General features: G+C 43.9%; 1 protein-coding gene across 2 annotated transcripts; it reads left to right on the plus strand.

Annotated features, from left to right (window-relative positions):
* The first annotated feature begins 8,283 nt into the window (after positions 1-8,283).
* stam (signal transducing adaptor molecule (SH3 domain and ITAM motif) 1) lies at positions 8,284-52,561 on the plus strand. 2 transcript variants are annotated; one of them, XM_084327536.1, is made up of 14 exons: positions 8,284-8,490; positions 20,573-20,657; positions 23,172-23,247; positions 29,446-29,541; positions 29,693-29,839; positions 30,786-30,876; positions 31,737-31,926; positions 38,750-38,844; positions 44,515-44,603; positions 45,074-45,161; positions 45,324-45,378; positions 47,231-47,384; positions 50,250-50,350; positions 51,459-52,561. In XM_084327536.1, the coding sequence occupies exons 1-14, from the start codon at positions 8,451-8,453 to the stop codon at positions 51,658-51,660; spliced, it is 1,509 nt and encodes a 502-aa protein (XP_084183662.1). In that variant the 5' UTR covers positions 8,284-8,450; the 3' UTR covers positions 51,661-52,561. The 2 variants fall into 2 exon arrangements, with proteins under 2 accessions (XP_084183662.1, XP_084183663.1); XM_084327537.1 differs by lacking the exons at positions 8,284-8,490; positions 20,573-20,657; positions 23,172-23,247 and adding an exon at positions 23,293-23,312.
* Positions 52,562-72,089: the final 19,528 nt, after the last annotated feature.

Here is a 72,089-nt window from a genome sequence, read left to right on the forward strand (position 1 = left end):
CCGTTCCCCTGTACGCCAGAGAACAACAGCCGGATGAAAGGTTGGCTACTCGGGAGATATGCCTCATCGACGTTCAACACCTGCCCTCATCGGGCATTGCCATGCATGGAAGGACCGCCTATCGAGATGCACGTGGATCCCGCAGCTACACCCAAGGCATGCCACACCGCGGCCAACGTGCCTCTACACTGGCAGCGGAGGGTCCACGATGACCTCCTGCGGGACGAGGCCCTTGGGGTCATTGAACGTGTGCCATACGGCGAGCCTGTCACGTGGTGCCATCGTATGGTAGTCACTCGGAAGCACGACGGTTCCCCCCGTAGAACCGTGGACCTCTCCCCCCTCAACAAGTTCTGCCAACGTGAAACCTTCGCCACGGAGTCCCCGTTCCACCTCGCACGTCGTGTCCCGAAGGGCACCTGGAAGACCGTCACTGACGCCTGGAACGGCTACCACAGCGTCCCCCTGCGTGAGTCGGATCGCCACCTCACTACCTTCATCACGCCCTTCGGCCGTTGGCGCTACACCAGGGCACCGCAGGGCTTCCTGTCGTCAGGGGATGGCTACAACCGCCGGTTCGACGCCGTCCTCTCGGACTATGAGCGCAAGGAACGCTGTGTGGATGACGTCATCCACTATGACACTGACCTGGAGCAACACTGGTGGAGGACCATCGACTTCCTCACGCGTGTCGGCCGGTCGGGCATCGTGTTGAACCCGGATAAGCTTCAATTCGCGGAGAGGTGCGTCGATTTCGCTGGCTTCAGGGTGGCGGAGTCTACCATCGAACCACTCCCGAAATACTTGGACGCCATCCGGGACTTCCCTACACCGGGCTCCACGACGGATATCAGGAGCTGGTTCGGCCTTGTTAACCAGGTGGCTAACTATGCCCAGCTGCGTGACACGATGGCTCCATTCAAGCCATTCCTCAGCCCACGTTGTGTGTTCCGATGGTCCCCCGCTCTGGAGGAGGCCTTCCAGACGTCCAAGCAGGCCATAATTGGGGCCATCCGTGAGGGCGTGGAGATCTACGACATGCAGAAGCGTACCTGCCTCCGCCCTGACTGGTCCAAGCTCGGCATTGGCTACTTCCTGCTCCAGCAACACTGTCACTGTGCCTCGGGCATACCGGACTGCTGCTCAGGAGGATGGAGGATCACCCTTGCGGGGTCGCGTTTCCTGTCCCCTGCGGAGCAGCGTTATGCGGCTGTCGAAGGAGAGGCCCTGGCCGTGGCCTGGGGTCTGGAACAAACGCGGTACTTCACGCAGGGGTCCGACAACCTCGTCGTGGTCACCGACCACAAGCCGCTGGTGAAGATCTTTGGCGACCGCACGCTGGATGAGATTACGAACTTGCGTCTATTTAGACTCAAGCAGCGCACACTCCCGTGGCGCTTTGACATTGTGCATCTGCCTGGCAAGAGCAACTATGCCGCTGACGCCACTTCAAGGCACCCTTCCCCCTCTGGCTCGACAAACGGCATATCACTGTGGCTGCCGAGCGAGCCTGACGCCGTGGAGTCAGCACTCATGGCCTCCATCCGTGACGATGCACGAGAGCTCGGTGCCGTCTCTTGGCCCCTCCTCGCACGGGAGACAGCGGCTGACGAGGGCCTTGGCCACCTCCTCCGCCTCATCGAGCAGGAGGGTGGGATTGACGTCAACGACCCCGCCCTGGCGAGCCTGTCATCAGTCTGTGAGTCCGTCTACGCACAGGACGGCGTTCTGCTCTATCAGGACCGCGTCGTGGTTCCCCCATCCCTCCGTGAGAGAGTCCTTCGGCATCTCCACGCCGCCCACCAGGGGACTTCAGCGATGGGGCAGCATGCCCGAGCGATAGTCTACTGGCCTGGGATGTCAGGGGACATTCAAGCCACCAGGGACGGGTGTGCAGACTGCAACCGCAATGCTCCGTCACAGGCGGCTACACCCCCCCTGCCATCATCACCCCCATCCACTCCGTTCGAGGCGGTGTTCGCGGACTTCTTCGACTATGGGGGCCGCCACTACCTAGTTGTCGGGGACCGGCTCTCGGGCTGGGTGGAGGTCCTGAGCTCTACGGCTGGTACTGCCCTGGCAGGCTCAGCAGGCCTGGTCCAACACCTCCGTTCGTTCTTCGCCACCTTCGGCGTACCGGAGGAGCTCTCAAGCGACGGCGGTCCGGAATTCAAGGCGAGCCACACTGAGGACTTCCTCCGCCTATGGCACGTCAAGCACCGCGTGTCCTCCGTCAGCTTTCCGCAGTCGAACGGGAGGGCAGAAGTGGCGGTGAAGGCTGCTAAGCGCCTCCTGATGTCCAACACCGGCCCGTCGGGCAGCCTTGATCAGGACCGCTTCCTGCGCGCGATGCTGCAGTTGAGAAACACACCTGACCCCGACTGCAACCTCTCGCCAGCGCAGATCATCTTCGGCCGCCCCCTTTGGGGCTCGCTCTCCTTCGTGAACCGCCTCGAGAAGTTCTCGAACCCGCATATCCGCCTGCTGTGGCGCGAGGCATGGGCGGCTAAGGAGGACGCCCTTCGGACCCGTATGTCCCGTACCACCGAGTCTCTGGGGACTCACTCAAGACCGCTCCGCCCGTTGGCACTCGGCGAGAGAGTATTCCTCCAGAACCAGCAGGGCCCGAGCCCTCACAAATGGGACAGGTCGGGTGTGGTGGTGGAGTCACTGGGCCACGACCAGTATCGGGTCAGGGTCGACGGTTCGGGACGTCTGACATTGCGCAACCGGCGTTTCCTCCGCGCCTACACACCGGCCACACCCTGCGCCCATCAGCAGTCGGCTGCGCCATCGCCGCCACCTGCTGCCCTGGGACGCCTGCCCCCACCCGTTGTGCCCACCCTGGCCCCCACCCGTCAGCCCCCGCCCGCGGTGCCCCAGGGGTTTACTCAGCAGCCGGCTGATGGGCTCCGCGACGCGGCTATGGGCGCCTTCCCTACGGCGCCTGCAGACCTCTGACCTCACCGCTCCTGCCGGTGCCTTCCTGGGCACGCCGCTCCCGGTGCCGCGGTCGCCACCGACGCTGCCCCTGCCTACTTGGCCGGGCCGCGTGAGGAGGCCGCCTGCACGCTACGAGCCCGAGTCCGGCAGCTGGATACAGGATTTAGACCGTTAATCTATTCCGACCCTTAGCTTTCCGGTCTGGGGGGGATGAAGAGTTTATCGCCGGCCACTAGAGGGCAGCGTCTTACCAGCATCCAACCGGATATGCCGTGCACTACGCTGAGCGGACATTTTAGTTGTCATTCTTCACTTCGCCTCCTGCAGAGACGTTCGTTCATCATTCATGTGAGATGCTCTACTGTTCATACATATTATATATTATATTATATATGCATTATATAGATATATATATTTATGTGTTACTATAGTGTGATTGTGTATTCAGGATATACTTTGTCAGCTGACTGTGCTGTCTGTGTCTGTTTCAGGGTGTCTTCATCTTTGTCTTTTATTAAATACTGAAACTGACATTGAGGAGTGTGTTTCTTCAGTAATAATAACAGTCCACACAATATCACGATCCATGCCATAGCCTATGTTCCATTAGGACATGATCTGTGACGACAAATGTTCTAGAATGTTTGATTAAGATATCATACTCTGACAGCATGCCTATGAGCAACAAAAACGCGAACTTGAATCCCATCATATAGTCTGTCCACTATCTGCATGGTGTCATTGCAATGCGTTTTCTATTCTTTCTTGTACAGTAAAAAGGGGGAAGAACACTATATTCATATGACTTATTCTGCTTACAGCTTCGAAATTCCACTTGTTTCGTTTAACGTAAAGCCTTTTAAATATAATCAAAACGTTCCCGTGTTTCGGCGGTCTGTGCGCAAAATAATAACGAGTTGAGCTTTATGATTTATGATGAATTGAAAATGGGGGACCCTGATGTAAACAGGACGAAAGTTGGTCTGCATCCCCAATTAACAATTGTATGTACTGAGCTGTACTGTACTGTACCCATTCTGCAATCTGTTAATAAACTTTTCAATCAATCAAGCTACGCGGAGCGCAGTCAGTCAGTAGCCTACACCCCGTATATTCCGATAACGCTATATAAACCATGCTGCATTCATTCTGAGAGAAAGATCTATTATTCCAAATGCTATTTATAGGGTTTTGACCATAATTACACTACTGTTGCTATCTTACAATGAACTATAATGAACTACGGTTCATACAGAACATCCAGTGTTATTATGCACAGAAGCTCATTTCCTTGTTGTAATAATATATTCTACCACTGGGCGCTAGGTACGCCAGGTCTGAACTGTGCGTAGATGTAAGCACGAAGTCAAGTTCAAGTTCAAATTGATGAATCCCACTCTTTGCTTAGAAATGATCGTACGCACGGGTTACGCACAGATCTGTGCGTAGAACACGTTGATGCATGAGGGCCCTGGTGATCAGATGCTCCTAATATATTATTTATTAAAGGTGCTATAGATAACTCAAATAATTGTATAGTTGTTATCTAATGTTACTCTATTGTTGTATAGAGTAATCATAAAAAAGAAGTGGCTCAGGAGGTAGAGCAGTCGTCTGGCAATCCGGAGGTTCCCGGTTCGATTCCCGCTCCTCCCGGGCAGCGTGTCGATGTGTCCTTGAGCAAGACACTTAACCCCTAATTGCTCCCGATGAGCAGGTTGGCACCTTGCATGGTTGCCTCCGCCGTCGGTGTGAGTGAATGGGTAAAATGTGAGTAACAAATTGTAAAGCGCTTTGGATAAAAGCGCTATATAAAAAAGCAGCCATTTACCATTTCCTCCCAAAAAAAACATTATTTATTTATCATTGAAAAAATCATGTACGGGTCCAAAATGTATGTTTACAGGTTGCATGCATGTATCCCTACATCACATTTCCCCACATGGAATGCACCCAAATGGATAAATGGCTGGTTCTCTAGTGCGACCTAGTGGCTGAATGTTATCTATACTCTATAGCACCTTTAAGCCTTTTGCCCATTGGTATGTGTGTATGATCATGATGCACACAGTTCTAGTCTCATATATCTACAAGTCATCAAAGACCCAGTTTACACCTGATATTAACATGCAACCTGTATCTGGATAATGAAAATGGCTTGTTAATACCGGGTGTAAATGGTGTCAAACGTTACTCAATATGATGTGTGCTGTTTACAGCGTGTCATGTGATCTCCATCACCTGACGATTACAAGGGGATACAATGAATGAATGTTGATTAGAGCCTTGATGTAAGTGGTTGTAGTCAAGGCTCTAATCAACATTCATTCACCCGCTAAACATTATGCCACAATAATGTGGAAAGCCCTACCCTCCTTCAAAACCGCTCTCAAAGAGCACCTACGGTTGGCTGCAATTAGAAACTGGCCCCTGTAAATGTACAGTTTCTTCCCCTTCGGATTTAATTTTTTTTATGATGTTCTCTCTTTCTTACACAGTACCGTATTTGTAGTATGTCATAAATGTCTTGATGAATTGAAAATGGAGGACCCTTATCATGTAAACAAGACGAAAGTATTTTTTTGGTCTTCATCCTCTTAGCAGCTGTGTGTATTGAGCTGTACTGTATTGTACCCATTCTGCAATCTGTTAATAAAGTTTTCAATCAATCAATCACCCCCCTCCCCTTCCCCCGCTCTCTCCGGAAGGCCTAAATTCTTATCCCAACGCATGTTTGCTTCCGCTTTCGTGTTTTGCGCTCTGATTGGCCACTGACGTTTCTGGTCGTGCCAATCGTGTGACGGCAAGTTCTTTCGCCGGTTAAGCTTAGGCACTCTTTCGAAGTTGGTTAAGGTTAGAGTTTGTCTTAGAGCAGGGCGATATCGTGTGACGGCAAGTTCTTTCGCCGGTTAAGCTTAGGCACTCTTTCGAAGTTGGTTAAGGTTAGAGTGTGGATCGTAGGCATTAGGTAGTTTGCTGCTGGTCGAGGCGGAAATGGGCGCGTCACGCGATTGGGCGCACATGTCACATGACCAGAAACGTCAGTGGCCAATCAGATCGCACCAGAAACGGCAGTGGCCAATCAGATTCGCAAAAGGCGAACGCGGAAGCAAACATGCGTTGGGTTAACACATCCACCGCCAATCCCGTTGTACAGCGCGTTTGCCGGCCATGCGAATTCTGCCAAACCACGCTGTACAGCGATATTGAGATCATATTTAATTTTTTCGCCATGGCATTCATAATTCCGCCACCCAGCCTCTGGTGATACAGTGGGACCCTGCACAATAGTGCAACGCCTCAATACCGCCGCCTGGTGGATGATCGGGCGAGTTACAACAGGAAGTGGCCATCGGTGCATCTGGGAAATCCGTCCGGCAGTAACATATCGTTGCGGGACTACAACTGGCGTGCATATGGATCGCTGCCATAACTCAATAATCGATATGATTTGAGCGTTTATTGCGCCATACAAACCGGAAATGGATCTAGTAGATCGACGTCAAATAAGTGGGATCTTTTTCCTCCAGTCTCATCGGCGAACGGTAAGAGGACAGTAACATTACTTTCAGCTTGATTGTTTATTCTTTTCACTGCAAACCGATCAGATCAATATATCACCCATACTACATAAAGCATTTACTGACGATCACGGAATTATAAACGACCCCCCCCCCCCCCCTTTCATCCGCGCATGATGAATCATAATGTATACGATCATGTACAGTTGAATTTTTTAATATAGCGTGTATCGGCAATAAACGGCAGTTGATAATCTATATATGCGTTTATGCCTATAACTCACTTTCTATGAATTACTGCAGAAAACGATAAAAACATACTTGTAACTGAGGGGTTACAAAACCCTGACTGTATTAAAGATTGTTTAGATTAAACCACTACTAAATATTATTATTACTTGCCAGACAGTACAGTTAAATATGGCAGACACTCAATAGACGGCACGGGGACAAAGAGATAACGTTTACAGTATTTTATTAGCAATATCAAATATACAACTGAAATTAGTACGTTGCTCTTTTATGGCGAATGATAGTAGAATGTCAGAGTATCAAAGTCAGTGGGAATGAATAATTCCTAGGTTAATAATACTCGACCGGAACGCTGCATGGAGTGAGATGGAGATACAGGGCAAACGAGGGTATAGCTGGAGACTGGTGATTTCCCCCACGGAGTGGTAAGCTCCAGAGGAATTGAAGAATAGTCGGATACTCCTGCTGGTCACTGAAGAAAAGGGGTCTCGTACGGATCCAATCTTTGTAATCCAAGTGCTCGATAGCAGGGTAATAGCTCTTAATCCAATGCCCGACGGCAGTGATGATAGCTAGCTAGCTTCGTCCTCGAAGCTAGCCCGATGCAGATCTTCAGGTGTAGTTAAATCCAAACGCCAATGGTATTAACGATGCTCTTCTCCACGGTACTACGCTTACACAATTCACTATAATACACCAACAATGGTTCTACAATATCAAGGTCGTATCTAAGGAGCTACTAGCTATCCGTAACGATACACCGCGGGTAGGTTCCACTGCTCACATGTCCAATCGTTCTGCTGTTAGGTTCACCTCGTGTTCTGATACTAATTACGTTAAGTGCACACACACTTGCTAAGGTTCACGCGCTTCTCGTTACTGCTGCACACTACATTAGGTTCACACTTCACTGGGTTCACTTCGCACTTCACGTGTTTAGGTTTCGCACTTCACTGCTGCTGCGCCTTTCACAATATATACTCAGAGTGGTTTCTAGAGCGCAACCGAATCTCTTGTCCGGAATCAATGCGCTGGCCAAGGGCATGTCTCAACTTGTCCGGACTCGTCTTTGAACTTGTCTGGGGGGCGCGACTGTTGGCGCTGTCAATGCCAAGGGCGTTGTCCAATGAGGAAAGCGAATAATGCTATGATTCAAACGGAGGCTTAAAGGTATATAGCTTATATATATAAATAATATACAAGTTATATAAAATAATAAACCTAGATTCTCAGTGTTAATCTGGCCCTTCAGAACAATACTTATATTCTAGGAGGTATTTTTGGAAGAATCTATGAATGAAAAAGTATACTACATCCTGAACGATAGAGAATCGATGTTGAATGGGCCATAGTAATGTCAATTTAGCAATACAATTTAAAAAGTTATAGCCCTGCAAAGAAGGTGAACATCTCCATAGGCTTAGACTGGTGGCAGTGATCAAACATTGATGGATAGAAGCGTGGCAGGGAATGTGTTAAGAATAGACGCCGCCGGAAGTGGTGCGGTGGGCCATCCGCTCCAATTACCCAGAATGCTCAGCTTGTTGCCGTCTGGGAGAGAGGAGGAGTGACTGTGTGTAAATCGTGTGTTGCTGCTGCTGCTGTAGGCTAGCACGACATTTGACTTTATTTGATATACCATGCATTATATTGTGTGAAATAAAAGCCCTGTAGGAAAAAGACAAAGAAACGAAGAAGAAGGCGGAATCTGTTGTTGTTGTCAGCGCACCAGCAATGCCTCTCTTCACGACCAATCCATTTGACCAAGATGTTGGTGAGTTGAGAGACAGTGGGCGAAGCTAACGGTTCGAGTCCGGCTAACTGTGTTGTGTGTGTGTGAGCAGCTATCTTTGTTTTGTTTCTCAGCTGTGTTGTTGAGCTCTCTGTTATTTCACAACATTGCCATTGGTTTTTTTAGCCACCTAACGTTACCGTTTACACATTTGACCAGCTCGGCAGAGGTAGCCAGGGGCATAATAGCTTGCCTTGTTGCACCGTTATTTAGTTTAGGTTTACCCCCAAGCTAACAGCTGTTTAAAGCCTCGATTAGCAGCTCGTCGTGACCTAATGACAGTTTACTATTGGTTTGATGCCGGCGTTTATGTTAAATGAACGGTAGCTAACTTAGCTATGTCTTAGCAGAGTATCTATTCTTCTTGACTAACTACTAGTAGTTGGCTATCGTTACACCTGTCGCACTGAGTTTAGACAAGTAATGTTTTCCATGAATAGATCTACTGTAAACAGTGTGTTTGTTAGCTAGCCTGACAGCCAGCCTGGTTCTGGTTGATATCTATCTGAATGAGACTGGTTGAATGGAAATCCTACTAGTGGAACATGATTGTTTTCTTCTGGAAAGCAAGTCATGAGAGAGATGCATCATTATTGTAGACCATACCAGGGCAGGAGAGATGTACCAGTATTGTAGACCATACCAGGAGAGATGTACCAGTATTGTGTAGGTAATATCATGAGAGATGTACCAGTATTGTAGACCATACCAGGAGAGATGTACCAGTATTGTAGCCCATATCAGGAGAGGTGTACCAGTATTGTAGGTAATATCATGAGAGATGTACCAGTATTGTAGCCGTAGGTAATATCATGAGAGATGTACCAGTATTGTAGGTAATATCAGGAGAGATGTACCAGTATTGTAGGTAATATCATGAGAGATGTACCAGTATTGTAGGTAATATCAGGAGAGATGTACCAGTATTGTAGAACATAATATGTATAGTATTTCTCTTTGTATTAGGACTGGCCTGTATGGACCTAGTATTTCTCTTTGTATTAGGCCTGGCCTGTATGGACCTAGTATTTCTCTTTGTATTAGGACTGGCCTGTATGTAGAGCCATATGAAATCCGTTTTATTATTTTCCAAATTCCATTTTATTTTTTCCCAAATTCCATTTTTTCCGTTTTAATATTTCAGAATTCTGTATTTTGCCTTTTATGCTCATTTTACCATCAGAAATAGTGTCTAATAAGTGGGAATGAATAAATGTCCACAATTGAATAAGATATAACAGTCCATTTAATGTTTTTAAGTGCTTCAACTCAGAAATACAGTTCAATTTTACACAATATTTTTCAATTAATATTGTGACAAAATAAAAATACATATTTCAAGTGTAAACAATAGATACAGCTAGCTACTACTGACATTATCACAATGACAATGTCAGTAACCTAGCTATATCTATTATATTGTGATGAAATATAGTAATGCATAATTTAGGCACCTTTAGTTTATTTCGTTTATAAAGGACAGTGTATAATGGCAAACGTTTGCATTAAACAAATGGATGAGTGCACCAGATTTAGCAAGAAGCTATCATTTCCATCTATAGTCCTATGTACTGTAACGTTTCATAGCTATTTAAGTTTATTTAGATTATAAAGGGCAGTGTATAATGACAATAGTTTGCATTAAACAAATGGATGGGTGCACTAGATTTAGCAAGAAGCTATCATTTCCATCTATAGTCCTATGTAATGTAACGTTTCATAGCTATTTAAGTTTATTTAGATTATAAAGGGCAGTGTATAATGACAATCGTTTGCATTAAACAAATTGATGGGTGCACCAGATTTAGCTAGAACTTCTAGAAGCTATCATTTCCATGGATAGTCCTATAACGTTACATAGCTATTTAAGTGTATTTAGTTTATAAAGGGCAGTCGTTTGCATTAAACAAATGGATGGGTGCACTAGATTTAGCTAGAAGCTAAACGTCCTAACGTCCTCACAATAGTGTCGCAAGTGTTTTTGCGGGTCCAGTCCACGAAACGTTGACAGAATTAGCAAAACACCTTATCACCGGAGGCATAAAAGTCATTAGGATACTGTTCTGCTCTGAATTGAGGGCTTATTGTGGAATAGTTTAGCTTCTTGACGATGTTAACACAAGCAGCCAGACGCTTGAGCACCGCGGCTGTGTTGTGTGTAACACGCTGTAGCGTCCCCGCCTCCCCGGTCGCGTGTACACCAAACGTTCCACCCAAAAACGAAATTTCAGTCCAGATTAGGCCAAATTCTGCAATATTCCACGTTTTGCAGTTGATTCCATTTTTATTGGTTAATTCCGCGATTCCGTCCGCGATTCCGTGAACGCGGATTTCATATGGCTCTACCTGTATGGACCTAGTATTTCTCTTTGTATTAGGACTGGCCTGTATGGACCTAGTATTTCTCTTTGTATTAGGCCTGGCCTGTATGGACCTAGTATTTCTCTTTGTATTAGGCCTGGCCTGTATGGACCATTGGACCTAGAGCTGTGAACCTTCACTGGCCTCACGATTCGATTACGATTCAGCTGTCCACGATTCGTTTTTCTACGATGTAGGGATGCACCGATATGAAAATTTGTCACCGATACCGATTGTTCAACTAACACAATCGGCCGATACCGATATTTATATGACCTAGTAAACTAAATAGTTCACTTTATTTTAATACGTGATGCATTGTCTAACGCCATCTAGCCGGCTAGCAGTAGCTACAGATAGCTCCTGATATCAATGTCTTATAACATAATTGACATTATTCGTTTTTGCAGCTGAACATTGGCTAATTAGCTATCATGCTTCATAACACGTTTCAGACCCTGTTGAACTATCGCTCTGACTGGGGACGCTGAGCCTGAGGGCATGAACAAAGCAGAGTATACACACAGACAGTGGAGCTGTTTGCAGAATGCAGATAGCGAGCATTTTGACTTGTTGCGTGGTGGCGATGTCTCACAGATAATACAACTACAAGTAGGCCTGCCGCGATAAGCAATAAATCGATTAATCGGTGCGATAATTAAAATGAATGCAATGATTTTGACGGGCGCAATTAATTGCTATTTGCGCGTTTGTTTTAATGAGGCGGAACCAGTACCCCTTGTCAGTTACTCCGTGTGGGGAGGCGGCGTTACTAGAGCACAGCACGGGAGCTCCTCTGAGCACATAGGATATTTAAAATGTCTTCCAATGTTAAATAAAGGTTTATTCCACTTTGAAACGGTTTCCTTGCATTATTATGCTATTATTATATTAGTAAAAAAAATAAAAATGTTAATTGAAAACACTTGGGAAATACATTTCTCAAAACAAATTATTCTCTCAAAACCGCAATAATATCGCTTATCGCAAAAATTTTCTGGGACAATTAATCGCCCAGCAAAACGTGTTATCGTGACAGGCCTAACTACAAGTATAATTATATAATATATATATTTTATATAATAAAAAAATAAGTATATATTAATTTGTTTATTTTTTATTTTAAACCAAAAACGCTCGGTATCAGCTGATATGGCTCATAGGCGATCTGTTATCGGTATCGGTGGCAAAAAACGTGATCGGGGCATCCCTACTACAAATCCCTCCACGCTCTGGCACCTCAGTACCTCACTGACCTCCTCCACCCCTACACTCAGTCATGGTCCCTGTGATCCACAGACACTGGTCAGCTCTCCATTCCCCGACCCAGACTGCGGAACTTTGGGGACAGAGCTTTCAGTGTGGCAGCTCCCACCCTCTGGAACTCCCTCCCAGCAGAACGCCGCAATACCCCAACTCTTCAACTCGGCCTTTAACCCCTAATTTACCACTTTGTATGTTGTGTCTACTGTCTGTCCACTATGTTTGTTACTTTATTTTTTCCCCCTATGTAAAGCGACCTTGGGTCTTTTGAAAGGCGCTATATAAAACCAAGTTATTATTCAAATAAATGTCTTTACTAGTGCTGCATATCTCGATACCCAGCTGTTAAAAACTGTAACGGTAACAATAATAATAATATATTTGATTTGTAGGGTTCTTTATAGTTGTGGAGCAAATCCCAAAGCGCTACAATACCTACATTGTAAAATAAGTTAACATAAAAGCTAGCAAGATATAATCGATTATGTTCTGTCACTGCATCGATGCAGAATCGTCCGCATCGCGATGCATCTTAGAATCGAGAAATGTCCACACGGTCGCCGACACGCCTAGCAAATACTAGGTCCATACAGGCCAGGCCTAATACAAAGAGAAATACTAGGTCCACACAGGTCAGGGACTCAGGCCTAATACAAAGAGATTGGTCATGAGTCATGACTGGGAAATACTAGGTCCACACAGGTCAGGGACTCAGGCCTAATACAAAGAGATTGGTCATGAGCCAGGGGAGGAAACTAACTTTTTGGCTTACCAGCCAACTGGCGAGTATCTGATTTTTTTTACCAGCCAAACAGATTTTTTACCAGACAAAAAAAATCGCTAATTGTGATAATTACTTCTTTGTATGTCAAGCCACGTCAATGTTGTGTATGCATCTGGGTAGGCACACTGTGCCTTTAAGACAGCACGGTGGTCTTACGACAGTGCTGTGAAGTACCGTCAAGTGTTGTGGTAACGTCAGTTGGGTTGGTGTGCTGTTGTGCACAGTGCACTGGTTGAGCTAGCCCCTTTCGTGACTGCGATGTGCAAGCCAGGGGCTTTTGAGCATGAAATAAAATGTCTAACCTTACGTCGTAGTCCGGTGCTTTTTTGGAAACATTATAGTCATAACAGATACACCTAGCTGGCTGCTTTGAGCACACGGGTCTAACGTTAGCTAGCAAGCAGCTATAGCTAAACGCTAACTAGAAGCTAACCACTGTATACAGTTCCAGTAGACTAACATTACACCTCTGTGATTTAAATGTGTCCTTAGTAACTTATACTCGAGGGTTGTACTAGGGTTGGATGCAGTTCCCCGTTGGTCAGTCTGTCTGTTTTCCATCTTCTGCTGTGTTTAACGTTATCTGTTTGCGAGTGCTCCTGATGGCTAGCCTAGTACCGCAGGACTTTTATTATTATATGTCCGCGGGTTGGCCAGTACTGCGCAAACGTTTATTAAACATTATATGTCCGCGGGTGGTCTTGTGCAGTGCTCTCGTGGCACTGTCAACTAAAGCGAACACTCAGAAGACGCGCACCGTTTGCCAGTGCAGTGATTGCAGAATGTTTTATTTTTTTGTATACTCTCCAGCAGGGGAGGAAACTAACTTTTTGGCTTACCAGCCAACTGGCGGGTATCTGATTTTTTTTACCAGCCAAACGTAAAAAATACTAGCATTTGGCCAGTAAAGTGGCCTAATTTCCTCCCCTGGTCATGACTGGGAAATACTAGGTCCACACAGGTCAGGGACTCAGGCCTAATACAAAGAGATTGGTCATGAGTCATGACTGGGAAATACTAGGTCCACACAGGCCAGGCCTAATACAAATAATCGACTACGGCTCCTTTCGACCGATTAGTCGACTAATTGACTAATAGGGGTCAGCCCTAGTACCGTTAACTAGAACGCTAACTAGCAGCTGACTACTATACAGGGCTGTACAGTGCGATGATATCGTCGCGAATTGCCCCTTTAATTGGCCGTTGCGATTGGTAAATATTATCTGGGGGCGGGCTTGTGAGTAGTGCTTTCAAGCTTTGGATTCGCATTTCACTCATAAATTATCCAAGGCGTGTGATGACGCGATGACGTCACTCACGCGAGCTGAGCAGTGAGCACTCAGCAGGTATGATCAGCGAGCTGCGGCGTCTGCTCCTCCTCAGCGCTCTTGCACCCGTGGCTGTTGTAAACACTGGGACCTCGGTGAGCCTGCCAGCCGGCTAGCTACTGATAGCTATCAACAAATGCTCCAGTAAGTCTAGTAGTGCATGATAGCTTGCGTTAGCTTACTGTTCAAAACGAAACGTCCCATTAAACTAAATAGTTCAGATAGCTCCGTCCTGATATCAATGTCTTATAACACTGAGTCGATGCGTATTCGAGCTGAGGGCACGCTGAATATAGTCAATAGGGTCCAGCTGCAGCGCCGGAGAATCCTGGCCGTAGCTGGAGGCTACAGTATAGGGCCCAGCTGCAGCTCCGGAGAATCCTGGCCGTAGCTGGAGGCTACTCGGTACACACAGACAGTGGAGCTGGTTGCATATAGCGAGCATTTAGACTTGTTGCGTGGTGGCGATGTCTCGCAGATAATACAACTACAAGTATGATTATATAATATATATATTTTATTAAAAAATAAATTATATAAAATAATTTTTTTTCTTTTTTTTAAAATCAAAAACAATCGATATAAATAATGGTAAAATTGTTATTAAAAAATGTGCCCCTAAAAAATATTTTTTGCCCCTAAATTTCTCATTTAGGGGAAAGTGTGCCCCTAGTGAAAAAGCTTAGCGTACAGCCCTGCTATACAGTTCCAATAGACTAACATTACACCTCTGTGATTTAAATGTGTCCTTACCTTAGACTCAGGGGTTGTACTAGGGTTGGATGCAGTTCCCTGTTGGTCAGTCTGTGTCTGTTATTCCATCTTCTTCTGCTCTGTTTAACGTTATACACTTCAAATAGTGCAGCATGTTTGAGAGTGCTCCCTTGACTGAGAGGATGGCTAGAGGATGGCCGGAACCACGAGAACTTTTATTAAACATTCTATTAAATATTCTGATATTTCCGCGGGTCTCGTGCAGTGGTCTCGTGCCACTGTCAACTAAAGCGAGCACTCGGAAGACACGCACCGTTTGACAGTGATATGCGCACTGACAGTCGGCGCAGTTGACATTTTCCAAGTGGGGGAAAATAAATCCTCTTCGTCCCGACTGTGTCCCGGCCCCGGGGAGGATTTTTCTTCATCCCAAATACATATTTTATTTCCCCCGGGACGACGGGACGGTGTTAAGGCCTCTACATGCTACAGCAACTTCAAAGCAACTTCAACACAACATCAGCGCGATTTCAGCGCGGTTGTTGTTTAGGGTCTTGTAGACTGTGTTGCGAGGATTCTGCGTACATGTCTCCAAAATCTAACCTAAACAACCGTTGCGTTGATATTGCGTAGCAGTGATTGGTTGGTTAGCGAATGGGGGCGGGGCTGTCATAGAATAATATTGGTCTCGCAGAGAATACCATCCGCCATTGTTGTAGCCAGCCAGCGTTGATGCTAAATAATTAGCGTCACATAGCTGGCCTTTTTCTGAAAACCCAAGCACATATTGTTCCATAGCATACGCCTTCAGTTGATCATGACAAATCCTCTCTTACCTTGACGATTAAAAAGCCTCCATAATTTAGTAAATAAAGCTGTAGCCAGCCAGCTAGCATTGGTGCTATACAAAATGCTATCCACATTAGCTACACAGCTAACCAACTAAATACAATGGTATCCTGAGGTAACTTTAACGTTAAATACAACGTTTGCTAGTCGAAATGACTGGACACACACAGGGACAAGTTAAACATCAATCAATTAATTTATTCCAATAGGTAGTTTGAGCTGCATGTGAGCCGAGGTCCTCTCCATTGGAAACTAATGATGTTACGGTAACGTTAGCTCGAAAAGCACAGAAAGTTAAGCTGCTAGCAACAGACACTATAACACTTCCGGTCGGGGGATTTCAAAATAAAAGAGCGACGTCTAAAATCACCGGAAATACGTTTATTTTGTACATTATCTAACGTTAACACGAACCTAAACTAACTTTAGTTAAACTAACTTTGCGCGTCGATGTTGCAGAAGCATAAAGGCAGAGTGTCTAAAACACTGTTGCTTTGTCGATGTTGTGTTGCAGTTGCTTTGAAGTTTCTGTAGCATGCAGAGGCCTTTAGTCTCAAGCCCTGTCGTCGTATACCATTATCGATCCCCAGGTACCGGTACCGGTTCAAATGTGAACGGTACCCAACCCTAGACAGGGCTGTACGCTAAGCTTTTTCACTAGGGGCACACTTGCCCCTAAATGAGAAATTTAGGGGCAAAAAATTTTTTTTAGGGGAACATTTTTAAATAACAATTTACCAATATTTATATAGATTGTTTTTGATTTAAAAAAAAAAGAAAAAAAAATATTTTATAATTTTTTTATTAAATATATATATTATATAATCATACTTGTAGTTGTATTATCTGCGAGACATCGCCACCACGCAACAAGTCAAAATGCTCGCTATATGCAACCAGCTCCACTGTCTGTGTGTACTCGAGTAGCCTCCAGCTACGGCCAGGATTCTCCGGAGCTGCAGCTGGACCCTATACTGTAGCCCCCAGCTACGGCCAGGATTCTCCGGCGCTGCAGCTGGACCCTATTGACTATATTCAGCGTGCCCTCAGCTCGAATACGCATCGACTCAGTGTTATAAGACATTGATATCAGGAGCTATCTGAACTATTTAGTTTAATGGGACGTTTCGTTTTGAACAGTAAGCTAACGCGAGCTATCATGCACTACTAGACTTGCTGGAGCATTTGTTGATATCAGGAGCTATCAGTAGCTAGCCGGCTGGCAGGCTCACCGAGGTCCCAGTGTCCCACTAGAGACTAGTGTTTACAACAGCCACGGGTGCGGGAGGGGCTGGAGGAGGAGGAGCAGCAGACGCCGCAGCTCTCTCCGTGTGTCTGAGTTCAGTTCAGTTCGGCTCACTATAGGAGGTAGAACGCGTCGAAAATATGAAGCAATACTAACTTTACTTTTCTTCATAGCTAAATCAGCCAGTCTATCAGAGTGAGTGCTCAGTCGATTGTTCCCGCTGATCATACCTGCTGAGTGCTCACTGCTCAGCTCGCGTGAGTGACGTCATCGCGTCATCACACGCCTTGGATAATTTAGGAGTGAAATGCGAATGCAAGGCTTGAAAGCACTACTCGCAAGCCCGCCCCCAGATAATATTTACCAATCACAACGGCCAATTAAAGGGGCAATTCGCGATCATCTCGTCGCAGTGTACAGCCCTGCTAGAGCTAGCTGGCTGCTGTTATTGTTAACCGCTAACGCTAGCGGACCAGGCTAGCGTATTTCCGGGGACAAAACATTCATTCTTGATTTTCTATCATTTTTAAACTATTCAAATATTCTAAATTCAATGCCCATCCCTATGTCAAAGAAAATTAAAACTGTGCCAATTTGGCAACATTTTCAATTTAAAGTTAAGTTGAATGGTTGCTGTGAGAAATCAAGTCGTCCTCACTGTGATGCTACACTCTTATGTTCCACTCTGGAGCGACACCTAGTGGTACAATTCTTTATTAGTGGTCCAGTCCGGTATTTGGCTTATTATCAACATTCATATAAAAAAAGATTACGTCGGACCAAATTAGAATTTTTGCTTGTGTGTGTATGTTGAAAGTGTGTGTGTATGTTGAAAGCTTGTGCGTGTGTGTATGTTGAAAGTGTGTGTGTGTATGTTGAAAGCTTGTGTGTATGTTGAAAGCTTGTGTGTGTTGAAAGCTTGTGTGTGTATTAGGGCTGCACGATTTTGGGAAATAATCTAATTGCGATTTTTCTGACAGATATTGCGATTGAGATTACATTTGCGATTATAATTTTTTTAAGCAGCCCCACAGAGGTTTATTATAAAATGCGGCTTGCATCTGGCCTATGCGGTGGGTCTGTTCGGGACACCGAGTCTGAAAATGTTTCTTTTTACCTGGGAATCGATACCGGTACCCTTTTTTTCTGTACTTTACTCTCTCTCTCTGAAGTAAACTTCACAACACACAATCTAAAACCCTTTACCTCCCTCTCCCAAACTGTTCCTACAACAATTTTTTTTATGTTGCATGATCATGTATATTTATTTTGTATTAAACATTTTTTTGTGTTTTTTAAATATCAACATTATCTGGTAATCCTCAGTAACTACTATCAAACTCCTCTGATGTCAGACAAGATATGAGACGCGTGCACACACACACACACACACACACACACACACACACACACACACACACACACACACACACACACACACACAGAAAAGGAGAATGGCTTAAATTATTTTAGAATACTTCAGCTAATGAAGTTAAATGTTTATTATCATCAACTATCCAGTTCGTTTTTATAGTGCAACGTTTTTCTACTTTTCTACATTAATTGAACCAGTAGAGAGAGAGATGCCCCCCCCCCGCTGAGCCCCGCTCCCCCCACCCTTTCCTTACTCAGCTTCCTACAAGAAGAATGTTGCTGCTTTCTGTAGTCGGGTCCCAACTGCAAAATTACTGTATTACCCTGTATTATACACTTTTACTATCATGTAGACTATTCTGCTTTGTGTTTTTGTGTTTACATGTGATGTATTGTATATTGTATACATGCACATTTATTATGTTCTTGTGTGATGTATCGCACATTTTGCTGTGTGATGTATAGGGCTGCAACTAATGACTAATTTGGTAGTCGACTAATCTGCCGATAATTTTTTCGATTAGTCGACTAATCGAAAACCAATGTAAACAACAACAAAAAAAAAAAAAGGATTTTTTTTTTTTTTTTTTAATTACCTATCTTTGTGAAAGTGGCTTCTCAGCTCTGGTCCAGCTGAAGACAGAGCAGAGGAACAGATTGGACATTGAGCATGACCTCAGAGTTGCTTGTCTACCATCACCCCAGACTTTGAGACTCTTGTCAGGACCAAACAACAACATCATAACATGATGATCCCATAGCAAATTAAAATAATGACTCATGAAACATTTGAATTTGGATCTTTAAGCCACTTTAAATGAAAATGTATTTGAAGAACAATACAGCAATCACTCATAACAAGATAAATAAATTAAATAATACAAATTAAAGTGGAAGTGTACTTTAAATAACTTTTGTTTGCTGTGTGTGAGAGGAGTCCGTGTGTGTGTGTATGTGTGTGTGTCTTACTCTGATCGCTGTGTGAGTGAGAGGAGTGTGTGTACTGTGTAATTTGTGTGTCTTACTCTGATCGCTGTGTGAGTGAGAGGTGTGTACTGTGTAATTTGTGTATGTGTGTGTGTCTTACTCTGATCGCTGTGTGTGAGTGAGAGGAGTGTGAATGTGTGTGTGTCTTACTCTGATCGCTGTGTGTGAGAGAGAGGAGTGTGAATGTGTGTGTGTCTTACTCTGATCGCTGTGTGTGAGTGAGAGGAGTGTGTATGTGTGTGTGTCTTACTCTGATCGCTGTGTGTGAGTGAGAGGAGTGTGTATGTGTGTGTCTTACTCTGATCGCTGTGTGTGAGTGAGAGGAGTGCGTGTGTAATGTATTGTGTGTCTAGTCTGATCATCATCTCCTGCAGGGGAACAATGTTTTCAATGTCCAAAATTTGCTATGGGATCAGCATGTTATGATGTTGTCTGGAACCCTGAGAAGCCACTCTCACAAAGATAAGTAGTGCAAAAAAAAAAAAAAAAAAAAAAAAAAAAAAAAAAATTATTTCAATTTTTTTTTATATATATATTTTTTAATGACTAATCGACGCAACAATTTCTCGTCAACGATTTTTTATAATCGACGTCGTCGATTATGCCGACTAATCGTTGCAGCCCTAGTGATGTATTGCAAATGTTATTGCTGTCATCTTGGCCAGGTCTCCCTTGCAAAGGAGATATTGTATCTCAATGGGACTTCCTGGTTAAATAAAAAAAAATAATATATATATATATATATATATTTTTTTTTATTGCAGGCTTGGCGATTTTTTATTGCATCATTAAAAATCGCGATTTCGATTAAAAATCGATTAATCGTTCAGCCCTAGTGTGTATGTTGAAAGCTTTTGCGTGTGTGTTGAAAGTGAGACCAATTTGTCTATGTATATGAATAGTGAAGAAGACCACAGCAAACCTCATATAAACCATAAAGACCCCTAAAGAGGTCCTGCATTATAACCAGTTTTACTTTAACAGACAAGATCTCTGACCCAGTGATACTTGATAGAGAATGATGGGGAATCATCTAAACAGATTATTGATAGAGAATAATCTAAACATATCATATATCACCCAGAGAGACGGGGACACAGAGAGAGCATGCTGGTAAACGTTCCTGCCCAGACTGATGGTTGTGTTTGTTTCCTGCAGAGAAGGCGACCAGCGAGATGAACACAGCGGAGGACTGGGGCCTCCTCCTGGACATCTGTGATAAGATAGGACAGTCTCGCACCGGGTCAGTCCACACTCATCTGTGATAAGATAGGACCGGGTCAGTCCACACTCATCTGTGATAAGATAGGACCTGGTCAGTCCACACTCATCTGTGATAAGATAGGACCTGGTCAGTCCACACTCATCTGTGATAAGATAGGACCTGGTCAGTCCACACTCATCTGTGATAAGATAGGACCTGGTCAGTCCACACTCATCTGTGATAAGATAGGACCGGGTCAGTCCACACTCATCTGTGATAAGATAGGACCGGGTCAGTCCACACTCATCTGTGATAAGATAGGACCTGGTCAGTCCACACACTAATCTGTGATAAGATAGGACCTGGTCAGTCCACACACTCATCTGTGATAAGATAGGACCGGGTCAGTCCACACTCATCTGTGATAAGATAGGACCTGGTCAGTCCACACTCATCTGTGATAAGATAGGACCTGGTCAGTCCACACTCATCTGTGATAAGATAGGGCTGGGCGATATGGCCAAACATTTTATCACGATATATCACGATAACATTTTTCATATCGTTTGATATAGATAATTATCGATATTTTTATTAGTATAAAAAAAAAGATAATTTTTTTTTTTGTATTATTATTTAAACAACATAATGTATGTTTATTTTGCAGCAATTGTTTGTTGTTGCCGCCATCTTTAGTGTTACAGCCCCTCACTAGGGATGGGCATTAAAAAAGAAATCCAGATGGGTTGATCGCATGGTGTACTCGAGTACTCGTGGAGGAAAACGCTGTACAAAATAAACGTCTTTTCCGGTGTTTTAGACTTTAGACTGCTCTTTTATTTTGAAACCCTACCGACCGGAAGTATTGTTGTTATCGCTAGCGGAACCTATCTATGAGCGGACAACTTTAGCTAACGCTAAAACAAATGTTGAGATTGTTGGAAAGGGGCTACTTAATTATTTAATCCAATCCACTTTATTTATAGAGCCCATTTAAAAACAACAAAGTTTACCAAAGTGCTGTACAAGTCCCACAACATAAGATAAAAAAAAAAAAAAATACATATATATATATATATATATAGTTTTTTATTTTTTTTGTTTTTTGTTTCGAAGGTCAGCCCTACTTTATACCTGTATCACTGTACATAATACTATTATAACTCTGTACATACAACTGATTAGCACTATTACTCAGTGATACTAATTTATATATTGTATACCCAGTTTAACACTTTAATCGCCGATGACGTGTTTAGACGTCATTCCTCGCCATGCTCATTCTGCCGAAGACGCCGTAACTCGTCTTTGATATCAATAATTCAAAAATCTGTGATCGAAATCATATTTCTCCTCCGGAGACATGAGATGTACTGGTGAGCTCCACTCAACTGTCTTAACGGTTCAAGAGCCCCATCTGGTGGCCGATCGGCAGATCGGCCAAGAGGGAGGGGCGCGCCAAACAGGAAGTGCTCATCCATAATCCGTCCGGGCACTCGTGATCGGTAGCCGGACTCCATCTCAACACACTGGATAATCAATCGCTCGCCCTAACTCAATAAACAACGTTATTTGGACGTATATAGTATTATACAACCTGGAAATGGTTCATCAGGATCAACATCCCATAATCGAAAACTGTCTACTCCACGCTGATCGTCCAACGGCGCGAGGAACATACGGTAAGATCCAGCGTTATTTTCTAACGTATTCTATACTAACTGATCTGATGATCATATGACCCACACTAGACGAATGGTATAACGTTGCCCACGGAATTATAAACGCCCCCTCGCCCATCCGGTCAATATCAGATGATACGTAGTAACTTCTAGAAGTACCTTTTTTCATCTGGCAACGATCGCTACCAAACTGTATTTGATCATCAATATAATGCATTTGGAGCTATAAATCAAGTTCTGGAGAAAGCTGCAGAAAACGATAAAAACATACTTATACTTTAGACCATATTTTAGTATGAATATGTGAATGAAAAAGTATATCGTTGCTACACCCTGAACAATGGATATAGGACATTGAATGGGCCATAATAATGGCAATTTAGCAATAGAATTAAAAAAGTTATAGCCCTGCAAAGAAGGGGAACTTCTCCATAGACAAATAGAGCTGGCTAGGGATGGTAAATTATGAATTTGAACCATGGCGATCAAAGTGTTAATCACCTGTATATTACTATTGCACTTTACTGTCACATTTGCACTCTGGCCAAACTTATTTGTGTTGTACTGTACTTGTGCTGCATCATGATGACAATACATTTGAAATGAATGTAATCTAATCTAATATGTACCAGATCTACCTACGTCTGGCTGCTTTGCCAAACCTCATGAACCTCCGAGTCAGCTCTCCAGTTAATCCCATCAGCCAGAGCGTCGTTACGTTGGGTCCCTGATGGCAGCACCTCGTCAGGAAGTCCCGGGGGAAGGAGCCTAGATAAGGCCTGATCTGAGGACTGCTGTGATCCCGCTCTGCAGATTGGGCTCTGATGCGTGACTTCCACACCGACCTTTGATCTCTGCTGTTCTGTTCCAGGCCTAAAGAATGTCTCCGTTCCATAATGAGAAGAGTGAACCACAAGGACCCCCACGTGGCCATGCAGGCTCTGACTGTAAGTGTTGCCCTTTGACCTCCACTGTACTCACCTGACCCCACGTGGCCATGCAGGCTCTGACTGTAAGTGTACATACAGTGAAATGCTTGGTTCTGTAGTATGAGCCTCCTGCGATTGTACTTCATATACAGTAAAGAAAGTAAAAAATAGGCAATATAAAACGATGTAAACAATATAATTAACTCTGAATATAAGCATCTGAGCATGTAGGCAGTGTAATCGAGGTGCAGATGAAGGTCTGTATGCCCCAACAATTATATTATACATTAATAATAATAATTTAATTTAATTTATATAGCGCTTGCCGCTTCTCAATGACCCGAAGTATAGAAATTATGTGTCAACAGACTAAAGCAGGGAACCACAATATTTTGCATACAAATTATGCAGAATGTAATATCATAACTGTAATATTTCTTGCAATTGAGCCAATTTTCCTTAGGTACGGTTTTGAGGTGTGTGTTCAACAGAATGTAGTATCAAAAACACATATAATCACTAAGCCATTGTAAGACCTTACCTGGCTGTGTCCCTGTATCACTCGTCTCTGCTGCCCTTTGATTAAAAAACGTCTATGTCCATTTTCCTTTTTTTTGGGCATATTTCAGTTAGTCACAGTAAAAGTCACCTAGTAAAAGTGAGATAATTGACTATATCAAAACATGCTAGGGCTGTACCGAATAGTTCGAAGCTTCGTTCATAATGTTGACATTCAAATTCTAAATCAACATAATTTTTTTTTAATTATATAAAAAATAAAAAATATTAAAAAAAAATTACTTTTTTAATTTGCCAAGGTATGGCGGGGGACACCATGCACACTCAGCAGGGGGGGACACCATGCACACTCAGCAGGGGGGGACACCATGCACACTCAGCAGGGGGGGACACCATGCACACTCAGCAGGGGGGACACCATGCACACTCAGCAGGGGGGGACACCATGCACACTCAGCAGGGGGGGACACCATGCACACTCAGCAGGGGGGGACACCATGCACACTCAGCAGGGGGGGGGGACACGTGCACACTCAGCAGGGGGGGACACCATGCACACTCAGCAGGGGGGGACACACCATGCACACTCAGCAGGGGGGGACACCATGCACACTCAGCAGGGGGGGACACCATGCACACTCAGCAGGGGGGGACACCATGCACACTCAGCAGGGGGGACACCATGCACACTCAGCAGGGGGGGACACCATGCACACTCAGCAGGGGGGGACACCATGCACACTCAGCAGGGGGGGACACCATGCACACTCAGCAGGGGGGGGGGACACGTGCACACTCAGCAGGGGGGGACACCATGCACACTCAGCAGGGGGGGACACACCATGCACACTCAGCAGGGGGGGACACCATGCACACTCAGCAGGGGGGGACACCATGCACACTCAGCAGGGGGGGGGACACCGTGCACACTCAGCAGGGGGGGGGACACGTGCACACTCAGCAGGGGGGGGACACCATGCACACTCAGCAGGGGGGGACACCATGCACACTCAGCAGGGGGGGGGGACACCATGCACACTCAGCAGGGGGGGACGCGTGAATATTAAAGGCAACCAACTTGTGTTCGTTCAGCGTTTCTCTGATTGGCCACACGGCCAATTCGAGAATTTTCCGAAAGAAAATATTCATGTCATACTCCGAGATAATGCCCGAAACGTGGTCAAATGCATGAAAGACGCAGGATTACAAAGTTTGGGATGTATGGCACACGCGCTTCAGCAGGCTGTCACGATGGAGTGCTGTCACAGCGCAGCATAAAAGACATCGCACTTTTACGCACTGTTTAGCCTATATTTTACGCACTGTGTTTAGCCTATTAAATAGGCTAATTGTTTTGTCAGCCTATTATTAGTATTAACTTCTTTAATTCACACCTCCCCAGTTTGCAACAACGCAACAGCCAATGTTCTGAGACATATTTATATATTTGTATAATTGTACACTCAGCAGAGGGGGGGACACCATGCACACTCAGCAGCGGGGGGGACACCATGCACACTCAGCAGCGGGGGGGACACCATGCACACTCAGCAGGGGGGGGGGGCACCATGCACACTCAGCAGGGGGGACACCATGCACACTCAGCAGGGGGGACACCATGCACACTCAGCAGGGGGACACACACACACCATGCACACTCAGCAGGGGGGGGGGCACACCATGCACACTCAGCAGGGGGGACACACCATGCACACTCAGCAGGGGGGGGGACACCGTGCACACTCAGCAGGGGGGACACCGTGCACACAGCAGGGGGGGGGACACCATGCACACTCAGCAGGGGGGGGGGACACCGTGCACACTCAGCAGGGGGGACACCGTGCACACTCAGCAGGGGGGGGGGACACCATGCACACTCAGCAGGGGGGGGGACACCGTGCACACTCAGCAGGGGGGGGGACACCGTGCACACTCAGCAGGGGGGGGGACACCATGCACACTCAGCAGGGGGGACACCGTGCACACTCAGCAGGGGGGACACCGTGCACACTCAGCAGGGGGGACACCGTGCACACTCAGCAGGGGGGGGGGACACCGTGCACACTCAGCAGGGGGGGGGGACACCATGCACACTCAGCAGGGGGGGGGACACCGTGCACACTCAGCAGGGGGGGGGACACCATGCACACTCAGCAGGGGACACACACACCGTGCACACTCAGCAGGGGGGGGGGACACCATGCACACTCAGCAGGGGGGGGGGGGGACACCGTGCACACTCAGCAGGGGGGGACACCGTGCACACTCAGCAGGGGGGGGGACACCGTGCACACTCAGCAGGGGGGGGACACCGTGCACACTCAGCAGGGGGGGGGGGACACCATGCACACTCAGCAGGGGGGGGGGGACACCATGCACACTCAGCAGGGGGGGGGACGACGACACCATGCACACTCAGCAGGGGGGGGACACCGTGCACACTCAGCAGGGGGGGAACGACTACATGTAATACAAGAAGGGCTGCTGGTGTACAATTTGGGAGATCTGTTTGTCGGGGGGGTCCCTTTGATGTTTTGTCATTTGTTTATACGGGAAAGCGCAGTGGCTCAGCGTGGTCCTGGAGGCCTGCGCCCCAAACAGAGCCCAGGCCGAGATTCTTTGGGGGGGGGGGGGGGGGGGGGAGACTTGTACAGCACTTTGTTCAACTTTGTCAGTGCTGTAAAGTTTAAACCTTTTTAAATTTTAGACAAACTAAACACTTTGCTTCCATGAAATATTGTAAGCCGTCATTTGAGGCTTTATAAAAGCAGCACAATGAACACAAATCTGTCAGTGCCGAGTCCGACCTCATCTTAAATAACAAACAGCATTGCTTGTTGTAGTTAACAAAGAGAGGCAGAGTTGATTTTGCAAAAAAATTATAAAAAAATTCATATACGGTATTTTCTTTTTACATAATCGAATTTTATTTTCATATTCGAATCCCATGCCCATCGAACGAAGCTTTGAATTGTTTAAGACAGCCCTACACACAACCATTCATTGTGTTTGATGTAAGCAAACTGATGCCAGATTCAGCATTCATGCGTTCGGCTGAATATCGAGATGAAGTGCAGCCTACATGGTGAACTCAACTCGTTATTATAAACCACGTTAGAGGGCACATGTGCGTATAACGGTGGTAGTCAGAAGGCTAAGGCGATCACATGAAAAGTAATGGATTCATGCCCTGTACCCAAGCTCTACCAGGCAGTGTATTCGCACATTGATAGCCTTCTGAAAGAAGACGTTTCTTCAATTAGCTTTACCAGTGATATTTGGAGCTCTGATGTCAGCTCCATGTCAATGCTGAGTTTGACAGCTCAGTGGATTGACGCAGACTTCCAACGAAAGCGCTCCTGCATTCCCAAGAGTTATCCGGCTCCCACACTGCTGCAGGCTGCAGCGCTGGCAACAGCATTCGAGAATTTTCCGAAAGAAAATATTCATGTCATACTCCGAGATAATGCCCGAAACGTGGTCAAATGCATGAAAGACGCAGGATTACAAAGTTTGGGATGTATGGCACACGCGCTTCAGCAGGCTGTCACGATGGAGTGCTGTCACAGCGCAGCATAAAAGACATCGCACTTTTACGCACTGTTTAGCCTATATTTTACGCGCTGTGTTTAGCCTATTAAATAGGCTAATTGTTTTGTCAGCCTATTATTAGTATTAACTTCTTTAATTCACACCTCCCCAGTTTGCAACAACGCAACAGCCAATGTTCTGAGACATATTTATATATTTGTATAATTGTTAGGCTATTTGAATCCACCATTTAGGGCTGGTGTATTCAAATAGCCTAACGAATCAAATGTAATGTCTCGGAACATTGGCCCGCAGATGTACCACTGCAAACCAAAGAAATGTGAACTCAAGAAGCCAAAATGAAGTTTAGCCTGTTTTAGAAGGCTATAGCCAAAGTTGCCTTTTACTTTTACCACCGCTTAGCCTATATTTTACGCACAGTGTTTAGCCTATTAAATAGGCTAATTGTTTTTTATTCGTTTTAACTTTCAGCCTGTTAATAAATGTGTCGTTAATTCAGTATTTAACTTCTTGAATTCATATTTATTTAGGCCAGGGGTCAGCAACCTTTTTGACATGGAGTGCCTGTTTGAAATATAGTTGTAACTAGTGTGCCTCAACAATATTCCATGCATCGTAAATTTTTCTCATAATCAGGTCTTTTTAAAGATAATTTTTACATTATTACTTCATTATTGTTATTGTTATTATTAACAATATTATTATGATGGTTGTATCAACCCTAAATCTGAGTTGGGGGGGGGGGGGGGAATGCAATGCAGACAAACAGCTGCATACAGTGCGACCATTTCACTCACATTTGCCCATTCATTTTTGGACACATCACACACCATTGGTGTGTGTACTGTACGTGTGCTGTCATAGCTCCACCTACAGGCCTAATGGAGAACACCAGGATGTGAATGGAGGGTGAATGTGAGGTATATCGTGTAAATAAGTTTTGATTGATCGCAAGACTACACTGTAAAAAAATATATAATAATAAGTTACCAGAACTTAAAAATATTGAGTTCAGTTACTGTGCATTAAGGTTTTCAGTTTTCAATACATAATAAGTTAACAGAAAAATAAGTACACAACCACATTATTTCAACCTAATAAAACTATGTTTATTGTCATTGTTTTAAGAACACAAGTTGACTTGGTAATACTCACATTTTGAGTAAAAAAAATGGCTTTTAACATGTGCAATGTTCAATGAAATAGAAAAATAAATAATACAATTTGTTGATTAATCCCACTGGTCACAATGGTGACCGTAATAATGTTTTTGTTATAAGGCTCTGCAAATGTTACTGAATGATGTAGCAATGTATTTCCAGCTAAATTGAAATAATAAACAAATAAAGGGTCTCAATTAAATATGTGGTAGTAAAAAGAACCTGTGGGAGGATTTCAACAAGATAAATGCGACAACAGTGCAAAATATTTCACTATATTTCAATTTTTCTTTTTTTTATGCTGACCCCTGTGCCTATGCAAATGCCCCCGCGTGCCTATGCAGGCACGCGTGCCTAGGGTTGCCTACCCCTGATTTAGGCTATGCTAATTAAAAACACAAATGTTATGGACATCTAATTTAATTATCTGCTTATTTATTAATGCTTCAATTCATTCAGAAACGTTGCAGCAAACAATCCATATGTGAATTTGTTTACATAATGATAACGTACTAAATAACATAATATTATTGAGGGAGGAAAAAAAGGAAACTGATACCTACTTCACCCTGTTAGTCAAGTTGAACTATCGCTCTGACCTCAGACTGTAGGTAACGTTACATTTGGTTGACAATTTACTGACTGACTTTCACGACACTCCATATTTACCTAGCTATCTAACCAGCACTGTAAATCGGGACCCAGCCCAAACCATCACTGTGACGTCACCATCCAGCTAAATCTAAAATGGCGGCGCCCATGGCAAAAACGGGGAAATTACATTTGAGTTTTCAGACAAATAAGCAGGATTTCACTTTTTATTATAGGACCATGTCTTACCCAAGGTACACAACAAACAAACTAGGATCATATTGTTCAACGCTTCATCTCCCCTTTAAAAGGTTCAGTGATTTATTTTTTGTGCTGTATAATGACAATACATCTGAATCTAATCTAATGTATTCTAATCTATTTCACCTCACAGCTACTGGGAGCCTGTGTTTCAAACTGCGGGAAGATCTTCCACTTAGAGGTCTGCTCCAGAGAGTTCGCCAGTGAAGTCAGCAATGTTTTAAACAAGGTCTGTTTCCATATCTGCCCCCGGCTTTACTGTTTAATATGAAGTTTCCTTCATTATTTCATGATTTCATGAAAGTAGGTAATATGCTGCTCCCAGCGTCAATGTGCTCAATCATTTGTCTGTGTGTGTCTGTGTGTCCATCGGTCCCCAGGGCCACCCCAAAGTGTGTGAGAAGCTGAAGGCCCTGATGGTGGAGTGGGCGGAGGACTTCCGCAACGACCCCCAACTCAGCCTCATCTCAGCTATGATCAAGAACCTGAGGGAGCAGGGCGTCACCTTCCCCGCTGTGGGCTCCCAGGTGGGTGTTCTGGGGCTGTCCTGTGGGCTCCCAGGTGGGTGTTCTGGGGCTGTCCTGTGGGCTCCCAGGTGGGTGTTCTGGGGCTGTCCTGTGGGCTTCCAGGTTGGTGTTCTGGGGCTGTCCTGTGGGCTCCCAGGTGGGTGTTCTGGGGCTGTCCTGTGGGCTCCCAGGTGGGTGTTCTGGGGCTGTCCTGTGGGCTCCCAGGTGGGTGTTCTGGGGCTGTCCTGTGGGCTTCCAGGTTGGTGTTCTGGGGCTGTCCTGTGGGCTTCCAGGTTGGTGTTCTGGGGCTGTCCTGTGGGCTCCCAGGTTGGTGTTCTGGGGCTGTCCTGTGGGCTTCCAGGTTGGTGTTCTGGGGCTGTCCTGTGGGTGTTCTGGGTACCAGGCCTGGTACTCCTGCATCCATACCCATATTGGAATCTGATAGTGGGCCGGTGTACCATGCTACAATGGGGTATTGGGAGAATGGAATATGTACCGGTACTTTTATTTGGGTATTTAAGGCTACGGTCAAACTGCAGACCTTAGTGCTCAATTCTGATGTATTGCTCAGATCTGTTTTTTTGTTTGCTGGTCTCATTTTTTTTTTTTATGTAGCCAATATCAGATTCCAGTGTGAACTGGTCACGCTCCTGAACTGACCCGCATGAGCAAATGAACAATAAAGATGATGGGTGTAAAAAAGTAACGTTACAAATGTCAATCTAAAGTGGCAATTTGTACTTAACTATAGGAACAGTGTAGCCTACTTTTCTCACCACTGGTGCTGAGTGAGCTAGACTAGAATGGCCTGGCTTCAGTCTACAGTAGGGATTAACAACACTGGGTCATTTTTTGGGGGGGGGGGGGGGGGGGGGGGGGGGGGGTCGGTCTTTAGCCTCTTAGTCTTTGCTGTTCAGCAGTGAATTGTTTGACTGGTTTTAAGCCTCAGATTATCCTTGTTTTGCAGGCGGCAGAACAAGCAAAAGCAAGTCCTGCTCTAGTGGCGAAGGACCCGTCTACATCAAGCAACAAGAAGGAGGAGGATGATCTGGCCAGAGGTGAACATTTGAACCCTTGGTTGATTTAAACTGAGGGTCACAAGGTCCTCTTCTAGTGGCTCCTCATGTGACGCAGTCGAGACATGTTGTGATGCAGATCAATAGTATCAATGAGCCTTGGTTCCACAGTCAGGGTCGGTTTAAGAAGCCATGTCCTTTACAGCCCCTTTCTCACACACACACACACACACACACACACGCACACGCACGCACACGCACGCACACGCACACGCACACACACGCGCACACACACACTGGGGCTGTCATCTCTCTCTCCCCTCCAGCCCAATCTCTCTCTCTCTCCCCTCCAGCCCCATGTCTCTTAAAATATGTAAAGTATGTATCAACCACAGGTTGAGTAGCTATGAGTAATATATTTACGTTTCTTAATCTGCGAAAGTCCAAAACAAAACACATCAGGAGATTAATTGTAACAAAAAATACCAAATTTACCAAACTATAACAAATGTATTTGTGTCCTCAATCAAAAGGTTTATTTCCACAGCAGCGACATATTGCATTCTCACAACAGTGCATGGCATGTGAAACATTATAGAAACGTAGAGGCCTAGACATATTAAAACACATTTGTGTCAACTTTAAGCGGGCGAGCTGCATATGTGGCTAAAAACGTACACTTACAATGTAATAAGAGACCGACAACATTGTAACATATCATTGTTTGATAGTAGATCGAGTAAATGTCACACGTTCGAGTAAATCCTTAACGATCCATCTTCGATTAATTGTTAACATCCCTAATATATATATATAGTATAACATACATTATGTACCCTTTTTTCTTGATGGAGTACTTTATCCAGGTGTTCTGATTTGCTGTGTTGCTCTCTCTCTTGCAGCTATAGAGCTGTCGTTGAAGGAGCAGAGGCCCCAGACCTCCCTGTCGGGCCTCTACCCCAGCGCCTCCAGCCTGCTCTCCTCCCACAAGGCCGACGGCAGGAAGGTCCGCGCCATCTACGACTTCGAGGCCGCGGAGGACAACGAGCTCACCTTCAAGTCGGGAGAGATCATCACCATCCTGGACGACAGGTGAACCTGGACGCTGTGGAAGTAAAAATGCCCTTCCCCCCTCTCTTGGATCTCCCTCACCCATCTTTCATTCCTACCCCCATCCCTCATTCTTAACCCCAACAAACCCTCCTCCGCTTTTCCATTATGTTCCCAAAATGTCACGACACCCCTATACGTTGTTTGTTCCTGTGGCCCTCACCCCTTCCAGTTGTATGTATAAAGATGTTTCAAGAACCGGCGGGGGGTCCCTCTTCCCTGGTGTCCTAGCTAGCCACCTCGTGGAGAGTCATCCAGTCTAACTCAATTATTGTATTGATACTTTGATTGGGTTAATAAATCGTATTAACCAGGTCTCTTTGGACTGAGTAAGTTATTAGCTTCGGCTATATTTCCCACGACAACGCACACGCAGACTTAATGCCCTCCAACTGACTCTGAAGCTGAAGGTTCTTCCAAATATCAAAATCATTAGTCTACAGTTATTTTCATTTTATTTAATTTCAAACCTTTGTTTCAACTCGTACAACATGCTCATTTACAGTGACGACAAGCTTACAAAACAAAGACACAGTTTATCAGCAATTTCATTCATATAGGCACAATAAGTATGATAAAATCAGCTGAGACAGTTATAAGTCGACACACAGTGGTCGGAGATCATACTTTTAAATGCAGCAAGAGAAGGAACAACCTTCAGCTTCAGCGTCAGTCGGAGGGCATTCCAGGTGTTGGAAGCATCAAAGGAAAAAGCAGTTTTAGCTAGTTCAGAGCAAACTGGAGGAACCCTAAATAGCCTTATAGCAAACGTCTATGGCACACACACAAACAAACACCCACTCTCTCTCAGGGGGGGAAACGGGTAGCGGAGATGGTTCAGTGATCATATTTGACATTGTAGCCTGAAGGTAACTTAGCAGAATCATGCATGTCTCCCAGGGTTGTCTGTGTTTGTTTTACTTACTCACTCAGTCATGTCGGCGCAACCTGTAATTTTCTTTTAGCTGTAAACGTGTAATTAAAATGTGGAAAGCCTTTTAAACAACACACAGAAGAGTTACAGAAACAATGAGAACACTGGACCGTCTTCAAGGGTTCTCCTGTGAATGTGCCCGTTTGTGTGTTTTTAAGATAAGATAATAAAGGATCTTATCTTAAAACAGACAAACAGGCACATTTACAGGAGAACCCTTGAAGACGGTACAGTTGGACTCAACCAGACGTGTTGTTAGCTGCTGTCCACCAGGTTGCTCTACGTCACAGTGTTGACATGTCAGACGTGTTGTTAGCTGCTGTCCACCAGGTTGCTCTACGTCACAGTGTTGACATGTCAGACGTGTTGTTAGCTGCTGTCCACCAGGTTGCTCTACGTCAGTGTTGACATGTCAGACAAGTTTCAAGTTTCTTTAACTCATTCAGCGCCAGCGATTACCCTCATCCCTGTAGTCCATGGGCCACGCTAAAAGATAGGCATTTTCACTGTGCGTCACAATGTTTGTAGAACTATATCTATATTCTATATTATAGCTATGGAGACAATACTATGGCTCATTTGACAGTCACTATCTCTCGTCCAACATGTAAAATAAAAATAAAAATAGTGTTATCCCGTGGTGAATATTGTATCGTTTCAGAGTGATCCGGGCTAATTCCTGGAAGCTGAGTCATGGAGCGCTATGTGCATTTTGAGAATCTTTCGCGTTTCTCGCCTTGACACAATATTATTTCCAAATCAAAGGTATATAATGGGTATGTTTCATCATGAAGGCATCAAAGGGGGGGGGTCGTTTTGTGATGCTCTGATCGTCAGCAACGGCATATGTTTTGAATACTACATACGTTGATCGTTGCGATTAATGTGAAATCATTGTTGCATCAAAGTAGGATTGATGTCATATAGTCCTTACCTTTGATAGGAGGTATTGCAAAAAGAATATTCCAATTGTCTGATCGCGATTTCCAGTATTGATGTCCATCGGGTCCCTGACATGAAATGGCACAAAATATGCATCAAGTGTGCTAGGGGGCAGCGGTGGCCTAATGGTTAGAGAAGCGGGATTGTGACCGGAAGGTCGCCGGTTCGATCCCCTGGACTGGCAGGAAAAAATATGCCGTTGGAAGTGCCCTTGAGCAAGGCACTTAACCCCCATCTGCTCCAGTGGAGTTGCTCAGTGGCCAATGGTGGCAGACTGTGGTTGTACTGGGCAGCTCCCAGGTGTGAATGGAACTGTGTGAATGTTAACTCATTCCGGGCCAACAGCGCCCTCTGCTGATGGCCCTTCCGTGCCAACGCTATATCCAATGGAGAATGGGACTTATTTGCGAGTGCATAAAACATATAAAATATAATGGCAATAGATCTAAATAACACAGTGATCGTCAATGAGTTGGTTACAGTCAACATGTACGAAACGGATAGTTTTTTCATCTGTACATTTCCGTTTTATACCGTTTTGAATAAGAGTATAGTTTTGGAGATTTCTAGTAATTCCAGAGAAAGACAATAATAGCCCTTTAGTGGAATACACAAAACACATTGTCATTTTTCGGCTGATTTATGAATCGTTTTCAAATAAACGCTAGATTATCGATAGTATATGTGATAGTATAAAATCGGTTCTCCGTACTATGGTCGGCGCGAACCTCACACACCCACACGCTCCGATCGCGGTGATAGGAACATCTGATTACCCCAAGATTCGTAACATAAAGGCCTTACCTCACATCTGATGTCATGCAAAAAGATTAATCCAATTCCTGATCGCCATTCCAAATATCGATTGCGTCCATTGATCCAACGTTATAGTCCAAAACACAATGATCTATGATGCTCCCAGTGGGGGGACTCAATGCAATAGTATCCAGCTGCATGCCGGAGAAGTCGAACCTGGACTGGACTTATTTTTTTGATACACAGTCCCAGCCAATCCAATCCAATGATGTGCAATACCATCCGGGAGACGATAGGCGGCGGTATTTGCCCTTTTGCTAGCTCAGACCCATTCCCAACGATAACATCAGGTTGGATGGATGAAAATGAATGGATATCGCTAATAAAAGAAATAACTATTAAAACCTGACTACCGTAAATCCTCTAATATTGGACAGGTCTTGTATTTACCTCAGCTGCAAAGAGCACCAGGCCTTTATTAGAGAGAGGCTTATATAAGAGGCAGGCCTTAATTTCGAAAACTGGCCAATTGTGATTGATTGATTTTATTTAGACATAAACATATACAGATCACATGAGTATTTGCTTTGTCAGGGTGAAACTGTGGTGGATTAATGTAATTCACACACTGAAGTTGGAACTGTCTATAAGTTGCGGGGTCCGGGGACGATTTAGCGTGTGGTACCCAGGGCTGTACACTGCGATGATATCATCGCGAATTGCCCCTTTAATTGGCCGTTGCGATTGGTAAATATTATCTGGGGGCAGGCTTGCGAGTAGTGCTTTCAAGCCTTGGATTCGCATTTCACTCCTAAATTATCCAAGGCGTATGATGACGCGACTCACGCGAGCTGAGCAGTGAGCACTCAAGCAGGTATGATCAGCGGGAACAATCGACTGAGCACTCACTCTGATAGACTGGCTGACTGTCTGATTTAGCTATGAAGAAAAGTAAAGTTAGTATTGCTTCATATTTTCGTCGCGTTCGACCTCCTATAGTGAGCCGAACTGAACTGAACTCAGACACACGGAGAGAGCTGCGGCGTCTGCTCCTCCTCCAGCCCTCTCGCACCTGTGGCTGTTGTAAACACTGGGACCTCGGTGAGCCTGCCAGCCGGCTAGCTACTGATAGCTATCAACAAATGCTCCAGTAAGTCTAGTAGTCAGGGACCGAAACTAGAGAGCGCCACCCGCCATTTGCGCTCAGTTTTTACGTTTGGCGCCTCCCACTGAGACGTCTGAGCGCCGTGTGACGGGCAATCAAATAGTCATGTGAAAACCGAAAATCATGATCCAATTCTTTAGCGGAGTTCTCACTCGCTGTCTCAGCACACATGAAGCGCGCACCGCGCACTGCTGCTGCTGCTACCCCCTCCCCACCTGTTGCATGTAAACAGAGGCTATTGCCTCACCGTGACGTTAGTCTAGTCAGTGTGGGACCTTCGTGAGATAACGTTAGCTACCGTTACAAAATGACCCAGTCAACTATTCACTTAGTTTAATACATGACTTTGAGGCATTGTGTAACGTTATCCAGCCGGCTAGCTACGGATAGCTCCCGACATCAACAAATCCATCAGCAATAGTCCAGTGCATAATACCTCGGTTGGCTAGGTAACTAGTCACTACGAAATGTCGCAGTAAACTAAATAGTTCACTGAGGCGTTGTCCCAACGCCATCCAGCAGTAGCTACAGAAAGCTCCTGGCATCAATGTCCTACAAGCGTCCTGCAAGCTACCTACAACAACAACATGTGTATTCGAGTCCCTGGTTTACATCGCATGAGTGAGGGCTGCTGACTAGGGTCCAGGTGCAGCGCCGGAGAATTCTTTTGCATGCTGATTCTGAATGTAGCGTTTAGGGTCCAGCTGCACCCCCGGAGAATCCTTGCTGGAGCTGGAGGCCACTCGAGTATACACACAGACAGTGGAGCTGTTTGCAGACAGCGAGGTGGCGATGTCTCGCAGATAATACAACTACAAGTATGATTATATAATATATATATATTTTATTCAAAATAATAATTATATAAAAAAAATTTTAATCAAAAACAATCGATATAAATAATGGTAAAATTGTTATTAAAAAATTTGCCCCTAAAAAAATATTTTTTGCCCCTAAATTTCTCATTTAGGGGCAAGTGTGCCCCTAGTGAAAAAGCTTAGCGTACAGCCCTGGTACCTTCTCGATTCTACCTCAGTCAAATCGAGTTGCATTGATAACATGCAGTAGCTTTAGCTAACGCTATCATAGCCATCATGATCTGTAATGTCAACTGGACAACGCCAGCCCCGCCTGCCAACGCCATATAGATAGCGAACGTTAACCAACGTTTGCAAATGAAGCCAACGTCATCCAGCCAACACCACAGATCTGCTATGACAACGTTCGCTAACGCTAAAGCTAACGCCAACAAGAGGGAAACGTTAATGTAGTCGGTGTAGAGAGAGGCAGCACATAATTTGCATTGGCAAGAGTTTATCTCATTCTATATCACGGCACGAAAAATAAAAAAATAAAATTTGCGACCTTGTATTTGAAGCCGGCCTGTATTTGTCTGCATGTATCAAACCCCCGGCCATTATAAGAGGCCCGTCCTCTATTTGAGTACCCTCCACTATTAGAGGTTTTACGGTATACTCGTGATTGGCACGGAAGCGATGGCGAGTTAACCCGACTATACTCGTGGTTGGCTCGGAATGAGTTAAGCAGGGCATAGCTGAAAAAGAGCATCTGTGCTCCGCGAACCTACCCTGGGTAAATAAAGGTTAAAGCAAAAGTGTGAAATAAGGTTTCAAAGGGTAGGCGATACTGCCACCTAGCAGGATTCGGCCGGCATTGCACTCTCGGGGTCTCAGAATGAGTTCCAATGATAACACAGAGGTCCGTGAGAGTGTATAGAATATTAACTCATTCCCCGCCAACAACAAAAGTGCAATACCGGCCGCATCCAGCTAGACGGCGGTATCGAGCACCCTTTGAAACCTTGTATCTTGGCCTGTACAATGGTCAAATGTCACCGGGCTCACTTTTCTTTGTCGGGCGAATGGAGCGGTTATAACAAAGCGGCGAATGCTCCCAATGCATGATGTGTGGTGGATTATGTTGGCGACACGATCGACACCAATACTGGGACTCGCGATCAGATAATTGGAATATTCTTTTTGGGGTACATTCTAGTGAAGGTAAGGGCTATATGATATCAATCCTACGTTGATCCAACCATGTTTTCACCCCGATCGCAAACATGTCTGTGTAACGTTACTCCACAATGTATGCCGTTGGTGACGATCAAAGCATAAAAAAATTACCCCCCCCCCTCCCTTTCATGCATTCATGATGAAACATAATACCTATGATATAGATATGATGATGAGTTTATAGTTTATAGTAGAATTGATGTATAAGGCTATTACTCAGCCTTTCGGGAATTACCCCAGACCACGCTATAACCATACTTATATTCACCATGGTATAACATGGGAACGTATGGATGAAGACATTTATTCTTTTTCACATATTGAACGATAGATAGGTGATGTCAAATGGGCCATAGTATTTTATCTATAGCTATAATATAGAATATAGTTATAGCTCTACAAACAAAGTGACGCACTCCTATCTTTTAAAGCGTGGCAGTGCTAGAACGGGGCCCATCTAATCCCCGGCGGTCAATGAGTTAAAGTCGAAAAAAGAAACGGACCAAATAACGAGTATACTAGTTATTGGCACTTAACTACTGGCGTGCAATAACGAGTATATACGTTATTGGCGCAGAAAGTGTTAATAGTTGTCATAGTGAAATACAGAATACTTTTCCATGAAATGCTTTTTTCCGTATGAGCTCCTGAGTGTGTGCTAGATAAAATAGATAAAAAGTGTAAAATAGAAAAGTCAAGAGTACGTAAACAAAAAGTGTTCAGTCAATTAATATATACAATACAGAGTAAAAAAAGAGTAACAGTGAGGTACAATGCAGCAATGGGATCAGGTACAACTTAGGTAAGGTGCAATGAGGTATGAATTGTAGTGCAAATCTCTTTGCTAATAAATATAAAGTGTGTTAAAGTGTTTAAAGTGAGTAGAGTGGGTGAGACGTGTTGTTGGCTGCTGTCCACCAGGTTGCTCTACGTCACCGTGTTGACCTGTCTGGGTGTTTGTTTTGGTTACAGTGACCCCAACTGGTGGAAAGGAGAGACGTACCAAGGAGTCGGCTTGTTCCCCTCTAACTTTGTGACCGCTGACCTCACCGCTGAGCCTGAGACGAGTGAGTACACACACACACACACACACTAGGGCGGTCAACGAATATTCTATATTCGAATTAATAATCTAATTGTTAAAAAAAACATACATTAGATTGTAAACATTTATATTTGAATTGTGTGAATTGTGTTTTATAAAAAATTAAAGCAGCCCCGGCGATCTCCCTCTCGACTTCTCGCGCGTGTCTGAAGGAGAGACGTGCCGGGCCGGCTATATCATGGGATAACACTGCACCCTTTACGTGCACCTTACGTTCACTAATACTACAAATTGTCTATTGGCTCGGCAGCTTGGCATTCGTGTGACATCATGTCCGGAATCAACCAGGAAATAGCTCGGGGCTAATAGTTGTTGTCGTCGTCGCAAATTGATAATAATCACAAGATACATTCAGTGCTGGATCTTTTTCGGAGATGCGCTGCTGTGTATAAATGTCTGTTCTATATACCATGAACTTTCATTAATTTGATCTTGCTCCGAGAGACAGACCCTTCTGAGAGATTGAGATAATACATTATTCTATTTGTATGCTGGTGTAGGTATGTTGATATTTATTTAGTTTAAAGGTCCAATATTTTCACTATTTGGGCAATTTTACACAATTCCTGTGAGTCTATGGAACACATCTGTAAGTTTCTTTTCAATAAAATTCATTATGTATTTTTAATCAAGTACTTTGGTGCACCACTTTCTGCCCTTCCAGACTCCAAGCTGTTTTTGGCTGGGCTATGCCCATACTCGCAATGCGCTTTGACAGTCACCCACCTGCACTAGCAGATACGAGAGAGAGAGAGAGCTCTCCCCCGAATCTCTCCCACCCATTCTAACCAGTGAAGCTAATGTCTTCTCTGTGTGTGAGTGGGTTGGCTAGCTAGCGGCTAACATTACGTTAACGTTGCAAAGTTTATTAGAAGCATTGAAGTTTTCAGTGCACAGCGTGGGGGGAAAGCTGGGATTTATAAGCACTCTGGAGCTATGCTGTCGCTGCTCATATAAACGTATCACAGTTGATTGTAGGCTGGCGGTGGCCAGAGTTCTAACACGTATTCTTACACGTCACGGATTGACATAAATTCAGAATGGCTTAGTTCAGTGGGGGAGGTTCCTGCCTCAGCTATACTGAAGAAACGGGACTGGGTAGAGATTTCACATCTAGTCAGTGTTGATACAACCCCACATTGCTAGAAAACAATGCAAACCACTGGAAAAGGCCATTTATAAGATAGGGGACCTTTAAATAAATGACCTATAGCCTACTAGTTATGTCTCCCGTTGTATTGGTTTGCCCTCTTGTGGACATAATCAGGGCTGTACAGTGCGAGATATATATTGCACGTGCTACAGCAACATCGGTCTGTGCGATGAATGGATTTACTTCAGTAGCACTGGTGCGATAGGCATTCGGTTCATATCGATACTCTTATTTTGAAAATCCTGGCGGGTCTCATTTCCGCCTAAGCGCAGCTCCAGCTATAATAACTATGGCTCCGGCAGCTAGCAAAGCTCAGTTCATATCGATACTCTTATTTTGAAAATCCTGTGGTGTCGTGACTCATATCCGCTCGGCTCACAACACAGCAGTACTCGTCTCAGTAGTAGCAGTAGCATCTGGAACACGCACATTGCAACATAGCAAGGCTAGTGTGCCTATTTCGCGACCTAAAACAAATCCCTGCTGTTTTATTCCGCAACGGATCAAATGCATATAACATGCTTTGCAATCCTCGCCATTCCTTTATGACCACGTCGTGTTTAAGACCGGAATTAACGTTACGTTAGCATAAGCTAACAACAAGCTAAAACCCTGTTCAGATAAGAGCGATAGAGAACAGCAGAGTGGGGACTGGGAAGGAGGGGGGGGGGCATTCTCCCTTCTGTGTGTGTGCGTTTGAAAAGATATGATGAAGTCAGACGAGTATATTATATTGATAGTAAATGTACTGAGGGTGGACAGATAATGTTGACATTTAAACATAAAAAATACAATACATAATAAATGTATGCATGATCATCATGCAACATAAAACAATTGCAGGAACGGTTTGGGAGAGGAAGGGGTTTTAGGTTGCGTGTTCCAAAAAAAATTTACTTAAAGTTTAAAGCTCAATATATCAAACGTGGCACTTTATAGTGAACAGGAGGTCTATTTGTATTAAAAACAATAAATAGTTTTTCATTTAAATGTCTGGAAGAGCTAAAAAAAATTGTTAAAATTATATTTTTGTTACCTTTTTTGAGTTGATCTAAATGTTACTGATTGTGTTAAATGGGCTTATGATATCATCTCATATCGATTGCAGGCACCTGCATTGTATCGTATCGTGGCAGATATCGGCAAATATCGTATCGTTGTCCAAAGAATCGATATCGTATCGTGATGAAACTGGTGATTCCCACCCCTAGTAGAGTCCATACACCCAACACCAAATCCCATAATTCCTTACACGTAAAGTGTCTGGCTGTGTGACGTCAACTTGTCAGCATGAAAATGACAGCCAAACACGGCACTGCAACTAAATAACACAAATACAATAGGCACATTTGTGACTGTTACAAATATAACACGTTTTATACTTGTGCTACAAGATTTTGGCCTGTGCTACAAAACTATCAACCTCTGTAGCACCAGTGCTATGTGCAAAAAAAAGTTAACGTACAGCCCTTACTCTTAGCACAAAAAATTATTTCCACGTTTTTTATGTACACCATATCAAAAAAAAATTAAGCCCAAATGTAGGCGCCGTAATGGAGGTCTCTTTATTATCATCTACTGCCGCAACACCAAGCTTAATCTTGATTTACCGCTTGAATGCCCACCATCCACTTCAATGTTAGCGTTAATAACGCCTAATCTATGTTTTTTAAATTATGGCTATGTGTCTAATCTGCCCGTCGCTTATCAATGACTCGTTTTCCGGTCAACATTGTCGAAGCGGATTGTTTTTTTATCTGTTCATTTTCGTTTTATAGCATTTTGAAAAGCCCTCGTTTTCAAGGAAAATATAAATATTCCATGATAATCGCCCTTTACTGGAATATTCTTGTAAAATAGATTCCTTACCTCAGATCAGATGTTCTCCAAAAAGATCATTCAAATTCCTGATCGCCATTCCAAAAATCGATCGTTTTTATTGATCCAACGCTACATACTGTACATATGTATTCCACGCTGTTCTGAGGCTCCACAATTAATCCGATTGGCTCGGGTTACATGCCTGAGAAGTAAAATGTGGATTCCGTATTTTTCTTTTCTCATCCATTTTCATTGAGTCCATTCCAAAAGGGTGCATTACCACCTGGGAGACGATAGGGGGTTGCATACCAACGGGAGACTCGGTTGATGAAATATGAATTCAGATCGCTAATAAAAAAATAAAACGCTAATTGTCGTCGTGGGCATTCAGGCATTGGGCTGATAAAACGTGTTATGTCGTTTTGGGCATTGAAAGTGTTAATGTGCAGGACTTTATGAGTTATGTCCATTATCACTGTTATCACTATTATTACTTTGTACTTTGTACCATGTCTTCTGTTCTATTATCATCACTACCCCTTGCTGCAATGACACTTGAAGGGGATTAATAAAGAACACTTGTAGGGCGGTCAGGTGGCGTAACGGAGATTGCGTTCGTCACCAAACCCTGGAGCGGCTTGATTCGCCTGTTCGAATCCAGCTCACAGCTCCGGGGTTGTCACCAGCTTGGCTGGCCGTTCACACTAATACAATTGGCAGTATTAGAGGGTGGGAGAAGCTGGAGGGGTGGGTCCGGGTCGTTGTAAACAGCGACTCCTACAGTTCGGTCGGGGTGCCTGCTAAGCGCGGATAGGACCTGAGTGGGATAGTGTGATCCTTCTACACGCTACGCCCTCTCAATGAGAATCCGCGCTGCCAGGTGAAAAGAAGCAGTGATTGGCTGGACGTGTGTCGGAGGAAGCATGTGGTAGCCTCCACTCTCACAGACCGACTGTGGGGGGTAAGTGCGCAGCGACCAGGAAGGGTATTGGGAATTGGCATACGACTAACATTGGGATGGGAGAAAAATCGGAGGAAAATGGAGGGGGGAAAAGGTTAAAAAAAAAAAAAAAAAAAAAAAAGAACACTTGACTTGATTATGTTGGGTAATGGAAGCAATTCAGCAACAATAGACGTAAAGGTTTTAACATTAACTCTTTGAATGCCACGCTGTTTTTCCATCTGTACTCCCTGGCGCCAGCGTTTTATTTTTTACCATTTTCACGATGTTTGCAGTATATTCTATATTATAGCTATGGAGACAATAGTATGGCTAATTTGAAAGGAAATATGTATACTCCAACAGGGAAAAAAACGTTTAGTTCTACATACTGTACCTTCGTTATCCCATGCTAAAAATCGTCCCGTTTCAAAATAATCCAGTTCCGTTTCCTGGAACGCGAGATATGACGTGTTTTGTGCGCATATGCGCATTTCATGCAGGTTTCTCTCCTGCCACCTATATTATTTCCAGGTCAAAGGTAACATGACCATAGTAGAATGATTCTCAAACCATGGGGGGTGGGGTCCCTTCGCGGAATAATTTTCTGGGATCATTACAAAGGCATGTTTTATGATGGGGTTCGGTAAAATAGACGTTACCTTGTCAGCAGGTCCACCAAAACCCTGTCCACTCTTGCTCCGAAGTGTCTTGGGTCAGAACAATAATTAGTTGGCCCTGCCAGCGTCCACCAGATAATGTTATCGTTACATCCAAACAGCCTGTTTGAAAATACTAGAATCCAACATAGTCTGGTGAAAACGCACCTTATGCTATGGATGGATCGTCACCCTTTGTCCTCTTCATAATAATCTCCAATAGTTTGCTCGTCTTCTAGGCGATCGCCATTGCCCAACGTTAGTTGGCCCTAGTCTGGAGTGCTCTCAACTCTAGTGTCGGTGACTACCGCGGAGCGGTGAACAGATGTTACATGCTCAGCCAGTTTGACTATAGTATTTTTATGATTTACCAGAAGTGCTGAGTCCAATGTAGTCTGGTGAAAACGCACCTTATCATCCATAAGTGTGATCGTTTTGTCCTCTTCATAATAATCTCCAATAGTTCACTCGCCATTGCATAGACAGTCCATAGGCTAGTGGTAGCCAGCAGTGAGTGAGCCAGCAGTGAGTGAGCAACCCCCTTCCCCACAGTAAACTAACCCAGTTCAAAAGGTAGGCGATACTGCCACCTATCAGGATTTGATCGTCATTTCAATTCCAATTCAGACAGAGTTCACACAAGAAGGTCCGGCGGACTGTTTAGAATAATAATAATAAAAAAAATAGTTCTCTTTTTTGGCAGCCAACGGTTGGCTTTGAAAAACGAGAATAGTTGTTTTTGGCGTTCAATGAGTTAAAGGACCGCACTAGTCTTTTATGACGTGATTTCCAAGTCATTCTTGCCTCGATGCAAAAATTCAAGGGCTCTTCTATTTTCTGAATCTTCTACCGTTACTGATTGGTTATTTTCCGCCGATTCACCGCTGCCGTACATAGGCTTCTATTGTACCTGAACATGTGTCCTAAACAAGACTGACATGGTCCTTTTAATAGTCTGCTGTTCGCAAGTGTTTCCTCCTGACTCAGGCATCTTGATAGAGATAAATTCTGATGGACACGTTCTCTCTTCTACACCTCTATTCTGTTGACCCCCTCCAGTGAAGACGGAGAAGAAGTCGGTCCAGTTCAGCGAGGACATCCAGGTGGAGACCATAGAGCCAGAGCCAGAACCGGTATATATAGACGAGGTAATGGACCGACTGACAGCCTCATCCAGAAGACACACATGCATTCATACATGTACTTATGAGAACATCGGCTAAAACCTCTCCCTCTCCCTCTCTCTCTCTCTCTATCTGTGTCTCTCTGTCTCTCTCTCTGTTTCTCTCTCTGTCTCCCTCTGTCTCTCTGTGTGTCTCTCTCTCTGTCTTTGTCCCTGTCTCTCTCTGACTGTCTGTCTCTCCCTCCCTCTCTCTCTCTCTCTCTCTCTCTCTCTCTCTCTCTCTCTCTCTCTCTCTCTCTCTCTATCTGTCTCTCTCTCTGTCTCCCTCTGTCTCTCTGTGTGTCTCTCTCTCTCTGTATCTCTGTCTTTGTCCCTGTCTCTCTCTGACTGTCTGTCTCTCTCTCTCTCTCTCTCTCTCTCTCTCTCTCTCTCTCTCTCTCTCTCTCTCTCTCTCTCTCTCTCTCTCTCTCTCTCCGTTTTATCTGAACCTCTCAGGAGAAGATGGACCAGCTGCTGCAGATGATCCAGAGTGCAGATCCCACAGACAACCAGTCAGACGCTGTAGAGCTGCTGCAACTGGAGGGTAAGACACTCAGCCGTCAGGGTGAAGCTCAGACTCATGCTCAGGCTCTGGGTCAGTTCTGTTCTGTTCTGTTCTACTACTGGATTCTTTGGAAAGGTCAGGTTCAGTAGTAATATTGTAGAATGAACAAGTGACGGACCTTTATTGTTTATTCTTTCTCAGGTGCCTGCAACCAGATGGGTCCCCTGATCGACCAGAGACTGGAGGACATCGACAGGTACGACATGACCGGCTGCATCTCTATAGTGCGTCCCTAGTGTCAGTAGGACTCCGAGCACTTTAGGAAAAGTATGGCTGGCCACCAGTGGGAATCGAACCCCTGGCAGTGTTAGTGCCATGCTCAAGAGCACCAAGCACTCTACCCATTGAGCTGCACGGGACCACATGCGCAGACGGTATTGGTCACCTCACCCATGGAGCCCATGCAGTTTCATAAAACAAAGAATATTTGATGGGAGAGAATCTTCACTAACTCAAGTTTATTTATTCCTCGAGTCCTTATAGTTCCATGTCTCCACGGGCAGCACAGGCTCCACCTGGAACATTATCACAGTGGAACATTATCACAGTCCCATGTCTCATCATGCAGCACAGTGGAACATTATCACAGTTCCATGTCTCATCATGCAGCACAGTGGAACATTATCACAGTGCCATGTCTCATCATGCAGCACAGTGGAACATTATCACAGTTTCATGTCTCATCATGCAGCACAGTGGAACATTATCACAGTTCCATGTCTCATCATGCAGCACAGTGGAACATTATCACTAGGGATGTCCCGATCGCCTTTTTTTGCTTCCGATCCGATCCCGATCATGTGATTTTAAATATCTATCGATCCGATCGTTTCCGATCCGATCTTTCACATTAGTAATCAATTTTGACGCATTTTTGTCAGAAACTGGCAGAGCGAGACAAGCCCATCTGTTGCCTATAATAGTCCGGGGCGCGAGAGCGGAGGCTTTTGTTATTACATTCACCCTGAGAAATGTGCTTCTGCTTCATATGAGAGATATTAAAAGTTTCAATATATGTTTGCACATTAGTATACATTCAGTGTTCGACTTACGTAATGGTCCATTCTGGTCTGAAACGCCGACGATAATCCTCAGTCACGTAACGTTATCCTCCAGGTGAAAAGTTAGTCTGAAAACTTCGCCTCCAGCCGGCTGTCCTCCTTGCAAACATTGCAACTGGCTTGACTTTCTATTTTAAAATGCTTAGTTCCAAACCTCTGACATTAAGTCTAGCTGCTCAAGTCAGTGGATATTAACCGTGTTTCGGGAGCGACGTGTTGTACTGTTGTTGTGATGTGGTCGAGCGTGTAGCGTCTAAATTAAAGGGGTGTTTGTTGCAACGGTGAAAATTAAAGGGGAATGTGTTTGTTGTGGAAAATTATTCTGCTCTGTGTGACAATAAATACATTAATGATGATATATTATATGTAATTTAAAACCAAAACTAAGGCCTCCGTATGAGTTTAAGACGTGGACATGGTCATGTTTGTTGAATAAAATTTTTCTTTTTTTGACTGCCGATTTTTATTATTATTTTTTCCCGATCCTCTGAAAAGCACGTGATCGACGCCGATTCCGATCACGTGATCGGATCGGGACATCCCTAATTATCACAGTTCCATGTCTCATCATGCAGCACAGTGGAACATTATCACAGTTCCATGTCTCATCATGCAGCACAGTGGAACATTATCACAGTTCCATGTCTCATCATGCAGCACAGTGGAACATTATCACAGTTCCATGTCTCATCATGCAGCACAGGCTCCACCTCACAATAAAAGGAACCCTCAGGGGGACGCTTCACAGAGCGGTCACCCAGACGACCAGGGCGCTCAGTAGGTGCCGACGTGGCTCAGCTGTTGATTAGCCATCACAACGTCCCCAGTGTGCTTCCTGTGTTTTAACAGGAGATGGTACATGGTAGCAACGTTTTGTACGTTTGTTCAGCGATGTTGTTGTTACAGTGATGTAACGTTCAGAATGAACGCTTTAGTTCTCAGTGACTATGGAACAGTGATTTAGTGATGTTGGCCCGTCCCTGACAGGAAGCACTCGGAGCTGTCGGAGCTCAACGTGAAGGTGATGGAGTCACTGTCTCTGTACGCCAAGCTGATGAACGAAGACCCGGTCTACACCATGTACGCCAAGCTACAGAGCCAACAGTACTACATGCAGCAGCCTGCTAATGCTGCCCCACAGGTACTGACTTACCTCACTTATTACACCAAGTTAGAGCCAACAGTACTACATGCAGCAATCTCGTACCGGACCGACAATGACATCACGCCATAAATCCATCTCTACAGAATGTATGATTAATGTTTTTTTTTTTTTTTCAAATGTAGCCAAGAGTAAAGACCCTAACCCTGTCAAAACAGCAGTCGACGTGTATATTTTCAGCACTACGTTTGTTTATCAATGGTTTTAAGTGTTTCTCAGGGCATCGAGTCGGAAAAAGGCGTTTATTGACGTGAGGATTTGGCGCAACCTAACTTGAGTGTAGTCTTTTGAGAGAAGAGACTCAGGGCTTTCCATGGGCTTTCGAATAAATAAAAAAAACTACACTTCCCAGCTCACGCTAGCCCCATGTCAATCATCTGACTTCTTTTTCAGTTTTTTTTTCTCTTTATTTTCGGGATCATATCTCACGGCGGGAACAAACCTGAGCGGTATTGCCATAAATTATAACGCAGTTAGTTTCTCTACTTTTCTGTTGAACGTCTAGCAAAAACAGCGTTGCAATCTGATGAAAAATGGCGGATACATTTTCATTATAAAAAAGTAACTGTACTTACTGTAGATTTCATTCATGGTTTTTGCTGCACACCTGGTGGTACTAAATCCAGATTGAACTCTGCCATTGTAAAGGGGAGATTTGGCCATAATAAGGTAATTTATAGGCCTGATATTCTATAATCATATTTCAAAATGGGCATGTGTCCAGATTGCAGAATGTAGTACTGTATCTACAATATCTTCTGTTTAATCTTCTTCCCTTTATTAATTTGCTTAGATTGTTTGTACACGTGATCTCAAGAGGGTGCTGAATGAGCTCAGTGGCAATTCATCATGTCTGGTACATTTTAGCATGGTGTTATTCACCGTCAAAGATAAAATAAAAAGATTATATTCTCATTTGGTTCATTACAATTTACTCAAGCCTAGTAACGGACACAATATGTCTGACACTGGGAATACATTCCCTGAGATCCATAGATGTCCCTAGATACCAAGCATATGCAAATGGACCCTGTAGAAGTGTAGCAATCTTCCATTTACTTAGGTATGTAGTTTTAGGCGGATTTTCAGAAAATATGGCTAGGGCTCAAGAGGTATTAACTAAAATGTAACTTGTTGAAACCTGCAGATGCCCTGTATTAAAGGTTCCTTCAGTAAGACTCTTGTTGGTGTCATATCCAAACGACAGATGTTTTTCTACAGCCTCGCCAGATATCTGTGGGTGTGTAGACAGTTGATCTATGGCAATACACAATGTATTCTTGACTAAAGCCTTGTTTCGACCAAAACTACCAGGAAACTTTAGTCCCAGGAACTACATTTCAGGAACTAAAATGTTCATTCAGCCCATTGTTGTCTATGTCTCCACCGCGGTCTAAAGACCTGTGAAATCTAGGCAAATGAGTCCGCTGGCATATGAAAAAGGTCTAGAGTTAAGTTAACTATAACACACGAAGAATGTTCTCTGATCAGATCTTCGTGATCACTGTTAAATGAACGTTAGGTTTGACGTGTGCATTTTCTAGTTGAAAAGATTACAGCGGCCTAGTAATAGGCAATAGCGATCTTTAAATACTTGACTAACTTCAGCTATGTTGTTTCTTTTTTGTTGGCTGGGTTTGCGCATGCGGGTTAAGGGAGAGGTGGGCTATTGCGTCATCGGTTCAGGAAATATGCGTACTGGCTTGTAAAGACGGAAATGCAAGAGTCTCGTCTTCAGATTTGTTCACTCTGGGACCCGTTTTCAGAAAATGGCGTATTCATGCTCCCAGAATGCGGTTCCGTGTGGAAACGTACATACATACGATAAAATACTTTGGCGGATACACCCAAACTCGTCTCCGTGTGGACATGGCCCAAGAGATTTGCTGAATTCTCTTCATTTTTCATATATCTCTAGATTTATCAACTCCTTGTGTGCAAGGAGTGCTTGTTGTAACAAAGAAGTTGTAAGAGATTTGTGGGAAAAATGGATTTGCATATCCTGGTTAATAAGCAGAAGACGGAGACAAAATGTACGTTCATAAGCAGAAGACGAAGACAAAATGTACGTTAAATGTCTTGTTAAATACTTAACCTACAATCTGAAGACTGTTCTTACATCACAATATTGACGTAACTAAGAGATTTGCTGGGGGGAAATCTGTTTAATGCATAGTTATATCAATGAACAAAAAAACTGTTTTGTGCTGCAGATTTGAGAAAATGCTGGTTGAAATAAAATGCATCAGAATGTGGAAGAATAGAATGTTACATGTGGTGTACTTTACATGTGTGTTTCATGTGTTATAATCTTAGGAGATGGATCACTGACGCTTAACATGCGTGTTCCTGTTGTGCGTTTTCTGCATGTATTGGTTCTCATGCGTGTGTGTTGGTTCTCATGCGTGTGTGTTGGTTCTCATGCGTGTGTGTTGGTTCTTATGCGTGTGTGTTGTCTCCAGGTGTGTGTTGGTTCTCCAGGTGTGTGTTGGTTCTCATGCGTGTGTGTTGGTTTTCCAGGTGTGTGTTGGTTCTCCAGGTGTGTGTTGTCCCCAGGTGTGTGTTGGTTCTTATGCATGTGTGTTGTCTCCAGGTGTGTGTTGTCTCCAGGTGTGTGTTGTCTCCAGGTGTGTGTTGTCTGCAGGTGTGTGTTGTCTGCAGGTGTGTGTGTTGGTTCTCATGCGTGTGTGTCGTCCCCAGGTGTGTGTTGTCCCCAGGTGTGTGTTGGTTCTCATGCGTGTGTGTTGTCCCCAGGTATGTGTCGTCCCCAGGTGTGTGTGTTGTCTGCAGGTGTGTGTTGTCCCCAGGTGTGTGTTGGTTCTCATGCGTGTGTGTCGCCCCCAGGTGTACCCAGGGCAGCCGGCTCCAGGGCAGTATGCAGCAGGGGTGCAGCAGGGCTACACGGTGCCCATGGAGCAGCACCAGCCTGGCCAGCAGGCCCCCAGGTCAGGAACACCTGTACTGCCGTTCAACAGCTTCATATTCTCACCAACACCAGCCTTGTAGGCTGCGTTCACACTGCAAGCCTTGGTGCACGGTTCAGATGTATTGCTCTGATCTGATTTTCTTTTTGTTTGGTTGTTCACATTATTTCTTTAAAATGTGGCCAAGATCAGATTCCAGTGTGAACTGGTCACGCCCCTGAACTGACCCGCATGCACAGATGAACAATAAAGAAGATGGACGAAAAAAATTAATATATATATTGTGACAAATCAAAGTCATGACTGTTCAGTCTGAGGTTGCATTGAAACGGATCAGACCTGTATCTGATTCAGGACCACATATGAAAGTGGACCCAAATCGGAATTGAAAAAAAATCAGATCCCAAGTGATTTGTGCTGTTGTGAAAGTCACATATGAGCAAAGAAATCCGATTTGGGCCACTTCTTTCGTCTGCAGTGTGAACAGAAATGTGGTAGGAAATGTGTCCCAGGATCCCAGTCTGAAAAGAAGATTGTTGACGTTAGATATGATTTATAATTTCCTGTATTCTGTGAGCGTCTCCATTGTCTTTAAAACCTGGCTGAGGAGGACACCTTTCACAACCTGACCAGACCTGGCTGAGACTGCTGTATCATCATGGTTTAGCTTGTGCACCACAGTTGGTGATGTGAATTTGGAAAGGTTGCCTAGCAACCGGAGAGTTTACAGGAGACACGATGGAGACACAAACCCAATCATACCAGGCCATGGCTCTAGCCCCAGCCAGGCTGAACATAGCTAATGAAGACAAGGCGGCAGTGGCTCAGGAGGTAGAGCGGTTGTCTGATAATCGGAAAGTTCCCGGTTCGATTCCCGCTCCTCCTGGGCTGCGTGTCGAAGTGTCCTTGAGCAAGACACTTAACCCCTAATGGCTCCCGATGAGCAGGTTGGCAGCTTGCATGGTCGCTCCGCCGTCAGTGTGTGAGTGAATGTGAGGAACGGAACATTTAAAAGCACCATTTTCCATTTAAGGCATTGGATGCACTGGCAAGTACAGAGTTAATTCCACACGTAACCGTTCACTGATTGTGTTTGTCTGTCACTAATTGTGTTTGTCTGTCTCCTCAGTGACGTCCACATGTACATGGGCCAGCCGCCCGTCTACAGCCCAGCGCCAGGCAGCATGGCCCCGGCAGACCTCCAGTCTTACCCTCCCGGACCCCCAGGCATGGCCCCGCCACCCAACTACAGCGCCCTTTCTGGCCAGAGCTTACAGCCTCAATCAGACACCCAGCAACAGCTCCCCTATCCAGAGAAAGCCCTGCTATAGGCCCCCCCCCAGAGGTCACCCCGAACACACACATAACATTCATGCACCCGCCCTGGCAGTACACGCTTCACACTACAGTCAAGTCACATCCCGGTGTAGAGCAACACACACACGCACACAATTTGTTGTACAGACACACACATACACACATGGCGTTGTACAGACACACACATACACACATGGTGTTGTACAGACACACACATATACAACCAGTTGCACACAGTCTCAGCAATATGCACTCAGCTCACTCTTTCACTCACACACACACACTAACACAGGAAGAAAGATATCCTATGGTATGCCACAGCATGCATGCCCCCCCCCCCCAAGCAGCCGTAGCGCTATTCCAACGTCACAAAGGAAAGGGGCGTCGACTTACTTGTACCTGCTTTTGTTTCTTTGTTTTTTCCCCCCAGAAAGCAAGGACACTACTTTTAGCGATGCTGAGAACGTTAGGCAACTACATTCTGTGTACGTCGTCGATTTTATATATATAAGTACTGAAAACTGAAGCCACTTTTATTTGGGGGGGGAGGGGGAAGAAGGGCTGTGGATATGAAGAAGCATGTTGTATATATATATATATACTGTACTCTTACTAGTAGTGAAGTCCTGCCGCTGGTCTGTGGGAGGGGTTCACTCTGCAGTCGGTCACCACGTCCACCCTGACCCCCGCTGTGGCCTCTGTCACAGCTGACCCCCGCTGTGGCCTCTGTCGCAGCTGACCCCTGACCCCTGCTGTGGCCTCTGTCACAGCTGACCCCCGCTGTGGCCTCTGTCGCAGCTGACCCCCGCTGTGGCCTCTGTCGCAGCTGACCCCCGCTGTGGCCTCTGTCGCAGCTGACCCCTGACCCCTGCTGTGGCCTCTGTCACAGCTGACCCCCGCTGTGGCCTCTGTCGCAGCTGACCCCTGACCCCTGCTGTGGCCTCTGTCACAGCTGACCCCCGCTGTGGCCTCTGTCGCAGCTGACCCCTGACCCCTGCTGTGGCCTCTGTCACAGCTGACCCCCGCTGTGGCCTCTGTCACAGCTGACCCCCGCTCTGGCCTCTGTCACAGCTGACCCCCGCTCTGGCCTCTGTCGCAGCTGACCCCCGCTCTGGCCTCTGTCACAGCTGACCCCCGCTCTGGCCTCTGTCGCAGCTGACCCCCGCTCTGGCCTCTGTCACAGCTGACCCCCGCTCTGGCCTCTGTCACAGCTGACCCCCGCTCTGGCCTCTGTCACAGCTGACCCCCGCTGTGGCCTCTGTCACAGCTGACCCCTGCTGTGGCCTCTGTCGCAGCTGACCCCTGACCCCCGCTCTGGCCTCTGTCACAGCTGACCCCCGCTGTGGCCTCTGTCAGAGCTGACCCCCGCTGTGGCCTCTGTCACAGCTGACCCCCGCTGTGGCCTCTGTCACAGCTGACCCCCGCTGTGGCCTCTGTCGCAGCTGAGGTCCTGTGTTGTCGTCATTCTCAGTTCAAGAGGGAAATAGTTGGTGGGGTGTTGATTGTAATTAAAAGTACCTTAACACCTGAGGTAAGGCTGCACTATTTTTATTTTTTTCATATTTCTCCCATCCCCCAATGTTTTAGTCGTTATGCGAGATATGATTTATAATTTCCTGTATTCTGTAGGCAGGGAGATCATCTAGCCGTGCTGTGGCCTGGCTGGCACACAGTGAGCGTCTCCATTGTCTTTAAAACCTGGCTGAGGAGGACACCTTTCACAACCTGAGCCAAAGCTGGGACTGGTGTATCATCATGGTTTAGCTTGTGTACCACCGTCGGTGGTGTGAACTTTGAAAGGTTGCCTAGCAACCGGAGAGTTTACAGGAAACACAATTGAATCACCCCTCCATCCCCTATATACCCCGTTATTGACCTGGGAGTGGCCTCCGCACGCTGCCTCAGCTGCAACAGTAGGGAGCTGGACGGTCAACTATGTGAAACAAATGAACTGCCAAGAGAGAGAGAACACCCTCCTGCTAACGAGGGGACGGCATTATCTGCCACCAGGGCATTCTCTTACAGCCTCTGTTTTTGTTTTTATTTGCGTTTTATTCACAGGTTTTTATTTTATTTTAGCAGTTGACTTGTGATTTCAAAGTGCAGTGTTCCTTTGTGAACCCGGTTAGAGGGTCAGAGGTTGTGACCCCCAGGAGCTGTCTGAACCCCCCCCCAGTGTCCAGTGTCTTTTAAAGCATCTCCTCCATCTGTGCTGGGAGGAAGTGGATACTATGTTTTTCTTGTAGTGCATTTTAATTTATATTTTGATGGTTAATCTCAGAGGCACAAGCGGCGCGAGCAACCAGGAGGGATATGTGATGATTTATTTTCTGCCTAATTTAGTTGTATATTTAAGTTGTTGACGTGAGAAGTGTGTGTGAGATAATGCTTTATCCAGGAGCTGCTTTACCGCGTTGCAGGTCAAAGGGGGATGTGGGGAAGGATGTCTCTGTTATTCAAACATGTCCTCAATATGTCCTCAATGTGTCCTCAACATGTCCCCAATATGTCCTCAACATGTCTCCAATATGTCCTCAACATGTCTCCAATATGTCCTCAACATGTCCCAATGTCACCTCCTTTGGGGTGAACCGTCAAAAACCACAGGACTAATGTGAGTTTAGTTTCTTCTCTCTCTTTCTTTGTGTAACCTTGAATTCCAGTGCATATTTATTATTACTCATAATGAAGCAATTATGAAGTAGCCGTTTTTAGACAGTGACTGTGGGATCATGACGAAGAAAAAGAAAACGATCCCTCAAATGTGCTCCGATCCCCCTCTGCCTTACAAACACAAAACAAGGAGACAAAACCTTCTGCTCTTCACTCAGTCAGTGTGAAACTCTGTGGCCGTAGACGTGCCTAGGAACCTGTGGTTTCTTTTGGCATTCTGTAGGTTGTGGCGTCCAGAGCTCTGAATAGACATGTTGTTTGCTGCCTTTAACTAAACCCAACACACACACGGACAGTGTTAGTGAATCATTGGATCAAAGAGGGAGACTGTAGCAGGCGTTCTAGAACCTTGGGACCATAAGCCAGTTCATCATCGTCGTGACCCACGCCACCACCACCTCCACAGTTTTGCACCGCGTGGCAGTGGGGACCGCATCCCTATTGTGATGTCATTGTACAGGAATGAGATGCTGCCTGTTTTTAAGTTTTAAAAACAAAAAGAAAACATTGTTGTAAAGGTTCTGAATTGCTGTTTGTATATGTACTCTTTTAACCCTATGTATTGGTATTCACAATAAAACTAGGCCAAGTGTACAGAGTATCGTCTGTGGTTGTTTTAGTAGGCCGTGAGCCAGTAGGGTTGGTCGGTACCATCTTGGGGGACTAACTTTCATAGTGATTTTTGGGAAGGTATACACCCCTACTGCTAGAAAAGATGTGATAGCAATGCAGCGGTTGCCTCCAAATGTGTGCTATCACCCATTTTATAACACTACCAAGCATATTTGAATCCAGTGTAAGTAAACATACATCGATTACCATTCCAGAGTAAATGGAGATGCAATGAAGAAAAACATTATTTTTATCCTCACCTAGTACATAATCTTAATTTAAAAGGCAATATGACCATTATAACCAATATCCCATGGATGATAATGCAACTGAATGTGTTCTCCTACTCCTTGACTACAAATGTAAATGTGATGACAATACATAAAAAATACAACATTTATGATACCGTTTAAAAAGGTATACTCGGATGATGTAAATGTTTTGGCCATGGTTACCGTTTACATGTTGACTCTTTACTGGTGCTCGGCTGGTGGGCGACAGTGGCTCAGGAGGTAGAGCAGTCGTCTGGCAATCCGGAGGTTCCCGGTTCGATTCCCGCTCCCGGGCAGCGTGTCGATGTGTAGATGGCGGTGAAAGAAACATCGGATTAACCCAAGATTCGTAACAGAGACCTTACCTCACATCTGATGTAGTGCAAAAAGATTAATCCAATTCCTGATCGCCATTCCAAATATTGATCCAACGTTATATGTCCAAAACACATAATCCACGCTGCTCCGAGTGTCCCCAGTCCATCTGTTATAACTGCATGCCAGAGAAGTCAAACCTGGACCGGACTTCTTAGATCGATGCACAGCCCCAGCCAGAGGGATTCCAATGATGTGCAATACCATCCGGGAGGCGTTAGGCAGCAGTATTTGCCCTTTGCGAGCTCAGACCCATTCCCAATGATAACATCAGGCTGGATGGATGAAAAATGAATGGATATAGCTAATAAAAGAAATAACGATTAAAACCCAGGATTTCAGGGCGGTCAGGTGGCGTAACGGAGATTGCGTTTGTCACCAACCCCAGAGCGGCTGGATTCGCCTGTTCGAATCCAGCTCACAGCTCCGGGGTTGTCACCAGCTTAGCTGGCCGTTCACACTAATACAATTGGCAGTATTAGAGGGTGGGAGAAGCTGGCGGGGTGGGTCCGGGTCGTTGTAAACAGCGACTCCTACAGTTCGGTCGGGGCGCCTGCTAAGCGCGAATAGGATCTAAGTGGGATAGTGTGATCCTTCCACACGCTACGCCCTCTCAGTGAGAATCCGCGCTGCCAGGTGAAAAGAAGCGGTTGATTGGCTGGACGTGTGTCGGAGGAAGCACGTGGTAGCCTCCACTCTCCCAGACCGACTGTGGGGGGAAGGGGATTGGGAATTGGCATAACGACTAACATTGGGATGGGAGAAAAAAGGAGGGGGAAAAAGATCAATAAAATTTAAAAAAAAAACAGGATTTCTCTGGTTTGGCGCCCAGAGCATGGCGAGTTAACCCGAGATATCTCGGGTCTGGCCCCGAATGTGTTAATAACCTAATAATCACAATAATTGTCCATGTCTTCCACATCTTCATCAGAACTTTCCACACTCTGAGGTGGATGCCTGGTTCTCACAGTCTGCCAGTCTACACATGTCAGTGCACCTGAGGCCATTTGCAACACATACATCTTGGGAGTGATTTCTTTTTGGACAGTTACAGGCCAGTAGATCCAGGACGGCATCGGGTGCTGGCTGGCCTTCCATCCAGTCCACCACCAACTGTTCAGCTTCCTCTTCTCTCCCCATCTTCCAGCCTCTGCCAAAAGGGCTTGGCACTTGTGGGTCCTTCTCCAAACATATTATCCATGCCTGGTAGTTGGCTCTCCGTGCATGTTTTGTTAAGCAGTCCTTCCTTGCATGGTGGGAGTTGATGACTTTAAGTTCACCTTTTTTGGCACAGAAAAGGTTATATCTGAGCTCATTGACCTTGATGCTTTTGGGGCATACAGGAGACATGTAAATGCCTCTACTTTGTCCATCAGCTCTGGGGAGAGATCCCATTCCTGACCCAACTCTGAGAATGTGTCCTGATTTTCCCTGTTGCTGGTCAGAAGTTTTAGGGCACTTGTCTTCTCTTTGCCTGCTAAAGCACTTACAGTGTCGCATCCTGTATATGTATGCAACCCGATGAGAGCCCTACACACCTCTATGCCAACAGTGGCAGCAACCTTCCTGATGTCCACAAGCCTTGTACGGGATTTACTGCCACACATCTGGAACAATGGTGCCTCAATCTTGTCACAGAATGCTAAAGACATGATAAAGACGTGTCTTCTGAGCAAATAACTACAGATGGGTATCCCACTTGTGGCATGGGCAGCATGGAGAAGTAGGCGGCCATCTGCTTCTTGTTGGCATTGAAGATCTGACACCACTGTCCTGAGATTTGTCATTTACAGTTGCATACAGAATCTTGTCTTGTAGCTTTGCTCTGTACTCTGCCTTCCTCCATTCATCGACTAAAGCTAATGAGACTAGTTTTGTTACTAACTTTGGTCAGGAAGCTCCTCCACTGCCTCACCATCTGTGTGCCTGTGATTGCAACTCATGACCAGTCTCTTCACCCCGTAGAGATTTTTTATTGTTCTTGATAGAGTTCTCCTTGTATGTGTCAAACACAACATCTATTCTGCTAATCTGACTGCCTTCCCTCAGACTCGAAGCCATACCCAGAACTATTGTGTTAACATCTCTGAAAGTAACTTGATCACCTTTCACTCTTTGGACCAAGTTCATTCCATCAACCACTGTAGCAGAGTTCCCTCTGCAAGATCTGCAAGGTTGTGGCCAAAGTAGCTTTATTTGTCTTTCTCAGCAATCCGTATGGTGTGGACAGGGTCCAGGGCAATGACCCAAGGGGATGAGAAAGGATATCCTCCATATGTAGACTGCGCCCTTGTGCCATCACTATGATGCGTCCAAACAAAGACCTGTCTGCTATCAAGATGATTGCCCTCCCACTTGATTTCACTTCTCTTACACATATCACTGAATGTTTTCAGCCTGTTGGTTTTCATTGGGTCATGGAATTTCTTTGCTGGTGGGTCTTTCTCCAGTCTCTCATCCTTGAAGATTGCTCACCAATCTCATATGCCTTCATCAGGTCGGAGGCAATCTCCCTGGGGGCTATCTGTAGAGATGCTAATGAGGTCCCGCTTCTCTGCAAATGGGTTGACCCATTCATGTCTGAGGCTAACCACTGAAAAGTCATGTCCATGGATCGAATGCGATATCTTTATAAATTGTATCATAAATGTTTTTTTTCATCACATCCAGTTACATTTGTAGTCGAGGAGTAGGAGGACACATTCAGTTGCATTATTATCCATGGGATCTTGCTTATAATGGTGATATTGCCTTTTAAATGTAGAATATGTACCTGGCGAGGGTAAAAATATTATGTTTTCCTTCATTGTATCTCCATCTACTCTGGAATGGTAATAGATGTGGGTTTACTTACACTGGATCCACATGTCCTAGCTTGTTACCTATCAAAGGAGACCAGAAACATGCATATAGGCCTTATGGTTCAGGAGCTATCATGATTCATTTGGGGCATGTCATTTCGGACAGGAGGCCTGACAAATATTTGATTTGATTTGATTTGATTTGATTTGATTTGATTTTTATTTGTCTCGAACACAAAAACATAAAACAAGTTTAAAAAACAAAAAGGTAAATAAAGACTATTTCCATACAATAAGTGTTCGAGAAGGAACAGGGGGAAGTAAAACAATTGATCAAGCCCTGCCCCTTCCTTACAATATTTGACATTATAATTTAATAAAAATACAAATAATATAACAAATAATAAAAAAATAAAAGTACAGTTTTTTATATATCCAAATATAAAAATGAGAAAAAAGGCAGTCACATTACTGCTCAAGCTTCTCTCTCTTATATGTGTCCATAAGTGCGTGTTTATAGCTAGCTACCTTTAAATGTATTGATATTTTTGCTTAATTTTATACTCGCATCCAGACCATTCCAGAGTGATACCACACAAACTGCAATGCACATACTTTTAAGAGTTGTACTTACCGTAGGTTGCTTTAAAGCTAATGTCCCTCTAAAATTATTAGTGATGGGTACCGTTCACATTTGAACCGATACGGTACCGGTACCTGTGAATCGATACCGGTACCCAACGGTACCTTTTTCTGGTACTTTAGTCTCTAAAAATGTACCTACCTTAGTCGTGAAAAATAAAATCCAAACTTCAAATAACTACACTTTCGACCGTTTTCGGCTTGCCATTGCCCCGACTGCTTTGTTGTTGAATCAAGTCAAATCCTAGGTAAGCGTATATTGTGCGTGTGAACGTTGACATGAAAAGATTATTAATACATTTTTTTATTTTTTTTTGGTATCTCACGTGAATCGATACTCGGTAGTACCGACGTGTTTCGGTAAGTACCTTTAAAAGTACCGAATTCGGTACCCATCCCTAAAAATGATAAACACTCTCTCTAGCCATGAATATTTTTTGAATGTTGCTTGGTCATTTGTTTTTTAATTGCCAGAAACATAATTTGTGCAGATTTGAATTTGATTAAGTCCATGAATTTTAATGTTTGACTCCTTACAAACAGACTATTTGTGTGATCTAAATATCTACCATGATGTACTATCCGTATGGCTCTTTTTTGCAGTGTGCATATCTTTTGTAAGTTGCTTTTATAAGTATTTCCCCAGGTTTCAACACAATATGATAGATATGGTACAATGAGTGTGCAATATAATGTATATAGAGTTTTCTGATTCAGGATATATCTAGTCTTGCCCAGTATACCAATACTTCTCGCTAACTTTGAACACAAATATTTTATATGGGGTTTCCAGCAGAGTTTGTGGTCTATTAAGACCCATAGTAACTTGTTTGTATATACTCTCTCAATTTTTACGTTATCAATTTTCAGTTGAGGATCAGTGTTTATTTTACAATTTCCAAATATCATGAAGTTGGTTTTTTTCAAATTGAGTGATAACTTATTTGTGTCGAACCAACCTTTTAATTTGTCCATTTCTATGTTTGCCACTTCTAAAAGCTGCTGAAGGTCATCCCCTGAACATAAAATGTTTGTGTCATCCGCAAAGACAACAAGTTTCAGTATGTCAGATACTTTACATAATAATTTATGTATAAAATTAACAATTTGGGTCCCATTACTGACCCCTGTGGAACACCACAGGTAATGTTTAAGCATTGTGACTTGTGCTGACCCATCAGAACAAATTGCTGCCTGTTACTAATATAGCTTTTCAGCCAGTCTAGAGCAACCCCTCTGACACCAAACCTGTCCATTTTTTCAGTAAAATCTCATGATCTATTGTATCAAATGCTTTTTTTAGGCCTGAAAAATATGCTCGGTAGTGTTATAAAATGGTGATAGCACACATTTGGAGGCAACTGCTGCATTGCTATCGCATCTCTTCTAGCAGCAGGGGTGTATACCTTCCCAAAAATCACTATAAAAGTTAGTCCCCCAAGATGGTACCCGTGGCCCAAATGTGGGGCCCTGGCTCACGGCCTATAGGGGTGTTCCAGAACTGCTGTGGAGAGTGAACTCTGCGTCAGAGGATCTGCAGTGATGAGGGTTTGGTGGTTTCCGTTTACATCCACCCGAGGACCACTCTTTTTTGGCTCTTAAATAATTTATATAATTTAGGACCTGCTCCGAGGTCATCAATTGGCACACATGCGATGCATACATGCAATTCGTATCTGCGATTAACCCATCCCGTCGCCCTTCCCCCCCAAGGGCAGCCGGGAGCAGACAGGCGTCAACGTGAGCCGCGCCAGGGGACCAATCTAAGTGCTCCTGTCCGTCTTCGTCAAGGACGCCACAGCGTTAGCGATCTGTTGTTGTGCATGTTTTTCCATTGGGTTTATCTTATCGGGGGGGAAACCCTTGCGAGCACGGGGAGAACATGCAAACTCCACACAGAAAGGCCTGGGAGATACCCCACCTGGGTAACTGGCATCATGGAAACCTGGTCCCCAAGCGGGAATCGAACCCTGGACCTTCTTGCTGTGAGGCGCTGCCGCCGGGCCAGCCGTGTATAGGTGTAACAGACTGACAGCCAATGAAATGGGTGCATTTGTCACGCTGTCCAAGGAGCTGAACTGCTCTCGTGCAGCCGTGTTCGAATCCCGGTCAGGGCAAAAGCCTGTCATACATTATCAAAGATAAACAGCTATGTTGAATCAATAAACATGAATATCACTAAATAAACATGAATATTGCACAGATTTAGATTATAATAGTAAAGCTATTATAATAGTTCAATGGTTGTGATGGCAAAGTTTGCGTCAGGTTCCTTACTGTATATTTGCATATCGTATGTCACAAATGTAACAGTACTATATACCTGTATGTCATGTATGTCCCTATGTCATAAATGTCATGTATGTCATAAATGTCACTATGAATTGAAAATGGGGGACCCTGATGTAAACAAGACAAATGTCTTTCTCTGCTCTGCATCCCCTTAAACATTTTGTGTATTGAGCCGTACTGTATTGTACCCATTCTGCAATCTGTTAAATAAAGTTTTCATTCATTAATTCTGTCCCTCCTTGTTGCACATATTTAGATTATCATTAGATTGTAGCGGCAGAGGTTTTTGTCAACTTAAATCATGTTTCTTAATTTATGCACAGGACTGTGTGTGGATGACCACAGGCCTGTGGTCCCCAACACCTCTGGGGTAAAACACCATCTCCTCAGTCTTCTTAACATTTAAAACCAGACAGTTATTGTCGCACCAGTTTACAAACCACTGGATTTCCAAATAATAGTCAGCTAGGTCACTGTCATTCTTAATTAGAGCTAAAATGGCATCAGGAAATGTTCATATCATATCTGGTGAATTACCTAGCTCATGGAAGTCGGCCATGGTTCTCCCCTTGTTAAAGGGCGGAGACCCCTCTGACCTAAATAATTATCGCCCTATTTCCAGATTGTCTGTAATGGCCAAAGTCTTTGAATCTCTTGTAAACAAACTGAAAGAGTTTCTAGCTGACCATAATATTCTTAACAAGTCTCAGTCAGGCTTCAGATCCATAGTACATCAGCGACTATGCTAGTCTCAAATGACATAATTGAAGCACTAGACAAGAAAAAACACTGTGCAGCATTGTTTGTTGATCTGTCTAAAGCGTTTGACTCTGTGGATCACGCATTACTGCAGAGGCTTGGCTGCATATAGGTCTTGGTAAAACGGCTTTGAGCTGGTTTAAAAACTATCTGAAAGAACTGTCTCAGTAATAATAATAATAATAATAATAATAACTTTATTTGTATAGCACCTTTCATACAGGGGATTGCAGTTCAAAGTGCTTTACATCAGTAAGAAATAAAACATAAAATCAGTGTAAAACAAGCAGCAAGAGCAAAGCATAAAGTGGGATAAAATAATGCAGATATATTAATCAATTCATATCAGAACCTCACGTTCCAATATGCTTCTGTAATCTGTTACAAAACATGATAAGGTTATAGTATGCACCCAGCAGATAGTGGGGCGTAAAGATAAAAGTAGAAATAAGTCAAATGAGCAGACATATAAAATCACAGTTTTTCACATTAGGATCTAACATCCTTTAGGGCCACCTTGTTTATGGTTTGATTCAGTTTTAGTAGAATGTAAAATACATGAATGATGAAATGAGCACATAAAGTGCAGACATACTATAAAATCCTCTGATATATAAAATAAAGGAGAATAAAGACATCCCTCCAGGCCTCCAACTCCCTCTGAAAAAACTCTGTCTCAACAAAGTCCTGGAATGGCATCCTGGGATTGGTGAGTCCTTCTGCTGCATAGGTCTGGAAGACCTTAGTGGAGCAGTAGAAGTACAGTATCTCACCGCTCCAGTCTGATAAAAAAAAAGTGGATGGTGGAGCCATCTCTGAGGAACCGGGACTTTGGCTGACCACAGGCGAGGCAGTTGTGTGTCCTCTTGGGGAGCCGCTTGTTGTTGCTGCTGCTTCTCCAGCATCTCACTGAATTAATGAATGAATGAAAACTTTATTTAACAGATTGCAGAATGGGTACAATACAGTACGGCTCAATACACACAATTGTTAAGGGGATGCAGACCAGAGAAAGACGTTTGACTTGTTTACATCAGGGTCCCCTATTTTCAATTCATAGTGACATTTATGACACACACAACATACATGACATCATGACATAGGGACATACATGACATACAGGTATATAGTACTGTTACATTTGTGACATATACGATATGCAAATATACAGTACTGTTACCCATAGATCCTAACTATTATAATAGTTCAATGGTTGTGATGGCAAAGTTTGCGTCAGGTTCCTTACTGTATATTTGCATATCGTATGTCACAAATGTAACAGTACTATTGTTTCTGGCTTAAAGGCCAACCTTCATGTTGTATTTTTGTTCAATAAACAATGTGGACTAAACCTTCAACAATACACAGAAGGTTAACCCTTTCACTGCCACACGACAGCCGGTTAACCCTGTAAACCTTCTAGTCCCAAAACATTCTGTGACTAATTCAGTGCAGATTGTAATGTATTGTCATCATGCAGCACAAGTACAGTACAACTAAAAGAGGTTTGGCATCCAACCAGAGTGACTATGTAGCAGTAACGTGAAATAGTAATATACACTGTACAGGTGGTTAAACTGGGTATAACATATATAAATTAGTACTATGAGTACTACATGTATGTACAGAGTTGTAGTATTAATATGTACAGTGATACAGGTATAAAGACACTATGGTATAAGTCATACTGGCCAGCAGTGTAACTAGTAAGAGTAGGTAAGAGATATGTACAGATTTAGATATAGTATTAATATGTACAGTGATACAGGTATAAAGACACTATGGTAGTAAGTCATACTGGCCAGCAGTGTAACTAGTAAGAGTAGGTAAGAGATATGTACAGATATAGATATAGTATTAATATGTACAGTGATACAGGTATAAAGACACTATGGTAGTAAGTCATACTGGCCAGCAGTGTAACTAGTAAGAGTAGGTAAGAGATATGTACAGATATATATATATAATTATATACCAATGATGTAAACTACCCATAATTGATCAGTAGGGTTTAACCTGGAGGTTGGGCTTTAAACATCTAGCCCAGGGACTACAACTGAAAACTAGCAACCCTGCTAATGTTGGCATATTTACAGTTTTTCATTTGTATTCATTTATAAATGTATAACTGTTGATTGATATGCACTGTCCCTGATCAAATAAACGGAGTAAAAAATAAAAGCATTGCAGATAGATAGTGAGATAGATAGATAGGACACAATGTATTATCGTTATTATAGATCTGCTGTGCAGAAACAAAACACGACTCAGTCAGCTTCACGGAGTACATCCAACTGTTGAAACTGCCAACACAAACCCAAAAACCTATTGGTAAACAAACGTATTGTTGAAAATATACAGTATGACTGCTGTTGTGACATTGTTGGGATCTTATACTGTAGTTTACATTTGAAAAAAAAAAGGAACTTAGTCACTCGGTAAATCAATTCAATTGGAGTCTCTTTAAACAGCGGCAACACAAACCCAATAACCTATTGGTAAACAAACGTATTGTTGAAAATATACATATATGACTGCTGTTGTGACAGTGTTTAGGAATCGGATCTTATTTAGTAGTTTAAACTCACCTTCAAACGTTAACGTGTTGAAAACGCCGTGGATGCTGCGCCGCTGTATCCACATTAAGAGAAGAAGAAGAACAGAAGAAGAGCAGAGCCGGAGATAGTCGCGTTTTTTTTTTCAACCCGTTAACGTTTGAAGGTGAGTAGGGATGGGTAAACACTGGTAAACAAACTACCCTCCCACTCAGGGCATTATGGGGTAGAACACATAGTAGCTTACTACAAAAACCTAGGGGTCCACAAAGATGACTTCAAACTGGAAATGGTAACAACAGATGAGGTACTCAAAAAACTGAGCGCCCTCCAACCTAACAAGGCCACTGGCCATGACAACATCCCCTCCAAATTCCTCAGAGACTCAGCAGCCGCCATCACCCCAGTCATCACACACATAATAAACCTCTCTATAAAACAGGGACACGTCCCCAAGGACTTCAAAATTGCGAGAGTGACCCCTCTGCACAAAAAAGGCAGTAAATTAGACCCAGGCAACTACCGCCCTGTTTCTATCCTTACCTCCATCTCGAAAGTCATGGAAAAAATTGTATACGAACAGGTCGAAAAATACCTTGCGGAAAAAAATCTAATCTACGAATTCCAATCTGGCTTCAGAACATCCCACTCCACTGACACATGCCTTCTCTATTTAAACGACCACATCAAACAAGAGGTGGACGCGGGCAAATACTGCGGCATGGTCATGCTGGACCTACAAAAGGCCTTCGACACTGTCAATCACACCATTCTGATTGACAAGCTAAAAGCAATTGGTTTTGATAGTCTATCAGTGAGCTGGATGCAATCCTACCTGGAGGGGAGAGAGCAGATGGTGGAGGTAAACGGTACCCTATCCCCCCCCCTCACAGTAAACTGTGGTGTTCCACAAGGAAGCATACTAGGTCCGCTACTGTTCCTAATTTATGCAAATGACATGTCGTCAGCTTGTGACTGCAACTTGTTCCTGTTTGCGGACGACTCAGCCCTGCTGGTCTCTGACAAGAACAAATTACAGGTTGAAAAAACCCTCAGCTCAGAACTAAGCAAAATCTGCATATGGCTCGCTGATAACAAACTATCATTACACATGGGCAAAACAGAGTCCATTCTCTTCGGTTCAAATAACAAACTCAGCAAGACCGACGGCTTCTCAGTTACAGTGGGTGACAATATTGTCACAAGGAAAGAAGATATTACCTACCTGGGTTCCATCCTAGAGGCAAATCTTTCCTGTGACAAAATGGCATCCAATGTAATAAAAAAAGTCAACCAACGAACTCGTTTCTTGTACCGGATCTCCTCACTGGTAAACAAGAATACCCTGAAGACTCTAGCAGGAGCACTCATTCAAGGGTACTACGACTATGCTTGCACCTCATGGTACCAAAGCACCTCAAAGGCGCTAAAAACAAAATTACAAACATCTCAAAACAAACTGGTCAGACTACTGCTTGACTTTACTCCTAGAACCCACCTCACCCCTGCCCACTTTGACAACCTAGGATGGCTTAGAGTAGACGACAGAGTACAGCAACTTGCAATGGGCCTGGTCTACAAGATACACTACACGACCAAGGTACCCATGTACATGACTAAATACTTCCCAAAGGTCAGTGAATACCACGATCACAACACCAGAGGGAGCTCCACAAATCATGTTAAACCCAGATTCGGCTCAAACAAGGGACTAAACACGTTTCGCAATTATGCCACATCAATGTGGAACGCCCTACCCAAAGCTGTAAAGGAATGTGAATCACTACCCACTTTCAAAAACACTCTAAAAAAACACCTAAGGGAGACTGCAACTCGAAACTGGCCCCTGTAAATGTCCGAACACAACCCCCTCCAATGTACAGTAAATTACCAAGTATGGTCTTGTCAATAATCCAATGTACAGTGTTGTTTGTACAGTTGTACAGTGTCCCCCACCCACCCCTCCTACCCCCCCCCCCCCCCACCCAACCACCTCCAATGTACAGTCCCCACCCACCCCTCCTACCCAACCCCCCCCCCCCACTCCTACCCAACCCCCCCCCCCCCCCCCACTCCTACCCCCCCCCCCCCCCCCAACCACCTCCAATGTACAGTCCCACCCCCACCTACCCAATCCAATGTACAGTTTCTACGCCTAATGTATATACTCTTTTCTTTCTGGACTCTTTTTGTATCACAAATACAGTACTGTAATTGCAAATCTGGTATGTCATAAATGTATAGATGTAGCAGTACTGTCTATCTGTATGTCATGTATGTCATATATGTTACGATGAATTGGAAATTGGGGACCCTGGTGTAAACAAGACGAAAGTCTTTCTCTGGTCTGCATCCCCTTAACAATTGTATGTATTGAGCTGTACTGCACTGTACCCATTCTGCAATCTGTTAATAAAGTTTTCATTCATTCATTCATTCATTCATTCATTCATTCATGGGTATCGTTAGGATTTTATCGATACTACTACTCTTATCGATACTGCTTAACGGTTCGGTACTTTATCGATACTCTTATCGGTTCTTTTTGGTTCTTTTTTTGCAAGAAAAAAAGACAATTAATTAAGAACAGAATCAACATTGCTTTATTATTTATAAATACAACTTTATAAATAAGTATTATAAATAAATATAATTTCTTCAGCAACAGCAGCAGCAATGTTCTTTTATATAACTTTATAAATAAATATAATAAATGAATATAATTTCTTCAGCAACAGCAGCAACAATGTTTTAAATGTGTCTGACTCTGAATTATAGACTTTTTATAATAAACAACAAATGCAAAAGGCTAACAGAACTGTGACACTCGTTCACCCTATCCTCTGTCATCCTTCCTCTAGCTGCTAGGGTGAAAGGACTTTGGGTGGTGGAGGGAGGTAGAGGGAAGATGTGTGGTGGCCCTGGGCTCACTGGCCTGGGACACATTGGTGGCTGACGCCTCAGCTTGACGATCTATAAAAAGTTTAGATTGTAGTATTTGTAGCTAAACAATTATTTTGTTTATTAGCCTATTTGTAATAATTCGTTATTAGCCTAGGAAACTTCGTATCTTGGCTTACCGGCGGCAGTGGACGTGGATGCAGATGGAACACTGCGCGCAAGGCAGTCGAATACGCGCATTTCTGCACACTAATATCATGTTTTGCCAACAGATGTTTTGATAAATTGCTCGTATTGCCACCCTTACTGGCAAATGTTTTGTTGCACTTGTGGCAACGTGCGTTGTATATCCATACTTTCTTTAGAACGCTTCGCTCTATCCGCCATCACGAGTCACGGGGCATGCAGACTCAGAGCTGTCTGTGTCTGTGTGCAGTGCGCTTCAGCACGGAGAACTTTCATTAAGGAGTACCCGTATGTAGCACTACTAGCGAGCGACTCGCGAGGAGTGTGTGTAATAATGACTCGCTGTGGCTCGCTTCTCGTGCAGAGACAGAGAGGATAGATCGTTTGCAACTTTTAAATAATAATAATAATAATAATAATAATAATAATTTCTCTAGAGTATCGATAGCAGTACCGAGGACGTCGGAGCTTATAAATACTCCGGTATTTTCTAATATAGTACCGGTTCCCGTTTAAAACCGGGGTCCGGGGGGCATCCCTAAAGGTGAGTTTAAACTACTAAATAAGATCCGATTCCTAAACACTGTCACAACAGCAGTCATATATGTATATTTTCAACAATACGTTTGTTTACCAATAGGTTATTGGGTTTGTGTTGCCGCTGTTTAAAGAGACTCCAATTGAATTGATTTACCGAGTGACTAAGTTCGTTTTTTTTTTCAAATGTAAACTACAGTATAAGATCCCAACAATGTCACAACAGCAGTCATACTGTATATTTTCAACAATACGTTTGTTTACCAATAGGTTTTTGGGTTTGTGTTGGCAGTTTCAACAGTTGGATGTACTCCGTGAAGCTGACTGAGTCGTGTTTTGTTTCTGCACAGCAGATCTATAATAACGATAATACATTGTGTCCTATCTATCTATCTCACTATCTATCTGCAATGCTTTTATTTTTTACTCCGTTTATTTGATCAGGGACAGTGCATATCAATCAACAGTTATACATTTATAAATGAATACAAATTAAAAACTGTAAATATGCCAACATTAGCAGGGTTGCTAGTTTTCAGTTGTAGTCCCTGGGCTAGATGTTTAAAGCCCAACCTCCAGGTTAAACCCTACTGATAAATTATGGGTAGTTTACATCATTGGTATATAATTATATATATATATCTGTACATATCTCTTACCTACTCTTACTAGTTACACTGCTGGCCAGTATGACTTACTACCATAGTGTCTTTATACCTGTATCACTGTACATATTAATACTATCTATATCTGTACATATCTCTTACCTACTCTTACTAGTTACACTGCTGGTCAGAATGACTTACTACCATAGTGTCTTTATACCTGTATCACTGTACATATTAATACTATATCTAAATCTGTACATATCTCTTACCTACTCTTACTAGTTACACTGCTGGCCAGTATGACTTATACCATAGTGTCTTTATACCTGTATCACTGTACATATTAATACTACAACTCTGTACATACATGTAGTACTCATAGTACTAATTTATATATGTTATACCCAGTTTAACCACCTGTACAGTGTATATTACTATTTCACGTTACTGCTACATAGTCACTCTGGTTGGATGCCAAACCTCTTTTAGTTGTACTGTACTTGTGCTGCATGATGACAATACATTACAATCTGCACTGAATTAGTCACAGAATGTTTTGGGACTAGAAGGTTTACAGGGTTAACCGGCTGTCGTGTGGCAGTGAAAGGGTTAACCTTCTGTGTATTGTTGAAGGTTTAGTCCACATTGTTTATTGAACAAAAATACAACATGAAGGTTGGCCTTTAAGCCAGAAACAATAGTACTGTTACATTTGTGACATACGATATGCAAATATACAGTAAGGAACCTGACGCAAACTTTGCCATCACAACCATTGAACTATTATAATAGTTAGGATCTATGGGTAACAGTACTGTATATTTGCATATCGTATATGTCACAAATGTAACAGTACTATATACCTGTATGTCATGTATGTCCCTATGTCATAAATGTCATGATGTCATGTATGTTGTGTGTGTCATAAATGTCACTATGAATTGAAAATAGGGGACCCTGATGTAAACAAGACAAACGTCTTTCTCTGGTCTGCATCCCCTTAACAATTGTGTGTATTGAGCCGTACTGTATTGTACCCATTCTGCAATCTGTTAAATAAAGTTCTCATTCATTCATTCATTCATTCATTCATTCATTCAGTGAGATGCTGGAGAAGCAGCAGCAACCACAACAGCGGCTCCCCAAGAGGACACACAACTGCCTCGCCTGTGGTCAGCCAAAGTCCCGGTTCCTCAGAGATGGCTCCACCATCCACTTTTTTTTTTATCAGACTAGAGCGGTGAGATACTGTACTTCTACTGCTCCACTAAGGTCTTCCAGACCTATGCAGCAGAAGGACTCACCAATCCCAGGATGCCATTCCAGGACTTTGTTGAGACAGAGTTTTTTCAGAGGGAGTTGGAGGCCTGGAGGGATGTCTTTATACTCCTTTATTTTATATATCAGAGGATTTTATAGTATGTCTGCACTTTATGTGCTCATTTCATCATTCATGTATTTTACATTCTACTAAAACTGAATCAAACCATAAACAAGGTGGCCCTAAAGGATGTTAGATCCTAATGTGAAAAACTGTGATTTTATATGTCTGCTCATTTGACTTATTTCTACTTTTATCTTTACGCCCCACTATCTGCTGGGTGCATACTATAACCTTATCATGTTTTGTAACAGATTACAGAAGCATATTGGAACGTGAGGTTCTGATATGAATTGATTAATATATCTGCATTATTTTATCCCACTTTATGCTTTGCTCTTGCTGCTTGTTTTACACTGATTTTATGTTTTATTTCTTACTGATGTAAAGCACTTTGAACTGCAATCCCCTGTATGAAAGGTGCTATACAAATAAAGTTATTATTATTATTATTATTATTATTACTGAGACAGTTCTTTCAGATAGTTTTTAAACCAGCTCAAAGCCGTTTTACCAAGACCTATATGCAGCCAAGCCTCTGCAGTAATGCGTGATCCACAGAGTCAAACGCTTTAGACAGATCAACAAACAATGCTGCACAGTGTTTTTTCTTGTCTAGTGCTTCAATTATGTCATTTGAGACTAGCATAGTCGCTGATGTACTATGGATCTGAAGCCTGACTGAGACTTGTTAAGAATATTATGGTCAGCTAGAAACTCTTTCAGTTTGTTTACAAGAGATTCAAAGACTTTGGCCATTACAGACAATCTGGAAATAGGGCGATAATTATTTAGGTCAGAGGGGTCTCCGCCCTTTAACAAGGGGAGAACCATGGCCGACTTCCATGAGCTAGGTAATTCACCAGATATGATATGAACATTTCCTGATGCCATTTTAGCTCTAATTAAGAATGACAGTGACCTAGCTGACTATTATTTGGAAATCCAGTGGTTTGTAAACTGGTGCGACAATAACTGTCTGGTTTTAAATGTTAAGAAGACTGAGGAGATGGTGTTTTACCCCAGAGGTGTTGGGGACCACAGGCCTGTGGTCATCCACACACAGTCCTGTGCATAAATTAAGAAACATGATTTAAGTTGACAAAAACCTCTGCCGCTACAATCTAATGATAATCTAAATATGTGCAACAAGGAGGGACAGAATTAATGAATGAAAACTTTATTTAACAGATTGCAGAATGGGTACAATACAGTACGGCTCAATACACAAAATGTTTAAGGGGATGCAGAGCAGAGAAAGACATTTGTCTTGTTTACATCAGGGTCCCCCATTTTCAATTCATAGTGACATTTATGACATACATGACATTTATGACATAGGGACATACATGACATACAGGTATATAGTACTGTTACATTTGTGACATACAATATGCAAATATACAGTAAGGAACCTGACGCAAACTTTGCCATCACAACCATTGAACTATTATAATAGCTTTACTATTATAATCTAAATCTGTGCAATATTCATGTTTATTTAGTGATATTCATGTTTATTGATTCAACATAGCTGTTTATCTTTGATAATGTATGACAGGCTTTTGCCCTGACCGGGATTCGAACACGGCTGCACGAGAGCAGTTCAGCTCCTTGGACAGCGTGACAAATGCACCCATTTCATTGGCTGTCAGTCTGTTACACCTATACACGGCTGGCCACTACACCACCGTGAGCTCTTAGGCTCTTTTTTGCAGTGTGCATATCTTTTGTAAGTTGTAACGTGTATTTTCAATGAATCTATCTACTAAAGTCTTAGGATCGTATAGTGGATCTCTATAGTATCTCTGCTGTTGTACTCACACGTTCTGTTCAATTGTCTTATAAA

This window comes from Notolepis coatsorum (assembly GCF_963971535.1).
Source record: "Notolepis coatsorum genome assembly, chromosome: 13".
Lineage (NCBI taxonomy): Eukaryota > Metazoa > Chordata > Actinopteri > Aulopiformes > Paralepididae > Notolepis > Notolepis coatsorum.

What these genes read in the sequence shown, in the direction of transcription:
- stam (XM_084327536.1), top strand. Translation starts at nt 8,451, where the DNA reads ATGCCTCTCTTCACGACCAATCCATTTGACCAAGATGTTG. An exon ending in CACCGCTGAGCCTGAGACGA is followed by an intron (nt 38,845 to 44,514) that starts GTGAGTACACAC and finishes GACCCCCTCCAG; the next exon opens with TGAAGACGGAGAAGAAGTCG. An exon ending in AGAGCTGCTGCAACTGGAGG is followed by an intron (nt 45,162 to 45,323) that starts GTAAGACACTCA and finishes ATTCTTTCTCAG; the next exon opens with GTGCCTGCAACCAGATGGGT.